The sequence below is a fragment of the Balearica regulorum genome, chromosome 3, assembly GCF_011004875.1.
Source record: "Balearica regulorum gibbericeps isolate bBalReg1 chromosome 3, bBalReg1.pri, whole genome shotgun sequence".
Taxonomy (NCBI): Eukaryota; Metazoa; Chordata; class Aves; order Gruiformes; family Gruidae; genus Balearica; species Balearica regulorum.
The window spans coordinates 19,230,315-19,302,403 of NC_046186.1; positions in this window are offsets into that span (position 1 = coordinate 19,230,315).

Sequence of the window (72,089 nt, forward strand, 5' to 3'; positions counted from 1 at the left end):
AAAGAAAAGAAAAGAAAAGAAAAGAAAAGAAAAGAGAAAAGAAAAGAAAAAAGATTTACAACCCTGTTTCAGGTCTTTATTCCTTCAGCGTGGTATAGTACAGACTCCCAAGTGGATGTTTCACCAGAGTTCTGAGTAGCCTACAATGTCTGTGTGTATTTAACGTTTTGTAGATGAAAACTGTTGGCTGATGTAACTGCTTCATCTTCCTTGAAGTATGACTGCACCAGTAGGTCTAGTCTGCTTTCCATTAGTTTGTATACGTGTGTGTGTCACCTAACATAGTACTTACAGGAAAACTCAGCTAACTCACAGTTTCTGTTCATCAGAGCAAGATGTAAACAGTAAGGGGGTAAGCAGGTCTGTCTGCTTATCCTGAACCCTATTGCACACCCAGGCTATGTCACTTAGACCCATCAGCATTCTTTTCCACGGATACTAACTTATATTATGCCTTCCTCCCAACAGGCACACTTAATCACTGCATGTGCATAATGATTAGAAATCATGGGACTTGATAATAATATAGGATGCAGTTGCCTCCACAAATTACTGCTTGGAGTAGTGCACACTTCTCTAGATCAAGCAGTGTATTTATGTGATACAGAAGAAGAAAAAAAAAAAAGCAAATGCATGATCTATGTCAGGGATTTAAAAATAGCATTCTTCTTCTATGAAGAAATCATAGAAATGAAATTTGTCAGAGCTTACACATCAGTGCTCTATGTTTGTTAGCTGAATTAGTCTATATGCCGGTTACTGAGAGAGAGGGAGAAGCTATATTATTTTCTTTCCCAAAGAACCCAAGATCTTCTGATATCAGGACAGTTTCAAGGCTGTGTTAGACTCCAGGAAGTCTCAAACAAGTAAAAAATCCATATTCATGTGAATATGGTGTTCCCCTCCCAAAGAAAATACCACAGATTCTGATACTACAATTGGTATTGTGTGAACAATGTATTAGACAGCTGTATGAAGTCTTAATGTTTTACTGACACTTCTTTTTGCTTTACTCCTTTGACATAGACATATTTACGAAGCTATAAATTCTTATGCAGTTAAAAAGAAAGCAAACAAAAACCAAACCTGGAACAAGAAAACTAGTGTGATGTGACTTATGCAGCTACAATCACACCTTTGTTACAGTTTTTACCGGTGTAACAGGTACAGAGAGAAGTCCTCTTTTATACCTAGTTGTACAGTTGAAGATGGTGCTGTGAATAGACACTTCCTGGTGGAAGAATCACATCAAGCAAAGTCAGACCATTGAGCTCCTACAGACCACTTAGCTCCTACTCTCCTCATCCCTGGAAAAGATGTACAGATCTTTGAAAAATGAGAATTGGCTATGGCTTTTATTTGTAAAAAATAAATAATATTAAAATAATAAATATCATCCTTCTGTCTTTCACAGCTGTGAAGGCAAAACTTTTGAGGTGTAGTCAAGTCTAATACAGGTATGTGAGCTATCGACAGTGGAAGGGAAAAGAAAAAAAAAAGGATAAGCAGACCTGATGAGGTGTTGAATGTTTTAAGTGATTACTTAAATTTTTTGTTTGGGAGTTTGTATTGGTGATGAGGTAAAATCTGTCAACATTATCTCAATATTAACAAGTTGTATGTGTGCAGAAGGAATATATCCGTTCATCACACATATCTTTCACTTTGTGTGCCCATGTAATGTATATGTAGATAAAGATGTACAAAGTACGGTATCTCGGTTGCTATATGTCGACTCACCTATGTTTGTAAGTATGTATATATAAGTATACATATACATATGCATATATATACATGCAGCAAGAAAGAGACGTATATATTTAAACTGCTAGAATCAGATTTGACAGTGTCAGTGATACAACACAGCTGTTTTAAAGTGGTTAGCTCACCACTTATCTATTACAGCCAGGAACAATATCATTAGGAACATTATTATTGTATTATACTAGCTCTAGAGTTTCCAAGTAGGAAAAAAAAAAAGGAAAAAGAAAGCAGATGCAAGTGGGTACTGTTTAGGAATGACAAATTGTATTATGGTTTTTAAACATGACAGACTGAACCTGAAATCTCAATGGAATGAGGAGACAAAGATATTGATTTTTCAGCATCCCGGTACAAACATTTGTAAAATACTTGTTTTCCAGAAACTATTTTTTGTCTTCACTGAATAGCCTGCTGTTGAAGTGTCTGCTCCTCTTGCATGGAGATACATGAACCATGAAAGCAGCCTGCTGGAATGTTGATTCTTTGGTGTTTAGAAGCTCTCACCTTGATAGACTCAAATTTCAAGGGTTTGGCACATATCTAAGTAAACAAACAAGCCTATATCTCATCCATTTAAGCAAAAACCATGGGATCTTAGGAAAGGCAAATGGACAATTCAAAAGTATTTAGAGCCTTTTTGAAGGACTTCAGTAGGTGTTTGTGTATCTTCTTACTAAAAGCATTTAGAAAGTCACTGCCAGAAAATCAGATAATCCAAAGCTGATGGAGCTAAAACTAATCTGCTGCTTAAAAATATTTACTGTTGACACAAGAGAGAACTGCTTCAAGCAGTCACCTGAGTTTGGGATCACTAAGCTTTACTACATGTCCCTGAATCTTGAGTTGGTGAACCATCTGCTTACAAGAACTTTAACCACAGCAAAATGTGAATCTAGAAGGAGCAATATGTCAAAGCACTTTTGAACCTTCATGTTCAGAAGCTTTTGAATAATTAGGTTGTCTGAAAGTCTCCTTACTGAGTCTGAAATAAGTATAATACTCCAATATACTGATAAAATCAAACATACATAATAGCATATGTTCTTACAATTACAAGTAATTCAGTTACCACAAGTTGGCAAATTATTGCTTATCAGACATCCACAGAACGTGAGTCTATGTGAGCTGCTTGCCTTGTGCCTGCCGCACTTGTGAAATAAAATCTATTAGCATAAACTTCCTCTTTGGTTTCACTATGTTTTTTCAACGACGAGAAGCATGCAGATGAGCCATTATTGTAGCTCAGATGACAAGTGGTAACTTGTTAAGTTCTGACAACTGGATCACTCACAATGGCTTGAACACATCCCAGATATGTCTCTAACAAATCCTTTTATACTGCAAAATTATACTTAAATCTTTTTTTTTTTTTAGTAGAGAATTAACTTCCTGAAATTGTAATCTTCTTCGAGTGAGAAAGAAAGAAGGATTTTTAACCTGTTGATGGAAGCATGCTAAGTATTGCTTTTGCTGTTTCACATGGAAGCAGAGCTTCTGAGAATGCTTAAGAAAGCAGATTTAGAAAATTTAGTGAAATTTCACAATCCCAATCAAAAGTTCCCTTTGTAACGTATGGTACAGCAAACTATTAAGTGAGATGCTCAGGACTATGGTATGGAGTTCCTTGCTCTGGCTGAAATCCAGTGACATGGCCACATGTTACACAAGCAAAAGTTAGACATAATGCGTTAAATTCTTCTTGCACTAGACAACTACAGGCACTGACCTAAAGAATCTTCTTCTCCACTGGGACATCTTCATAGAAAGAGTGGCAGAAGTGTTACAAGAATATCAGCTAGCTACTGAGTAAGACTTTGCCTTGATACTGAAATTGTCATTTCAGTATAACAGACCAGGCTGTTATAGCATAGCCTGGTCTGCAAGTATTTGCCAGAGCATTGAGCCCACCAGGAGGCCCTGTGTCCTCATCCCCTCTGGCATGGTCAGCTTTGATACCATGTAGCTGTGTAGCACTGGAAAAAAGCTAAGTGTGAGAAAGGGCTATGAGGAGCTTTGTCTAGAGCTACTCCACCTTGGCTTCAGAGCTGCACAGCCCTCACCTGGGTCCTTGCCTGAGGAATCTTAGAATGGTTTGGGTTGGAAGGGACCTCAAAGATCATCTAGTTCCAACCCCCCTGCTGCGGGCAGGGACAACCTCCACTAGACCAGGTTGCCCAAAAACCCATCCAACCTGGCCTTGAACACTTCCAGGGATGGGGCAGCCACAACCTCTCTGGGCAACCTGTTCCAGTGCCTCACCACCCTCACAGGGAAGAATTTCTTTCTAACATCTAATCTATATCGACCCTCCTTCAGCTTAAACCCATTACCCCTTGTCCTGTCACTACACTCCCTGATAAACAGTCCCTCACCATCTTTCCTGTAGGCCCCTTCAGGTACTGCAAGGCCACAATTAGATCTCCCCGGAGCCTTCTCTTCTCCAGGCTGAACAATCCCAACTCTCTCAGCCTGTCCTCATAGGAGAGGTGCTCCAGCCCTCTGATCAGCTTCGTGGCCCTCCTCTGGACTCTCTCCAACAGCTCGATGTCTTTCTTGTACTGGGGCCCCCAGAGCTGGATGCAGTACTCCAGGTGGGGTCTCACCAGAGTGGAGTAGGGGGGCAGAATCACCTCCCTCGACCTGCTGATCACACTTCTTTTGATGCAGCCCATGTGGAGTGGTGGAGGCATGTTGTGCCTAGCTGTGTACCTTGCTGATTTTGCCCTGACCTTGCTCACTTGGCTTCCTGGCTTATCTTGGACCAGTCCTGCCACTACAGATTTGCTTGGACATCACTGGGCTCTCTGCTGACCAGGGTTAATGTAACAGTACTGTTCTGCTCACCTTGTTTGAGGGCTATGAGATGGGGCTCAAGTCAGTGAATACCCTACCCAGTTGGCCTTGCTGTCCTTCCAGACTCCTGGTGCCTCTGCTCTTGCAGGGAGGCCCCACTCTTACTGCTCTTGGACAGTACTGACTTCCGGACTAAAAATAATTTTTATTCTGATCTGCATTGTGAGTAGAATAATTGTTCTGGAATAAAGTCACTGTGATGGCCAGTTTCTTCATGTAGACCAGACCTAAATGGATTTCCTACTTTTAGGATTGGAGATTTGATGGAGGTCACTGTCCATAACCTGGAAAATCCTTTGCAGTATGGAAATGACATGTAGAGAATTAGGAATAGAGTTGTGTGAAGCATTTGCAATGAAGCCAGACAGCACAAAATTGACCTCTTTGGAGATTTCATTATGAAGTCAAAAACTTAGGCCTGTGTTGCCAAGAGTTTTCTGAGTGTTTGCTGGCATTATGGGTCAACCTTGCCACCTTATGTTTTGCCTTGCAAGTCAAGCAGTGTTTGCAATTTCTTGTGGCTTTTATGCAATGTCAGATATAATGTGTTTTTACTACATTTTGCTTTGCATTGCTGAACAGATTTCAACCAAGCGCTTAGGAGAGAGAAAGTGAGTTTAAGTAGATTGAAATTGAAGGAAAAATTGGCAAGAGTCTCAGTGAAGAAATATCAGAATGTTTCTCATAAAAAGTACAAAAAGCAGTCAGTATTTTATCAAAGACAGTGAGCAGGATAGCACAGGTGACTACTAGTCTGATCTCTGATACCAGTGAGAGCAGAATAATGGACAGGGTTGTATGGAATTCAATTAATAAAGAATCGAAGGATCAGAATATATTTAATGCCAACCAATATGATCTAATGAAAAATAGGTCTTATCACAAAAACCTGAATTCATTCTTTGATGAGATTACAAGTTTGGTCGACAAAGAACCTATGTAGACATAATGTGCTTAGACTTATGCCAGGATTTTTTACTTCCTGGGGTAAAAGAAATATAGCATTGAATTATGTCAAGAAGGCACACAGTAAATGAATTCATAATTCGATGACATTTGAAAAAGTAACTATCTATGGCGAACCATCATCAAAGAGAGAGCTTACTGGTAGAGTTCTGCCAGGATTAGTGTCAAACTTGTTCTGTAGAACAACTTTGCCAGTGATTTTAAATATACAGTTACTAATGATAAAGTTTTCCACAAAGATTAGTGGAATAATAAATAACAATGAGAACAAGGCATTCAAACAGAGACATCTGTTCTGAAAGACCTATGGTTCTGATTAGCTTATTGAAAGGAAGACTCAAGGTGGATTGAGTTCATTGCAAATGAATCTTCATGGGAGAAAGATGATAAATCCTAAAAGACAGTTTAATCTGGGAAAGGAAGGTAAAACAAAAATCAATGATAAGTCCAGAAAATTCAAATTAGAAAAATTAGGCATAGACTTTCAGTAGTCAGGTTGATTAACATTGAAATAAATTGCCAAGAGAAGTATGCTTGTCAAATACTTCTTCCTTGATTAAGTGTAGAAGTAATCCATAGTACCTTGTAATGTATAGGAAATCAGAAAAGATGTTCTAATGTTTCCATAAACACAATAAATCTCAGAAGGTTGATCTAAAATTGTATCTGTCTAAAAAAATCAGATGTGGTCTGAAACTCCACTGTGTAGATGGCAGATCAAAAGGGTTCCTATTTTCCTCTCCCTGAGCAACCTTCTCCATGGACAGAAATGGCCATCCTTGGAGGTGAGAATGAACAGCTGGGATGGATGGACCAAAACCCTTTTAGTCAGATCCTCTGCCAAAAGAATGGAAACATAGCCTAAAACTCTTCACAGGCATTCTTTATTGTCCTAAATAGGACTTACATTATGTTTCTCTGTGCTTGTTCATGCAGGTGATTTTTACTGGCAAAAGTCTGTGAGCTCCTTTACCTGAGCCACAGCTCAGAGCAGTCAACAGGAGTTTATGATCTTTAGATCAGAATCTCAGCTAAGGAATCAAATCAGTATGTAACTAATCTGATATACATTGACTCCAAAATATCATGAATTTACAAATATTTATGCATGAGCTTAACTTCACATACTTTAAGCATTTCCAGGTCTTTCAACAATGACAGAATTGCGTAAATCTAAGTGTGATAACAAATTCCATCATTAAAATCTCAGACACTATCAAGATCCACTATGGGACCTAGTAAATATACCCAAATAAATAACAACATAGTAACAAGATATCCTGATGAGATGCGTGTAGACTTTTATGAAGCATTGGAATATAATACACATTTAAGACTAAGATGAACACTCCATTGTTCTAGACAACATCAAATTAGAAAGCTCATTCTTTACTGTGACATTAGAAACATAGTTAATGTGGTAGATGCCAAAATTATGATTTTTAGCAGGAAGACACCAAGTTCTGGTAAGCAGCTACCCTGCAAGGTTTTTCGAAGATTTACTATGTTGCACGTCTACTTTTAAATCGTATTTTCCCTTTTGTTTCTGATTTTCGTAAGATCTGTGGCAATTAAGGAATACAGATCTATTGTCTGATGTTTATTTTCTGTTACAACTTTTGTCACTTAAAGAAGCCACATAAAAAGACTGAAGAATGCAATCTTAATCTTTGGTCTTTCCATGCCTTCTAAGAAAGCGTGATAGTCATTGAGGCCCTAGTAGTTTATAGTTGAAACCTCTGTGGTACATATACTGCAAAAAACTATCTTCAAGGGTTCCCTCCTAAATTCCTGTGCCAACACATGCTGATAGTAGGGTGCAGAAGAGCTTAAGAGATTTTAAACAGCCAGGGAAACAGCTGGCTCTGCTCTGCTAGAGAACAGATGCAAATTTGGAGAACTGGAAAGGTGGCATGATTCCTAATGGATAGTCTTAAATTGTATCATCTGAGTTAAAAGAAAGGTAAAACAGAGTCAAGCATTGCCAAAGCCTACCAGAAGCTAAACCCACAAAAATATTAGGACGGTTCTATTGGTCCAGACCAAGGGCTCACTTAGTCCCATGTCCAAGTCTCAGAAGACAACAGGGCCATCCTGGCCATTGACTGCAGGCACCTCCACATGTGAGACACTCGGTCTCTTTGTAGGGGGCTGCTCTAGTTGCTGCACCCCTCTGTGCAGCATCTGAGCTCCTGTGGTTATGTTGTCGAGGGAGCCACGGCGAGCTTCATGAGTGTCTCCAGGGCCTGCCCACTACGATATACAAGGTAAGCAAGTCCAGGATGTAGCACTTCAACCTTGTCTGTACTTGAAGAGACTGTTAAATGCAGGAGCAGAGAAACATTGGTCAAGAGCACCCTGCAGAACACACAGTAAGTGTTAAAGGCTTAGTGTTGTGTGGCCAAAAGGGTTATCCCTAGGAAGGCAGTGCTGGAAGCAGTACCCAGTTATCCCCAGGGATCATCTTGCATGTGAAGCCTCTGGGGTGCCAGGTTGGTACCATGTGTTCAAAGCATTCAGAGCATGGCTGCTTGGAAAGCAGAATAGACTCTAGTCTTTCCACTGAGTTGATATGAAACTCCTTGTTTCAGAACAGTGGTGGGCTACATAGGAACTTGTCATGACATAGAGAGGACATAACCAACCATCTCATGTTCAGATAAATAAGGCTGTGAAGTTGCCCATTGCCTGGATTTTACAGGACTAGGTATTCTTACTTATACCAATACTTTGCTTAGCATCAACTGCACTGGAGGGATTGGGTGTCTCATTTTCAGAGAATACAGAGCTTAATCCAAAGGTCAAAAATATATGGTCCTTTTTTATGGATACGCATGTATTGTACTTCTAGGCTTGTAGACAACATAACAAAAGTGATCAGTTACAGCTTGTAAAGTAGAATAATTATAGCATAGTATTAATGACTACAAAAATGCCTGAGGAAGAGTAAGAACAAGAACAAAAGAAAGACTGAGCCTACATAAATCTGCCCGCTAATATTATCCTAGCTTTTGACTACTCTTAAATTTAGAGAGTGTCTCGAGCCCACTATAGTTTGCCTGTTTAGTTACCCTCAATGAATCTTTCTGCCAGGTACTTGTTCAGTTTCCTCTTCAAATCCTATAAGCTACTTGCATCCACAGCACTCTTCAGCAAGGAGTGTCATGGGTCTGCTGCCTGTGGATCAAAGAGCTGACACCCAAGGCTTCCTTAACTAAAGGAAAAAAGAAACCACTCAAAACTGACAGTATTTGAAACTACTCATGCATGACTCATTTGAAATTTGATGACTTAGGTAGTCCTGTTCCTTGTTTATATGTGTATGTATAAGTCCAACATGAATGATTCCTAGCGTGTAATGTGGCATTCATGGCTGCACCATGACTTCATTTGGTAGATTGTCTTAATTATAAATCTTCAGGAAGTGAATTATGCTGGAAGCTTTTCCAGCACCTTACAGCCATATTCACATTCAGCATGGCCAATGGACTTTAAGGTTTTTTTAATCTCAGAGTGCTGTTTACAACCAGTTATGCCACCCATTCACCTGCTCTTTCTTGTCTCAGCCTGCTACATGGATATACAGTATCCTTAAGAAATATTGATAGAAACCTTGCATTTTGATAGAAAATGTTTCTGAAGTGTTATTGAGCACTCTTTTTTCCTACATTAATGTAATTGTTTTCCCTCTGCCTATCAGTGGTGAAAATATGTTAAAAGAAAATTTTAAAAGATTGGCTTTGAAATTCTTGAAAGCTGTATAAAGACTTTGACACAGCACCTGTTAAGTTAATTTTTCTTTATTAATTTTTAAGCAAGAGATTATTTCATTCTGGGATACATGAGGACACTTTCTTCAAGACCTTGAAAAAAAATTGAATGTTGGGTCTCATTAGTGCTGTCAGGAAGCAAGATAATGATTTGAGAAGTGGCTCATGAATGGGAACCTTTTTAAAGTAATTCCTTTGTTTCATATTTTAAAGATTATTCTGAACAAAGAAAATGTGCAAACTCTGTCTTTCACAAAATGTATCAATTTTAGAATAGGAGACTGCTTTGCAATTTAAACTAGAATAATTGGTCTGTCAGCCCAAGAGGCCATAGTAGAGACCTGGTCTCAGCTGAACTTTTATTGAATCCTGGTTTCTTAGCTGGAGAGGAGACCTCAAATCCAATATTGATTGCAGTCCAATAACCTTTGGACCCCCAAAGTCTCTTCAGGTCAGCAATACAGTATATTACTGTAGTAGAATTAAAGAGTCAGCACAGAGAGGAAGTGTTCCCTCTCCTGTCACTGCTGCTCTGCTCAGTTGTGTCTTGAGGCAGTGGGGAAATGAGCCCCTCCATTTTAAGCATAGCTAGTTCAGATACGTCATGATAAAAGCATGGACAAAATGATTGTTTGCTTTTCTGAAACATTATGCAAATTTTTCATTTTATATTTTTTCTCTAGCAACTATAAGGAAAAACCCACCAATACCTGAACTGAAAAAAAAAGCCAAGCTATGTGATGAGACCCTACATGTTAAAAAGCAACTAGTAATTTTGCTAGACTCCCATAATATCCCTTAAAGAAACCTAATTGTTGAATACATGTTGCTAAGTTTGGTCTGAAACTCAGGAACCTCTATAGTGTGTTCTCTGTAGACTCAAAAATGCAGAATTGCTAGCAATCCTGAAAATGTAGGTCAAGATGTTTATGTCATATGAAGTTGAAGATTCATTCTTAGTTCTTGATAATAATAATTATTATTAATCAGGATAATGAAATCATTGAGATGTCTGATCTCATACCATTTGTTGAATAAGGCAGTTTAGGAATACTGCCATCTGTTATTATGTACTACAGTGATTAGAGACAGGCAAAACTGAAGTCCTCCTTTTCAGCAGTCTGGAGATCATGAATATAAGTCATCAAAACATACTGAGCCAAAAGAACTGCATTAATGGGAAGAAAGCTGCTATGTTCAAGTAAATAATTGTATAGCATCTCAACACTTTAGCTAAGACTAAACAGCTCCAGAATATAAACCAGAATCTAATATACAACCCCCTCACTTATGACAGTGCCATACAGAGTTATGCCAGAGTTATGGGGAGGTATAAAAGCAATGTATTGTTTAAAAAAAAAAAAAAAAAGTTTAAAAAATTTTCATTTCCTGCTACTACTCAGAAAGTTTTCCCCTCACATATTTATCTACATTTAGTTCTCTGTTAATTAAACTGTGATATATCCAGATGGGAGAATGGGTGCATTTCTATTTTAAATTTCAGCCAAGGGAAGGTATAGCCTGCAGTCAGGTTTCTCCCCTGAGATATTTTTCAAATATGCCATGGTGGAGGTCCCTGGATAAGGCTCAGCCCAGCCCTCGGGTAGTCTTTGGGAAAGGCTTAGGGCTAGGAGGGAGATCAAGCCTAGAGCCCCAGTGGAAGTGGGGCTGCAAAGGGGTCACTTGCGATCTGTTTTCTGGGAATACAGACCTCCTTTTTCTTCCACATCACAGCTCATCCCACAGACTCAAGCTCAGCAAGCCATTCCCAGGTCTGCAGAATAAAGCTTCACCCCACAGCAGTGCCGCGTCCTCTGTGCACAGGGGTGTTAAAGGGTCTCAGCGCTATCTCTTTCACTGCTGAGTCCCAGCAGAGACGGAGCAGCATGGCAGAAGATCATTAGCCACAATTTTTGTTTAGATGAAGGATTGCACAGTATTGTTATATTGGTGAACTACTAATTTTGCACTCCAGGCCTGTTTCTCCCATCATTTACACCGACTGCCAGGGGAACTCGAGTGCAGTTACTATATCAGCATGGTCCCATTAAGCACAGAAGACTAAACCTGAACCAAATACATTGCCTGGTTGAATGAAAGAAGCAAACCGTAGCAGATTTAGAGAATATTTCTATGTATTTATTGTCAGTGACTCGAATTTTCAATGTAAGATAATTTCTCATGAAAATACCATGGGTTTGGAATCATCTTTTAATTGCAAAATGTCATCTCTCCTGAAATGCAGCCTTTTCCCATTTAAAAGTAAACTTACTAGAAACTCTCCACATGACAATATTTTAGTATCTTCTGGGAGATTTTGGTTCTGGGATAAGGCTAGACTGTACCTACACACCCGGTTTTGGGGCAAACACAAAAAATTATATCCGGCTTATTGTGCCACTTTTTATGCAGTCCTCAAAAAACAGACTCACTGTAACTGTAAGTGCTCAGTTTGAATGGAGTGTCTACCTGTTTGGCAAGACCCTATTATGTTCCAAATACATTGTTGGCCTGGTCATAGTCTCTTCATAATGAACTGCATAAAACAAGGATTAATTCATTGTTAACTGCTTTATCTCAAACTATGCAGACATTGCAAATTCATTTGCATTTCAAAACAGGGATTTGCTCAAAATATTCAGATTGGCTTGAGAACACCTGCTTTTCAGATGCAGCAAATAATATATACACACTGTTTCTGAAAGGCAAGCTTCAATCTTATCATGAAATTCAGTATATCAGAAACCGAAGGATGGAAAAAGGCAATAGTAAATAAAATCAGTTTTGAAATGCATAAGCAGCATTCTAGAGCTTTTTTTTTCCCCCTCTATACTAATGCACAGGCATATATTGGAGGCTGAGGCTTTTGCCAGGCATTTCTGTTCCTTGAGTCACCTCAGCAGCGGGACAGAAGCATCAGCAAGAGGGGAGAAGCGTGAGGTTTACAGTGCTCTCGCACATGACTGGCATCTCATTGTGGAGCTGCACAAAGAGCAGCTGCAGAGGGAAGTAAGCGTGCTGCCTCCCAGCTCCTCATTCTAGCTCATATATGAAGACAGCACATTAAAAGAATACTAAAGGAAAAAAAAACAAACCAAAAAGCAAGCACAGTATTTCAAGCAGTGCCAGCTGAAATGTAAAAAACAGATGAAAACCTTAAATCCTTCTACACAGTATGCATAGGAAGCACAGAGGGGAGGTGTGCCAGGGGGATTGGTAGTGATCTGGCTGAATTTTTAAAAGCATGTTGGTAACCATCGGGAAATGTTTGACTGTAAAATGTAGAATGACACAGTGGGTATTGCATGTTTCAAGGATCCAGAAAACTTACATTCTGTCTTTTCTGAGGGGTTTATCTGACCGAACATTGCTATCTATAATGGAGGCATCCGAGTTTGTTATCTTAGCAATGGAAAAATATAGGGGTCTTTTTATTGTGATTAATTTGATTTAATTCAGATATGTGTATTGGGAGGCGATGACTGACCATGAAGAGGTGACCGTAGCTCTGATATTTGGTCAGAAGAATCCTACCTCTGTCTTACTGAGACACTGCTAACCTTTTGCAGTTAACCCTAACATGCTTCATTTATCCGTTGCTCAAGTACGGATATTTGTCTCAAGGAGAAAAACAAAGCTTAAACATTTATTTTTAAGGAATACTTGAATAGAAGGTATTACATGTATCTACAGTTCTGCAAGTATAGAGTTGACATCATTTTTAATAATCAAGGGAATGTTACAACAGTCACTGCCAACCAAAAGAAGCTACCCACAGTGCAGCTGAAAAATCATATGAATGTTCATACACTGAATGACATAATCCTTTGCAATAACTTTACTGAATTGAAGATAGATTTCTCTGATAGCTTTCTTGCATTGCACACATGAAAAACATTAATTATTTGGCCTTACCAACTTAAATACTATGCATGTAGAATCACAACGCTTTTGGGGAAATTTTTGCCTTTAAACTGATAGTTCAAATCTAAGATGGTTCGAGAGATATTTCGGCTGATGCTTGGTTAGAAATTGGAAGGAAATTTTAAAAAATATTTTTAAAATTAAAATCTTAAATTTGAAATTTTAAACCTGAATTTTCCTGGCCATTAAGAAAATTTCCCTCATGGGAAATTCTCACAGGTGTCGTTCATCTCGTTCCAAGCTTCCACTTGGGACACAAGCTGGCAAGATGCTTGCAGCTCCAGGAGAAAGGCTATGGGCATAGATTAGATTCATCCCATCAAAACTGAGGCCAAAGGCTAAGGCACCTGTGTTACAATGACAGTCGACCATGGCTCTCTGGAAGCCACAGGTCAGCTGCGGTTCTGTATAGCCTTCTGGAAGAGCCTATTTCTTCAGGTATGAGACAGAGACACCAAGCTGACCATTTCCCATTATTTCCCATAATCCACCTCATTGAAGGGCCCAAATTTTAATGTAACAATTCCAAATCTATATTTCCACAGATAATCCCACAACCACTCTGACCTTCTGAATTTGGAGGCATGTTAGCAGACAAACATGAAAAGAAATATTTCTTCAGTCATGAAATACATTTGTATTCTAAAGGAACAAGGGGCTTGTTTGTTACTTTTTTTTCCTTTAATCGCAGCAGTGGGTTGTAGATGGCCTCCTGAGGTCCCTACCAAAATAAATTATTCTGTGATTCTGTGTTTCTATTAATAATCCCTAGAACTAGATTTCTCAGAAAATTATTTTCTCTCTTGTGAGGGAAAAAATAAATTCAAAAAACTTAGTCACAAAAGTTCTAACAAAAAGGACAAACAGTCAAAAGTATTTTGTGGGGATTTTTTGTTTTTTCTTTTTCTTTTTTTTTTCTAAATGATACGTAGGAAATAATTTAGGATTGCTTAATAAAATCCAATGAGATTTAAAAAGTTTTTCAAGGTAAAACTGTAGTGTTCAGCATTGTTTTTTAAAAAATCAATTACCATTGCATTTTTTTCAACATAAATTTCTTTTTTTATTTGTCTTAAACTTGTTTTCCACTGTCTGAAACTGGAAGAGTTTTTAGCTGGGATGAGGTAGACTGCTCATCACATGGAGATTTCACATCCAGATTGGAGACTTTTCTGAAAGACAGCCTGCAGTTCAAGATGGCATGGGTGCTAAAGAAGGAGTTACTGGGTGAAATTGTATCGACTGAGTCAAGCAGGAGGTCAAACTATATAATGATAATGACACCTCTGGCCTTAAAAATCTATCTCTACCTGCATAAATAAAGCATCAAGCATTATACAAGATACACAGTAATGATATGATTAATTATCTCTGATTTTCATTACATGCGCAGCTGCTAGTCTATACTTATCAAAGTTACTTCTTCATATAGGTATGATCTTTGAGAAATTGAGGACATCAAGAAGAGTTGATGTGTTGCACAGGATTCACATTCATGAGCTAGTTGATAATTTTCTGACTGTTTTCTCTTTTTCAGTTGTTTTTATCCTTTTTTTTTTTTTTTTTTTTTTTTTGCCTGGCTACTGCTAAGTAGAGACTAGAATCAACTAATAAAAATTTGTTCATGTAGAAATTCTTGTTTCTTTTCCTCTATCCCAGTCTTTCTCCAAGTTCTTAAAGGAACTCAGCATTTATCCACCAATGTAACTACCCATGTCCTCAAAAGAGTTCAGAGCTCATTTAAGCATGAAACACAAGAGTTAGACTTTCAAAAATGTTCTCTTTGCGTAACTCATGTTTTGAAATTCTTATCTTTATAGACACGTCTGTGCTTTGACTCCAGTGAGGGTAAGGATTAGAAAGACAGGAATTCAAAACATAGATGAAATGCTACTAACAAGAAATAATGATTGTTTGAAAGTAGCGGAGGAGGAAAGCTCTGCAGGGAGACCACCCCACCAGCAGACTGAAGTGCAGCAACTGGGAGGTAGGAAAAGCACAAGCGAGGCTGCTGTGAGCACGCGGACTTGTTTGGGGGCTCGGTTTTCTGGAAAGAGAGTGAGCGGCCCTTCAGAGGCATTCTCCAGACTTTTCTGATATGTCAAAGCCACATTTAGCGTTGCTATTGCAGGTGAAAAACTAAGTTACAGAGAAAGGCTGGTCAACTCACACAGTCCAAAGTGGAAATCGATGGTTTCCATTAAAGCCATTGGCAAAGCTTGGGTAGATTTCAGTAGGAAGGATGTCAGAGCTCACAATATTTCGATACATACTTCAACAGAAATAACCCCTTCCAAAGATATTTTATTAGAAAATATCTGAAGCCAAATAGAAATACCTGCACAAAGAACCTCCTGGAAAATGCAGGGAAAAAAGAGTCCAATAAGATAATTTTAATTTTTTTTAAACATCAGTCCACATTACAAAAACATCTGTTTCTTCTGGAAAAGTATAGAATGGCATCTCTCAGGAAACAAACAAACAAACAAAGGAAAGCAAAGCAAAGCAAAGCAAAGCAAAGCAAAAGAAAACAAAGACCCAACAAAAAATAAAAGGAAAGCAGAAACAGACCATGCTGCCAGGAAATTTTAGGAGTTATATCTGGAATTTTTAAAACAGTCAAGAGGGTGCTTGACGTATCAGAAGGGTGTAACATGGCATCTGGTATGTGGCCTTCCATGAAAATGAGGTTGTAATCCTGCTCCAGAGATGTCACTAAAAGGTTTGATTCTGATTTCAGTGGGAGTCTGGCAAAAAAAACAAGGTCCAGGCCTCCTCTGTTCCACCCACATAATTTAAGCACCTATCTCCAGTTAATGGCACAGAGAGACAGATGCTTCTCCCTGATAATTCCTAACCCTGGAGATGGCTGAAACTTATTGGTACCTTCCTGCTCAGCCTGAAAATCCCCCAAGTGTCTCAGCTTGTCTTCCTGCGCGTTGTTGGGGGCACCTGCCTGGGGACTGGGCACTGACTCCCGCTTCAGGCCCAAGGTGACGAAAAGTTCAGGTGGAGAAGTGCCTGGGGCTGCAGCTTTGTATAGTTTGTTGTTTAATTTGGTGGTGCAGCTTGCTGATGAGATTCCTCCCCCATCTGTCATTCCCACCTCCACATCACAATTTGCTTTCTCCTCAGTTGCATTCTTGCAACTGTCTGTGGGGCTTTGCTGGAGATGGGCCTTTTAAAATGACCCATCTCTGGAAAAAAACTGTAGAAAATAACTGTGTTTTGATGCAGCTCACTCTTGTGGTCCGACTTGGAGTTTTGCTCCATGCGCAATTGCATCAGAAAAAACTGAGCAGGCAAAAATCTGTGATGCTAAAGCAGGAACAAGGTGGCAGGAGGGATGCAACCACAGTGAAGAGGCTTTGCCATGGGAGGGAACCGCAGCCCCGGTTCCCTGAGGGACGCAGCCCACCGGCTGTGCTCTGAGCATGCCCAATTCCTGCTGACAGCACTGTGGTCATTTCGACCCAGGCACACTTTTTGTGTATTCATTGTGAGGATTGATTTTGCAGAAAAGATGTATCCATGTATGGATTTTAGGCCTTGCCTAACGTGACGGGACTTAAGACATATATTTTGAAGAATACCAGAATAACTAGGTACAAAGGCATGTCCAATTTGTTGAAGCAAAGCTTTACTGAACTGTACATTTGAATGCTTCTGGTTTTTAACAATGGCAGTGCAGTGTAAAAGAGGAGTAACAATAAAACATTGGTCATATCATCAAACCCTGCTGGAACTGTAAAGGTTTGAATATTGGGGTTGAGATAATTTACTGGGTGGATTTTTTTTTAAAAAACCCTAAGATTCACCTCTGTGAATCATCATAAAACAACCTCTGCTTTCTGAGCTATTTTCTCCTTGTAGAACTGCTTCTATGGTAAAATTTAAGCCAGCACTATAAGCAGAATTGCTGGGTTTTTTTTTTAGGTCTGGAATATGAAACTCATGATATTTTAAAAATTAGGCTCATTAATGTAGTTCTGCTCTTTCCAATGATCTCAACAGCAGTAAAATATCACAGCACATGTGAGGGCTTCCTTACTGAAAACTCAAAACTTGCTTATCTTATTGGGGCACAGAAGCAGTGGAAAGCAGGAAAGAGGACTTGCAGAGGCAGTGCCTGAAGTCAAGTTCTCTGGTGAGTTGCCCTACGCTGAACACAGTCTATAAATCCCTTGCAGCAGACCGATTTGAATGTTTTCATGCACTACTGACTTCCAGGTGAATACTTTCTGGCACAAAAGTAGGTTAGAAAGAAAACAGATTTGAGGAGCACGGCCTGTGTGTTGAGCTGCACGGCTGAACATGCCAAAGCGCGTTTTCAGGCGAGCGTTTCCAGCTCCCTGTTTGGTTCACTTCAAATGGAGATGCGCTTGCAATTGGCACAGCAGATGCTGGCACAAGGTGATAAGTGGTAGCCAGGAATGAAGTCAGGAATTTGCGAGCAGAGCCAGCAGCACATCACGGAAGAAAAGCGTTCACCTTAAGGACCAGCGAATTAATGCGACTCACCAGACCTTGCAGTGCTGTGTATCTCTGACAGTTATCTTCTGTGCCTCGCGATCGCGCACCACGCAAACATCTCTGAATGTCATCCTGCTTGGGTTTTTTTCTGCGGTGTTTGCCTAAGATGTATAACGTGGGATGAGAGGAGAGAAAGAGAGAAATGACCCCACTTTTGAAATCATTGAAAAATCCTCAAAGCTCTTCAGGATATTGGGTGATGTTATCCGCTGTGTTTGTCTGGGGGGTGGTTGTTTTTCTCGGAGGAAGCAGGGAAGTTAATTAGACTCTACTGAAGTAACAATGAAGATTTAAATCTCCTTCCTTTGCTATTCATGAGCAAATAGACTAAAGATGCTTGGACCTGATCTCACTGGGGCATCTCACACATGCATGGTAGCTTTTAGTGCAGCAGTTTCTTACTTAAGGTTTTCAGAATTCTTTCAGAGCCTGCTACTCATCTGGATGATCTAAATGTTTATTTACATGTGAATATATGTACTTAGGAAATAATTGATTGACTGATGGAATGACTCTATGTATTTGTATTCTGTGGACATATTACAGTATTTTGGTTTTAGTTATTTCAGATTGGCATTACATATTAAAAAACAGCCAACCAAAATAGAAAGTACTATACAGTATTTTATTCTTTTCTTTCACATCTTTCTTACAGTGCAGAATCTGATTCTAGCCTGGGAAGGAGCTTGTGGGTGACCTGCGCAGCATTTCCCACAGGACATGAGCCTGAGTCATGACATGAAGGTGGCAGAAAAGGCCCCCACATCGCAGAGGCACATTAAAACAAGTCACCCTGCCTTAATTTCAAGCTAGGGTGCTTTGCTAACCACTGAAGTCCTGCTTCATATATTCAGTGTCTGGAGAACAAACTGTCATGCAATGTACAAATTACCCCTTTCTCTAGCCAATACACACAAAGATAATCACTGCTGGCTTGGAGAGGCTGGTTACTGATGCTCATGCTAGTAACTGGCCAGTCAGAAATTTTTCAGGGAAATATTTTTGTGTCAGAAAAATGATGATGCACCGAGGTGGAACCTCGTACAGGGAAATGCTGAGCTAGACAGAAGTTTTGGTGAGAAGGGATGCTCAGGTGCACTCCCTAGGGTCTTGTCAAAGCCAAACCTAGAGAGAGAGGGAGAGGTTTTGTCCCTTCAGCCTCCTTTGCCCTCAGGTCACAGGTTGGCTCCTGTGAGTCCTTGCACCTGCCCTGGTCACTGGGAACAGGGATGGAGCAGGGCCCACGGATGGAGCAGGGTTCTACCTCCTCCATCGATCTGCAGGGTCCAGCCGAGGGCCTTCCTCCTTGCAGGGCAGCTGGATGTGGTCCCAGGGCTGCGGCAGCCTCCTGCACCCCCAGGCACTGACCTCGTGGGGGACTCCGGCAGGTCCGTGCAAAAATGCTGTGGATGTGGCATACGGACGAAACCCTGAACTTTTCCAAAATATTTATAAAACAGGGAACTGGATTCTTGTTCAGCTGTTACCCATAATTTATGGGACAGATTAGCCACTGCAGTTAGTATCAGACAATCGCTCCCAAGACATCCAGCCATGCAGTATCACTTGGCACTGCCTTACATTTAATGAACGTTTTGCACAGGGCTTCTTAGGCAAGCTAGACTTTTAAAATTAGACTTTCAGTCCGCACAGCAGATGATTGAATAATTCATTTTGCTGCTACATAAATGGCTGTTTACTAATTTCAGCTCCTGAACTTGACTGTCGTAAGGAACCTTCTGGACCATTTCTCAGCAGTCCCTCCCCACAGAGCTCTGTGGAGGCAGGAAACTTCCCTTCCCTGGCTGCAACCATCACAGCCATTTCTTATATACATGTGCCTGTGTATTAATATAGACTTACAGCGCACAGGCAAGCACACATCACTACACAGGAACAGCTTGGCATACTCTATGCGGGTGGGGAGTTAAAGTAGCAAAGGGATGGTATGAATATACAATTTGGGTCCTTTTAGGAATATTCCAGAGTAACAGTTTTAAATGCAGAGCCTGGCTGTGATTTTTGTTTAATTATTTTTTTTTCATTGTTACCATACTTCTAGAACCACACAAAGAATCGCAAATAAAAAAAAAAAAAAATCAGAAAGGTGTGTTTTGTTAGAAAATGGCAACCTGATACTCCTCATTCATTCAACACGACTTTTCTGAAGCTGTAGAGCCTGTAGAGCGAGGGCTTTTTCACATTTCCTTCCCACAAAGGACCCCTTTGCTCTAAGATCTGCAGCGTTGTGACATGGACTTGCAACTGGGTCACTGGCAAATCCTCTCTACACCCAGGCCCTCAAGGCAGCATGCGATGCAAACTCGATAATTTATGAGCCCCAGATCTGACTTGACTGTAGCTCCTGGATCTTTAGCAAGAAGGTTAGACCCCCAGGAACCCCTGGGCTGAATTAGGGCTCTTGGGAGTTTATAGTCTCACATACATGGTCGGGAGCTTGTGACCTCTGTTTTTTTCATGATTTTCAGTCTCCTTCCTACGTTTGGAAATCTTGTGTCAGTCTTCCAAAGTTTACAATGCCACAGAAAATCTGGCAGGAAGATTTTCCCTCAGTGGGGACTATAGTGCTTTCAGACTCTCCGACCAGCTGATCCTTGCCTTTAGTAGCAGCAAAAGTAGAAATGCAGTTTGCAGCAAGGTTTCAGTAGCATGCATTCCTTCAGAACAAACAGGTACTTGGAAATTTAGGTGGAAATTATCAGATTGCTGGAAATAAGCACATTCTAATTGCCTAATTGCAGATTCAGCTGATGGAGCTGCATCCCCAGTAACAAACTGCTTTGGAGCAGTGAGGTTTTGAAAGTGAAGGCCTGGATCAGGTCCACACAGTGCACACTGGTTCTGTTTCCAGGTGTGCTGGTTTTGTCTGGGATAGGGTTGCTTTTCTTCATGGTGCCTAGTGCAGGTCTGTGTTTTGGATTTGTGCTGAGAAGAGTGTTGATAACACAGGGATGTTTTTGTTACTGCTGAGCAGTGCTCACACAGAGCCAAGGCCTTTTCTGCTTCTCACACCACCCACGAGCGAGTAGGCTGGGGGTGCACAAGGAGTTGGGAAGGGACACAGCCGGGACAACTGACCCCGACTGACCAATGGGATATTCCATACCATATTACTTCATGCTCAGCATATAAAACTGGGGAAAGAAGAAGGAAGGGGGGGACATTTGGAGTGATGACATTTGTCTTCCCAAGTCACCCTTACGTGTGATGGCTGAACACCTGCCTGCTGATGGGAAGTGGTGAATGAATTCCTTGTTTTGCTTTCCTTGTGTGTGTGGCTTTCGCTTTACCTATTAAACTGTCTTTATCTCAACTTTTGCTCTTCCGATTCTCTCCCCCATCCCACAGTGGGGAGAGAGTGAGCGGCTGTGTGGTGCTTAGCTGCCGGCTGGGGCAAAACCACAATGCCAGGGCAAGCCCATGAGATTCTTTAGGAGGAAAGGACACAAGAAGCTCTGCTTGAGGTATGCACCAAGCCTGCTCCAACCTCTGATGGGTCATGAAGGTCCAAAGCAGTGACTGGGCCTTTGGACAGCTTCAAACCATATGTATAGTGGTGATATTCAGTCTAGACTAAATTTAGTCCAAAGTAAAGCCCCTGGACCACATGTGGTGCAGATGTAGGGGCCTCAGCAGCAAGGGCTTTGATCCACTGATCTACTTTTATTGTGCTGAAATGCATACAAATATAGATAAAACCTTAGAGTATTAAAACTTAGCCTGCACTGAAAATCTCAAGGTTTGGGAAATCTGATCAGTCGTAATCCATCAGTCTTTCAAAGCTCATTCATGAAGTGTAGCAGAGAGGTCACATATTGGAAAAAAATATTAATGTGATTTTTATAACCCATACTGTCATTTATTTTTTTCTGTATGTCAGATGAATAAAAAGGGTCATTCTCCTAGTGACAGTGTTATCCACTCAGATAAATCAGATCCAGATTCTCTCTAACTTCAGATATAGAAAATTTTGGCCTTGTTTTTTTGTTTCCATTTAAATCAAACTGCTCACCTATCATCTTGGATAAAAGTACACATTTCTTAGTAGAACATGTTAAGTGTGAAAATCCCTTCATGAAATGGCTGATTTTCTATATTTATAATGAACTATATTGACAAAGTGAGTTTTGTTTGTTAGCTTTTGGGAAACCATGTTGTTCATGCAATGTACTTGTTACTCTTTACTTACAATCCCTCTATTTTAAGCGCTTCATCATCTGTTTAAGAAACATAAACAAATGCACATGAATCAAACTGGAGACTGTACACCTTTGAAAGATTAAATTAAAGAAATAAAGAAGAAAGAAATGCAAGTACCAAGTCCCACAACACTTCACTGCCCACTCAAATTCCGGGGAGTGGCAGTGGCTGATGATAGATTTTTTTTAAGCACATGCCTTGAGTTACTGACTTTCCTCCATCCTTCCTTCTCATGCAGGATGCTTTGTGTAGCCCAGATACTTGGTTATCCCACTCTCCAGAGAGATGGTCGAGACAGGGATTGCAATGGCTGAGGCCAAGCGCTTAGTGCGACTGCAGGAGGCAAGAGCCGCTGCTGGAGGCAAGTCTGGTGTGTAAAAGTGCAGCATGGCTGTAGCCCCATTCTCCTCCGTGGGGGCTGGTGTGTGTCTGATGTTCTGTGTGACCACGTCTTCCAGCTGCTTTCAAGGCCACTGAAGGGTTCTTTGTCCTCTGGCAGAGGCAGTGGGAATAGGGATGTGGGACTGCCCCAGGAGGTTGTTCCCTCACACCCATCCTCCAAGGTTTGCACTGAGCATGCCAGGTCATTCTCAGATTGGTGGTGGGATATGAAGAAAAATGTTTAAGTGCTACCTGAGTTGTGAATGAGTAAAAAAATATAAAAATCTGAAGATAATTAATAATTTGCAAATTGGTCGAAGTCATTGCTACATATTTCTGAATAGCAAACATTTTTGAAAAGATTTAGAACTCTGAGAAGTAAGTTATTCACACAACCCAGAAATTGTCCATATTATTAAAGAGTATAACTGCAACAGCTACTCTAGTCAGCTGAGTTTATCACTAAAGCAGTCTGTAGGCATAGTTTTGCAGTGTGGGAACAAGTACAAACAAATATAACATGGACAGGGTCAGCTAACATGTTAGTAATGTGATTTGGTCTCTGAACTCCTGGCAACTTGGAGAACTTTCCAGCAGAAGACCATGCAAAACATAATAAATCTTTCTTATCTGAATTAAAACATGGGGAAACAAATATTTCAACTATAATATTCCAGGGAAAGATGAGGACAATTAGCCAGGCAACTTTTTAACATCATGATGTTGTGAACAAAACTAGTGTTATACTGGAGTCTATAAACAGAAGCATGCACAGTCTGTAAGACAGATGAAATCCTCTGGTACTTTCTGTAGAATTACTAAAAGTTCAGCTGAACAGCTGTTCAGATTTGGCTGCAGGACCACAAGAAAGACAGGTACCCATCACAGAGAGCTCAGGTGGGAGCAGCAGAAATGATGAGAATTATGACTATGTTGCATGATATACAACTGTTTCCTGAAATAAATGGGGTTTCTTAACCTGAAAAAGACCTGCTAACAATTTTCAAACGTGTAATAGGTTGCTGTGAAAAGAAAGAGAAAAATCAATTTATTTGTGTCCTTGGCAGAGTAAAAGGGATATAAGGTTAACCGTTTGGAAAAAAACTTTCTAGGAACAGCGCATTAATGCATTAAAAGCGATAGGCTGGAAAGATTGCAGAATATGCATCCAGCAAAGGTTTTTAAGAAGGTATTAGGCAAGTGTAGGCTAGGAGTGACACGAGAATGACATCCTGCTTTGGGACGGGTGAATTGGCTAGATGGTTTCTCAAGACCATCTGCAGAATCGCTGTCTACGATTGTATCTTTCCTTGATTCTTTTCCTTAAGCCCACTGTAATCGATGTCTGCTATTTCCTCTATCAAGTGCTACTAACTTTTGCACTAGCTGCAGTCCAAAGAATAATCACTAGAAAGGTGACAGCATTAGAGCAGCAGCATTTATGACATAAGCCACAAGTCCTGTAGAATGAAAATCCTCAGGCACACGTGTAACATTTTGCAGGATGTTTTTATCATGAGAACTGAAAAGTGTGTGGTTTTATTTTATAAGTCCTGATCTTTCAACTTCTCTATCTTGTAAACAAACAGGGCTAAAACAACATTCCCTGCTTCCCTTTCCTCTTTGGGAAAGGAGACGAAAGCTTAACGTGATGCTGCCGCTTTCAGGTGAGTCTTTGGCTTTCTGCAACTTTTGGCTTGAAAGCTTTGGGAAGAACACCTGACTTCAAAACAGGTTTATTGTCATTCAGCTACGAGGTGAAAAGTTCAGTGCAGCAGTGTGTACTACACAGCACTGAAATCTTTGATCTTTTGTATTTCAGTTCACATTTCCAGTTGTGGAAGTTATACACATAATTTCTTTCAAATGCTTCTGAAACGGTTTCCTTCATCCTTCAGGGATGTTTTATTTTCCTAATGCAAATGTATTCATTTGTTGCCGTGTTTTTAGATTTGGAATTGTTTTCCACAGACTGTTTCTGAAAAATAATGAGCATGCAGATTTTATTATTGAAATAAGCCATACCCATTACAATTAGCAATGGAGGTTAGTGTCAGGGTTTTCTGACCGACAGTAATGTGTGAATTCATAACAAGATGTAGTACAGCCAGATTTTAGCATCCTGTCAAACATGTAAGTAGAATTTAATGTATTCAAATCCATGTTTTACAGTGCTGAAGTTTACAAGCTTATTAGCATTAATGGTATGGTTATATAAAACTTTCCCGCTATTTGTACTGTAAAATATGAGAAAAAATTATTGGATAATTAATTACATATTCTTTCAAAAAGCTCTCCATCTATTTTCATTTCTCTCTCTCCTCCTCCTTCTGGATAAGATTAATTTCTTTTTTCATGTGCATTATTATTATTCTGTTCCTACTATATTGCTACTACCTCCACCAGTTACACTGAACAGCTGAACCCGAATATGAAGTGACATATTTTTTCTAAATAGGTAAGAGTGCAACTCCAGTTAAGTTTCTTTGAAGGAAAAATACAGTCTGTCCACCTCCTTTACCAGCTTTGTGGATATTCAGGTAGTAAATGTTGACAAGTTTGTTTCTTTTAATTATGTGTTACTTTATGAAAACTGGAGCTTTTCCTGTAAGATGTGGAGCTTGTGACATGTTTTTATTGCCTCAAATATGGATTACTCTAATATGCTGCCCTGGTGCTTAGTGTAAGAACATTTGAAAATGGCATTTCTTGTTGGATAAGGCTCCTTTCTTATAACATGATGTCGTACAGGGCCAACGTTTTTTATCTCTGCTCCATGACATGTACTGCCATCAAGATGATTTTTAGGTAGAGCTTAAGATGACAGTTTAGTTTTGTTGTATCCAGTCCTACCTATCTGAAAGATTAATTTATTTCCATGCAGTATTTCCATTGCTAATAGAGGAGTCATCAATGTACCTGCAGTTACATCCCTTAGTTTAAATGAGAAAAATTCTCCCGTCAGGGTCCTGAAGGCTGGGAGGTTTTTTTGCTGCAATCCAATAGAACGCTTTTTGGGTGATCAGAAGCTTTTACATATTTTTATGGGGAAACATAAGAAGAATGTTGAATAGTCTTTGTGACAAAAGGGAGAAGGGGAGCTTACATGTTGTGGGATCACAGATATTTGGACCTGCTTTTCGAGAACTTGATTTTCCAGAAATCAGAGTTTGACCTGAACAACCTCTGTTGCAGTTAATATGCAATTTAGCACGTTTCAAGCCCAAGTAGACCTCTCTACAAGATGCCTTAGAGAAGAAAGATACTCTGCCATCAAGCTTGTAAAATCATCCTGTATTTTGAGACATTTCTTAAACCTGGTGAGCGATTAGTTCCAAGGCACAGAAGGAACATATCCCTAGCAAAGAGTGAGCAAGACTCAAGTTTTCCAGAGTGACATTCGTTACAGTGGAAGGACTGGGAATAGCGTTGTCCCTGCTACAGGCTGTTCAGCTCTGACAAGGCTGTGGTAATGTCCCTTTATATGATTAATGCTCTGTGCTTGCGGTACCAGGTTGACTGTTTTGATAAATACAGAAAAATCAATCAATCTCTCAATCTCTCTTCCTTACAGTTTAGATTTATTACACCTAAATAGGAACTAGAAAAAAACACTTTTCTGTATTAATGAATGACTTAAACAGGCCTACTAGAAAATCTTAAAATTGGCATATTTAAGACAGAAACTAATTTACCGAGAAACTACTGGCATCTTTTCCATTTCCATGTCTTCTAACAAGTTAAGATATTTAATTTTCTCTACAGAAACAGACATTTCTTTGCATTCATGTTTTCAATAAGTGTGAACACGCAGAACGCAGGAACTGCAGATAATTTTGAATAATTTATTATTTTAGAGGAAACTTCTTTCCCATTTCAGGATGCAACTTCATTTTGATCACCAGAACAAGCTCACAGTCACATTTCTTCAAATACTTCGCAGAAGAGTTGACTAGCAGATCTCATGATAAATGAGCAGCTTTTTTAGTGCGTGTACCCACTGGCTACATCTCTACCCTTGTTGTTTCTCCTCATTTGTCATTGCGAGTGATGTGCTTCAGTACCACCCTGACCAGCAGGTCGCTGGGGTAGAATGAATTCGCTGACAAATAGTTAGGGCTGGTAGCTCTAAGGAAAGCAATGCGTTGGTCGCATCCTTCCCAGGCTTACAGCTGTCATAGTTGCAGAAGCTGTTGCATAAAGTCGTCATGGAGCAAAACACTTTTTGTCAGGCTGAAGTAAGTAAGTTGAACGGTAACAGTTAAATGTATCATATGATAAACAATGAGTTTAAGGGACTCTTAGCACTTAAAACACAGTGGTTTAGTATGTTCCTCCCTGTAATGATTATTTAATGTCACAACTGGAAAATTCTACACATAAAATATAAATTAATTTTAAAAAATACAGTGAGTCACTGTATATATGAATAGCAGAAGTTCAGCTCCATTGATCAATGCGAGGAGGTTCTAGCTAGAAAAAAGGGAGCAATGCAAATGTCATTAAAGACCTTTTTGTCCTCAATTGATTATATCAGTGATGCAAGTTTGCAAAATAGAAAACTTATTTTTGTCCGCAATAATTTTGGAGACCAGGGCCCCAGAACTATAAAACAGTTCACAACAGTGAAGACTCCTCCTAGAATAAACTGATGTTTTGTGTTTCTCAGCGCTGCTCTCGTTCTCAGCTTCTTCAACTGAATGACATTTTTCTGCTTCACAGAACTGGAGAAATTAGATGTGGAAAAGACCTTGTAGATCCCTTCATCCACCTCCATGACAATGCAGAATTGTCCCCTCAGAATATTTATTAGTGCATTGTCCAGTCTAGTTTTAAATGTCACAACTGATGGAGCTGTTCCATTTCCCTTGGGATATTATTACATAGCTTAATAGCTTCTGCTTTCAGGAAGTTTTACTTAGTATTCAGTCTTAATTTTCCCTTACTCAGCTTGATCCCAGCTGTAAGACCTTGTAACAAACAAAACAATCCTTCCACCTCTTTCTAAAAGTGAGAAATAGGGCAATAAAAATGGTGGTGCTTGATATAAAAATATTTTCTTACTGTTGATCTGGAAGAAAAAAAAAAGTGTGTATGTATATAGCTTTTTATAATTATAATCCCAACTGCTCTGAAATCCGAGGGTTTTTTGGTCATTGCCTTAAACTGGGCCAAGGTTTAATGACATATGTGTTCAGAGCTCCACATAAAAAAGGTAAAAAGTTCACTGGTGTCGATGATGAAGGCCACATCCCTACAGATGCTTAGAATTTGGAAAAATAATGAGCAATGCAGAGAAGATCCCCTTTACTGCAAGACTCATCTGGAAGTCTGTTATCCTTGCAGTCCATGGCAATTTCAGGCAGCACCATCAGGGACAAAATGTGAGCAACAGTGGTGGCGACGAGAGATCTCCCAGCCTTTGTCTTTCTCCGCTGGATGAGCAAGTGGATGAGGCTGGATGAGGCTGCACCTCAACATTTTTTTTTTCCGTCCATGTCCAAGAAGGCCCATGAAGGACCATGACCCTCTGAGGAACAGCCCATCTCCTGCCCCATCCTGATTCTGAACTGCTCAGCTCAGACCCATCCATCGTGTGCACCAGGGGTCATTGAGACAGCTTAAATAAGGACTTCCCCATTACTTCTCTTATTCTTCTTTATTTTACTCACCTCTCCTATTTTACATCTCGAGTGAAGACAGAAAAGGCAGGCACAATCTTTTCCTGTCTTTTTTTTTTTTTTTAAATTTATTTTCTCCATCCATTTTATCTCCTTTTTCCCCTGCCTCAGGTTATTTTCTGGTTTGGTTTCAGCTTTCCTATTTCCTGCTGAACCAGGAGAGAACTGCACTGTCTTGGCCAAGAGTCTGAAACAGAAGTTGGTGGAAATAGGAAGAACTGGCTTGCTTTTATATATGTATTTTTTACTGAACCAGCCTAAACATTGGCTATATGTTTATTCCCAAACAGAATGATGTCAGAGAAAAGGGAGAAATTTTGTATTTTTTAAAATTTTTTTTGTTATTCCAAGCATTTCCTTTTTTTTTTTTTCCCCTTTAAAGTGAGATTGAAAGATTTTGTTTGAAGGAATGCCTTTTTGATATGCAAATTTTCCTGGATATATGTGAGAAAAAACAATACATTCTATGGAAAACAGGAAGGAAGATACCTATTTACAAAATGTATTTTCTGTCAAAACCAGGTTTTGATGGGATGATTTCGTTGTTTCATATTAACACCCAAAAAACCATTTTATTGCTGCTGGTGTACTTAAATGCTGCTGAGTTATATCTGCTAATGTTGACTGTGAAAAGAAAGAAAAGCTTGGGAGAATGGCTGGTAGGAGACATTTTTCATACATTTACATTTATTACTTCATTTTATTGGTAATTTAATTAATGTTTTTTAGCTTTCTAAAACTTTCTGAAGAACATCAGCTGAGCCTTACAAAAGACTCAGGCTCTCAGTTTACTGCCCCAAAATTCTGGACTGATGATTGCCATTACTTTACTTTCCCTGCAAATCACATTAAGACAACAAATCCCTTTATAGGAATATTTATGGTCAAGATTCGTACTGGTAAGGCGTCTGCAATGTGGTTCCAACAGCAGAAGTTTACCTTCGTAGCTAGATTAACTGATATGAAGTGGATGTAAAATTTCAGAAGTGCCAGCAATGAAATTTTGTTTGAATTTTGACTGGAGCACTCTGCTCTCCCCTTTGAGGAATTTGTTAATGTGGAGCTCACAAAGGGACTTAAGTACAGAAGGACTTGTTTGAAACGAAGCAAGGTAAATCATTTTAGGGAGAGGATGGAAATGGCTTGCTGGGTTTTTTGAATCCATATAAAGATACTATACTTCTGGAATATGAAACCCATGAAAGGTTATCTGAATCATAAAAGTTTGTGCCTCTCATGTTCAAAGGAATGAAACAGTCTTAATAAAAAATTGGCACCGCACAGACATCACAACCAGCTATCTGCAGGGGCTGCAGCGAGCTTCACCTAAAGCGGAACAGCTCAATCTTTCTTACAGTGCCCATCTAAATATGTTGTTTGGCCAGGGTTGGGGTTTTACATTGAACACACTTTGAAACCCCCACGACATGTGATAGCACTTTGCTCAGAGGCAAATTCTCACAGGAACCTTACGTTACATATTTTACATCCCTAATGTAATTATCAGGCCAAAAAATATACATGAGAGCAATGAAGCTTGACCACTCAAACATTGCATTTCCAGTGCACGGTGTTATTCCTGACAGAGCCAAGGAGGGAGAGGAAATCCAGGGAGTGCTGAGCGGAATTTCAGGAGCAGATTCAGATTAATGCTGGATCATGGTTGGTTAAAAGTACTTAGCTAGTAGTGGTCTGTCTGAGGCTACAGCATGAGGACTGCTTGCAGGGCTGCCGGGCATTTTCTGTTGCTAATTTATGGTTGCCAGGGATCTTTTGTTATGGCCACATGTTATTTATTTATCTATCCTTATTTTATTTTATTTTATTTTATTTTATTTTATTTTATTTTATATTTTATTTTATTTTATTTTATTTTATTTTATTTGTAAAATTCAAGAGGAAAGCGCAAGCTAGTGTGTACTTTGCAAAATCACTGCAAGCAGGCTGAACTGGAGAGAGGATGTACCTAATAATCACCAGCCCTGACTGAAAGGGGAAAAAGGAAGAATATCATTGTGGCTTTTAAATATGACTATCAGTAGTGAAACTCTCCAGCTAGACTAGATAAAACCAGAAACAAAAGGGAACTGGAGTTATACTAGCAGCAGGTTAATAGCTGCAATTATCAGCTGGGCTACCAGTTGGAGTTCCCACCCATCAGAGCCCGAGGTAAAAGATGTCAGAGGGACAGAGTGAAAGGCCTGCCTGAAAATGCAAAACCACGGAGCATTCACTTGCTAAAAGACTTGGATGAGCTACTCGTTCTGGTCTTTGTGCTCTTTTAAATACAGCCATCTAGTTGTCTTGGAGACAGGCATGGGGGGGGGGGGGGGGGGGGGAGCCACTCAATATTCCTATCCCTGACTATAATCCCCTGTTATGGATCAGCTAAGTAATAGTCTAAATACAAAATGTATAAAATATTAACCTGACAAACTGCTCTGCTTAAGTCAATGACATATGGATAGAAGATGTGGGTAACAAGAGGTTTATTAAAATGCTCCGGTCCAGCTGCAGCAGGAATGACAGAATAAAAGCATGACTTGTAAACCAGAAAGGGTGGGGAGATATTAACACTGAAGTGCAGTTGAGCAGATTCTCCTGGAAATATCAGAGAAGCAAACAGTAAATGAGGTTGATTAAAATTACTATAATTGTGGTGACAAGTTGTATGCCACTTGAACACCCTACTGTACATAGTTCCAGATGCAAATTTGGGCTCTAATTTGCCCATCCTTGAAGACAGTGATAAAACTCCCGTTGACTTGAAAGAAGAGCAGGAACAGACTCTTCAACTCATAGGAAAGAAATAAATGTCTGACTTTAACACGTAAGATCAGCAGCCCTAAACTACATCTTGAAAGCATCACTGGATTTTATTGATGATAAACTGATATTAATTGCTTTTAAGATCTTGAAATAAATTGGAAAACTTGAGTTACTTCTTGTTTGAATATGGTAAGTTTGAATACGTGTAACTAAATAACAGCAAACATTCGTATAATGCTTTTCAGGAAGAACCAGTAGTAAGATCAGCATTTTCACAGGTAGTGGCTATGGAAAACTCAGCTCAAGCACAGTGATCGCCTTCAGATATGTTAAAACTCTCACACTGAGCTCTCACCTTTAGAAAATCAGTCCTTTTAAAAGGATTTAAAGCAAAGTACTTAGAAGCCATCCAGAACCATTAATCACTTCAAAAAATCTTGGCAAAAGCATTTGTTTTACCAATTTACGCTAATGATGACATGCTGTGTCTATGTTAATATACTTCTATTTAATTCTGAGACAGTCACTGTATGCTTCCCATCCGTAAGTGGATGTATCTTAACCTCCCTGAAGAGGACAAATATGTTTTAACATCTGGGTAACTGAGGTAGAATTAACAGAGCTGCTTTGCCCATAGCTCGTACTATTAGAATTGAGTCCAGATTTGTTACGATCAACTACCAGGATATTTTTCTCCTTTATATCCTCCTCCCACGGAAGCTGTGTGCATCACCCCAGCCTTTTAAATAGTGTTGTGAAACCAACTGTCTGTAGTCTGCAACCTGTCAAAGTTCTCTTAAAAAAAATATTCAGCAAAGAGTTTGCTAGGATATTTTGCTATCACCTAACACCAGAAATGATTGCATTAGTTGCAAAAGTTTGTACTGTCAAAGTTGTGCTGAAATGGAAGAAAAGAAATTGCAGTTAGGTTACTGCTTCTGGATGGCGTTTGTGCCTGATCTATTCACTACTCGCAGTGCTTTGAAATTAGTGCACTTCTCTCAGATGTTGTGGCATAACAGGGTATGTTTAACACCAGTTTGTCTACTGAAATTAATGTAGATGCAGTTTTGATTTTTTTTTGTGATTCTTGAATGACATAAGCAATCTTAATCATGTAGAAAGAGTAATAAAATCCTGCCTTCAGCAAGGCCTATAAGATTTGAATGTTATGAAAATATGCTTACAATGACTGTGATTTCAAAAAAAACCCCAAACCTGATTGCTAATGAAAAATAGGCCTGAACACAGTTGAAGAGGTATTCAAGCTTGTGGTTAGGTTGATGCCAGATGTTGATGCAGAGGAAAGGGAAGTTGAGGAAATTTAAGAAAAATAGGTACATGAACCCTTAGGATATTGGGTTACCAGCCAGCTGGGAGACACCTGGAAAGCAGCTATTTAAATCTGTTTGAAGTAAGGGTCTCTTGTAGAGGGATTGGCCAGAGGGTCTGGAGAGCAGAGAAGGCGGATCTGAAGCCCTTTCTGCTCCTCCTAATGCCTCCTGCCCCCCTCAGCCTGCAAGGGGCAACTTCCAGAGCCCCCCGGGCCGGGAGCGGGGAGAGCTGGCGGCACCGCCTGCCTGCCAAGGGCACGGCACAAGGGCGGGCGACGGAGTATGTGCAGAGGTGGGGGGACAGAAGGAGGGGGGGATTTTATCAGCTGGAAACAAGTTTGGGGTTTGGGGGGCTTTTTTTGGTACATTAGCTTTAATATTTTTCCTTTTTTACATTATCTTTACATTGACACAAACTTATTTTTGTGATGAGTTGCTGATTAATTGGCATTTATTTATGTAATTACCTCAAATGTCATTCCATTCACCTATATCCAAAAGACTGCTGCCAGCTTTTACAGAGTTCTTTTTTACAAGGTCAGAATCTATACGTACATAAATACACAAAAAAATAATTCATTTCTACTTATACTATTTATATACAGATGTACAATTAAATTACATTAATCTCCAGTTGCCTGAATTGCAATCTTGCATAGGAATATAATCTTTCGTTCAATATGTGTCATATAACTTATATGCATTATATATGTATATCTCCTGGTTTTCGGAATTGCATAGAAAACATTGAAAATGGAAAGCAAATGCATTTTAAGGCCTATGAAAGTGAGAGGGCGAATAAGAATCCATTATTTTTATTCACAGAATTTGCCTAAATTTGCCCAAATTCTGTGACGTTAAACCAATTCAATACTCAAGTAGGATTTATTTTGTCTCTACCAGTGACAGCCATGAAGCATAAGAAAGCCAGTCAGTGATTAGGGCTCTTTTTGGAGACTTTGCCTCTCCAGGGCACTCATTCATGTTTTGATCACAAGCTTCTCTTGCCTCAGTTCTCCACCTGTGAAATGGGCATAACCACCTTTTTTCTGCCTGGTGTGAGGTGCTCTGAGGAAATGTGCATTCGAGGATATTTGGATATCAGTGCAAGAAATTTGTATAAAGCATTTCAGAGGGGGGCAAACAGAATAATACGAAGTTAAAGTGAATTAAACGATTACTTTCTGCTTTGCTTTGTAGTTTTACATTTTTGTATCTACTGCTTGCTTCTGTCTGTAATTTTGCTGAAGGGGTATGTTTCTAATTAATAAGAAGCTGAGTTTTCTGGCTGTGGCTCAGCATTTTAAGCCAGGCTGTTGCTCTTACTATTGTTCAGAAGCACACTACACCCCCTTGGGGAAAGTCTTTAACTGACTTTAAATCGTCAGTTCAGATAGAGTTCATTTGAGCTTAACTCATTTTGGTCACTTCTTCACGAGAAGGGCTTGGCGTGTACCCAGGGAAGCACCCCAGAGCCCAGGTAACACAGCCTGCGTGGAGCACTCGCCTTAGGGAGGAGGGTGTTCAGACAACAACAGTCGCTCCTTGCTGCTTTTTATACTTCTCTCCCTCCAGGGCATTATGTATTCAAAGGTAGCAGGAGATACCGGGTGACTCAGTTTTGGGATACTCTAGTAAAAGGACTTCTGTTTTTGGAAGTCTCCGCACCCTCTCCCAGTGAACGTTCCCATTTCCTTAAATGCCTTTGTTAATCTGGACAGTAAGCACATGACTGAGCACTGCACAAAGCGATGTTCGAACCCTCCTTCCTGCTTCAAGACCCACTGGCCCCTTCACGCACTTCCTTGCCTTACACTCCAAACACATCCTCTGTCACAAACCTGTGCCTCTGCCCCCAAAAAGGGCCTCCACGCGCAGAGTCTCCAAGCTTGGCAACAAGGCATTTATGGCATTTTTGAGATAGCGTCACATTTTGATACTAAATGCAATGAATTACAACCTACTTGTAATCTTTCTTTTTCTTATGGTAGATTTTGTGTAGGTAACAGAAACTGTGATGTGTTTCATTCTCTACAGGAAGTATTTTTTAAAAAACTGCTATAGCTGATTATATCTGCTTTCTGTAAGCCTTCCTGATGAACACTAAAGGAAGATGTGGCTCTGCTGTAAAGCGATCCAGTTTTGAAAAAGAGCACTCTGATATTAGTGCATTTTTACACTGCTTAATGGATTTATGATTGTATTCAGCATTTTAACTGGAAAGCAGGAATAGGAAGTAGGTGGGAAAATATGTTCGTGGAACACTCCCTCTTATTGATCATTATGCACCAAAACCCCGAAGATGAGCAGAGGGGTGGGGGATCTGGTGTCTGAGGACAGGTAGGAGACACCAGCACATTACCGATCATTCAAAACTTGCATTTTGAAACCAAAGCAGCTGTGAATCTGCTGAAAAGACTGAATATTTTAACACACATATTCTGCTCATAAAAACACTCTGGCTTGCCAGTGCTGTCATTTTATGTACATTAACAAAAAATATTATGAATACAAGTCAAACTGGCTATTGCAATAAATGAAAATTGCAATTCCATTTCTTTAATTGCTAGGTACCCAATACCTTTTCATTCTTACAAGGAAACAGCTGAGATCTTGTGAAAAGTAACAACTATTGTGTAATAGCTGCTACATGATATCATAGCTTTCATAGGAAGAAGATAGATTCACTTGGCAGAGAAGAGATGGCTAATATATGCATCATTAAAACATAAAATAAAAATCAACAATGTCTTTTGTCCTTCCTACTCCTTGGGGAATAAGTTTCTGGGTAACAGAGTCATTATTTCAAGTAGGCACTCCAAGATCCATTCTGTTGCTGTTAGTCCTGATGAATAATATCTGTTCCATAAATAGCCTTACTGGTGGAGTCTGGGGTCTTTAGTCTTTTCACTTTCCATACTGGCTCATTATTCATTACAAAAAAATGCCTTATTGATCAATGAAATTATTTGTTGAGTAAAATTCAAAGTTCAAAAATCAAAACCTCAAATTAGCAAGCAGTGTATTAGAATTTGTTTGCGTTGGTTAATCTTTTTGTGTGCTTAGGTCCCCAAGCTTCATGACCCCGCTTCTGGTTTTAATGGGATAACTAGAACTATTTTTAGCAAGGTTGCAAGGAAGGATGAATACCAAATGCTACATAATTAAAGGTACTGGTGTGCAGATAAATGCAATGTATTTTCATTTTCTTCTTGATATCCCAGCCCCCCTTAAATCCTTCAAGGAGGAAGGATTAGCAGGTTGCAGAGGAGGCATGAAGCACAGACTAAAAAAAGTCCTGGAAGATTTTTCTCCAAAGTCTTGTGGCATTTTGGACAGCTGCTGAAATATCTGCCATGGCCTTTGTCCAGCCTCACCACATCTTTCTTGATTTGGAAGCTCTTTGGAGCATTTGGGGGTCTCTGCTCTAATAGGGCTCTGGCCAAGGTATTTGTGTACCCCCCATAAGTAGCATCATCAACAGCAATAGGTAACATCATAATGCTTTCTAAATACCCAGCCAGAGTCAATGCTGCAAGCACTGCCTGCCAATACATTTCTGTTGATGTCAGACTGTTCTCTGGCAATGGTTATTATTCACGTTAGGATATTTTTGGCCCACCTGTAGACCCCCAGGCACATGTGTGTTAACAACAATAATATAATGAGAAGTGACATTTTAAATAAATTCATAACTTTTAAGACCAGAGAGATTGTAAGATTACATGGTCTGATTCTCTATGCATTAGAAGCCGTAACACTTTTCCTACACTGTTCCCTTTGCTGAGCTCAGTCACTTGTGTGTGGACAAAGCATATTTTGCGTAATTTATTTTTTCATGCCTTTAATAGCCACATCTGCAAAGCCAGGTTGATTTTTTTTTTTTTAATATCTAATTTTGACATCTACAGTTGAACACCAGAACACCTAAAATGTTGATTTCTTCCATCATTACCAAGCGTTGCAGCCAAGCAGGATAGTATTTGCAGAGCAAAACAGATGGTGCAGAGGACCCTGCATCTGTCCCGTACACATTTTGGATGGTTACTTTGGACTAGCTCTAATCAGGTTGAATGAATGCTCCTTGGTTCCCGCAGCACCTGAGGTGTGCTTGTTGACCACATCTTCCAGATTTGTTTTATTTTATGTAAAAGAGGGTCCAGTTTTGTGCTCAGAGACTTTCCTGCTAAGTACAGTAAGTGCAGGTGATTTGCTTCAAAAACGCGCTCCCGAAGTGAAGGAGAGGGAAAGTGATTGAAGTGACAAGCTTTAAGACCAGTATTCAGCAGCATGTGTCTCTGAAAGAGACTTTGAGAATAAAGGAAAAAGAAACAGGTTGCCAAGTTACCTAGTGCCTGAGCCTCCTGTTCAGGTTTGCATTAGTATAATTGGGTTGGAGCACAGAGTTTGATGACTGACAATCATTTAGGTATGATCCCAAACATCATGTGGAATGAAATCACAAGAAAAAAGTGAATTTTCCTACTGCTGGTGTGATCATTTTATTTTTTAGTGTTAGATTGTCTGCCTGTTTTCAACTATATAAAAGACTCCAACAACAAAACTGGACACAGGCTATAGGAATCCATAATCAATATTCAGCAAGTGTTTTTAAATCCTGTACCTCTGTATGAGAGCATCCAGCTCAAATTTTTAAAAAAGGAGGACTGGTTCATGGAAATGCCGCAGAACATGGACAAGCAATTAGGTTAACATTTGCCAAAGTCAACAGAATGAATGGAACATCTTCCAAAACCAGATAACCACACAAATAGCAGCAAAGCCAGAGAGTTGCTTCAGTGGGAAAAATGTATATTTAACTGCAAATAACTCTATAGCAGAGGGTACTGGGCCCCCTGACAATTTGTATATTCCCAACTGAGGTGAACTAAATAATCTGTCAGATCTACTCTGCTGACAGAAATTGTATTAAACTATCTGAGTGCTACAAGTAAAATGTTACACTCCTCCCTCCTTCAGGGTTTGGACACAAAATTGAGTTAAGGAGGTAAAACAAGTTGTCAGCCAGTGGATGATAACCATAACTGCTCATAAATGTCTGTACAGGTTTTAGTCAGTTTTATTTGTGATGTAACGGGCCTTAATCTAAACTTCAGAGAAAGAGGCTAAATTACATTAATGCTCATTTGGCCAGGCTAAGAGCACAGACACAGAAATTCGCTGCAGTGTGTTTCGTGGGCAGTAAAGCCTCTTTAATGCTGTCTTCTGCATGCTCCCCTGCTGTGGAGGAAAAAATCCTCATATAAAAATAGTTGTGCTGTAGAGCTACTGAAATAGCTTATTCCCACAAGATGGCAAAAGGCTAAACTTTGATGTTAATAAAACAAAGTTAAGAAACCTGGTGACAGCGTACAAAATCAATGAGAAGCAGAAATATCTGTGCGAAGAAGGCAGGTGATCCACGAGCTGGGGGAAAGGCGTTTGGGTTGCGCACGCCCAGCCGCGCAGGCTTGACGAGGGTGGGATTGCAGCACAGCATCTGTTTGCTCATGAGAGATGCCAATAACGTTTTGGGAAAGTCTCTCCTCTTGCACAAGAAACTGCAGGAAAGCAGCCAGAAGAGACTCAACATTTGGAAGGGACAGGCACAGCTGATGTGACGTTTGTGGGGGAAGTATCCTAAGCCCCAGAGGAGAACAGTGAAGCCCTGTGGAGGCTGTGGCGTGTGCCAGGAACCGCTGCAGCCCCAGCCGGGCAGCCGGTGGAGAAAACAGACGGCCAAAGCGGGGACGGGGCAACCCGCAGCCGGGAAGTCTGAGGAAAAGCACTGCCATTGGACTCTTGCAGGTCAGAGACTGCCCTTCTTCCCCAAAACCAAAGAAAAGCTGCAGGTTTGCAGATACGTAACACCACAGCCCCTGACATCACCCCGCGAAGGGCGTGCAACAGGCGCGGGGTGAGCGCGGCAGGAACAGATGCTAACGCAGCAGCACGTCGCCACGCAGGAGGAGGAGGCAGGTTCCTGCCTCAGCACACACGAGCTCCGTTTCTCTGTACTAGTTCCTCTTACCTGTCACTCTGTCCCCCAGAATTTGCACTCCACATGTTTATATTTTTTTCCTAAAATAACGGTACAACAGTGCATCAACATCAGTAATATGAACAGATGCTTTTTTTTTTTTTTTCTTTTTGTATTCGTAGCTTGATATTTTACGCTTGCAAGTATTTGGTTTCTCTGATATCGTTGCCTACTTTAAAATTTTGCCTGAGAATTTTGTTCATTCTTTCAACATTTACTGATAGCTAGGAGACAAATTAGTTTTCATCTCAAAAGCTAAAGTAAAACAAGGAAACAAAACTTGTCAGCTTATTAATTCTTGTATTATTTTCTCATTCAAAGGGAAAAAAGGAAAAAAATCATTCCCGACCCCCCCAGTAAAAGACATCAGGCAGCTTAAAAAAAGTGAAACATTTTAGTTAAATATATGTCAAAATGAAGTTTCAACTTTTCAAAAGTTATTCTCAATTTCTTTTACTTAAAATTATGCAAGAAAATAATTCTACTCCAATTTTGTTAAACTCTTCATTTACTGAGTCTTGATAGAGTTTTTCTAATTATAATATTTTAGACATGTTTCTGACAACATTAAATTTATAAGGTAGGCAAATTAAGAGACATTTTTCTCTGAGAACTTCATGTTGTGGAATAAAATTGAACGTAGTGCAAGTTAAATAGCTACCTTTATTTGATCTGGTTTAATTATTGGACTGACTTAGAAAAGACCTGGATTAAGTAAATGCCTGCTGTGCCCAAACAACTCCTTGCAGCAGCTGGGAAGTGGAAAGTGAGCTCCACATGTAGATTACAAAAAATACTAGAAAAAAAAAAAAGCTGAGAAAGAGAAGACACTGCAACATAAAAACTTAGAAGGTGAAGTTCAAATGAGATGGGAGAGTGGCCCATAGACAGTGATCAGGCTGATTTTCAGTGATATTTTCATTGTAAAACAGTTGCCTAAGTCTTCTGTAGACTGCAAGATCAATTGCTAGATCAGAGCGGTGCATAAAAAACAATTAATTAGAGCTGGTGTTGCAGCTTGGGGAACAGTGCCGGAAGGGCAGACGGGTTTGAAAATAGCCCTGGAGCTCCCCATGGCACGGCTCAGAGACAGGAAGGTCCATCCTGCCTCTTGTCCTTCACTCCCGGTGGCCTTCGCCTGTGCCAGGACAAGTCAGTGCTGCCAGGATGCCGTGCTGCTGTTGCTGTTACAGTTGACGCAGCCCTGACGGTAAGGAGTGATGCCGCTTCCTTCCCTCCCTGTGGGTCACATCCCCCCACCACGTCATACGATGATGCCCCATTTCCCATGAAGGTCCCAATTTTTTAAGCTGCAAAGAGAAGGCCACACAGACGTATGCTCACCCGGGCCTCTGCACAGGTCTGCTCCTTCTCTCTGCCTGACTGCCTCTTAGCTAGCGCTACCTGTTTCTGGGCTTAACATAGGCAGAAGCATTTCAAGGCATGATGGTACAGAGGCACCTCAACTCAACATCCTTAAGCAAAAGTGAATGTTTTTTGGTGTCTTTTGGTTCAGCTAACTATCTACACATAACCATTCAGAAAAAAAACCCAAACAAACAAAAAAAAAACCCCAACCCAACAAAAACCCCAAACCAAAAAAACCTCCCTTCCTCCTTCCAGCTTTTGAAAACCCCAATCCTGGGCTGTTTGAAAGGAAAGGACATGTTGACAGAAGCATAGCCAAGAAACAGCCGTGCCAAGAAGGGGAACGTCACAATATGATGATTTCTTTGCAGCAGAATTAAAGGCATATAGGTGGAAATGCTTCAGGATGGCTGAGGAACCCCCCCCGCCCCCCCCCCCCCCCCCCCCGAGGAGATATCTGGGCTGGAGGGCAGGCTGTCTAGAAGATGCAAACACCCTGCAGAGAGGGCAAATCATCTGGGCTGAGATGCTCACAGGCAAGTCTGACCTTGATGAGATGAGAGGTGCTATAGAAAAAGCAAATAGGTCAAAAGCAGAGGAAATGTTATCTGTATCTCATATTTTCATTCTATTATGAATGTTGTTACCATGGCAGCAGCAAGTAGTTTTGGGGTTTGAGTTTCTCTACAGATGTACAGGCATCTTTTGAACTTCCCTCTTTTTCCACGGTCATATCTGTCCCCAGGACAGGCTGAAAACTCACTCATGTTTGTTTCCATGAGCAATGTAGTACTAATAAGAACAGCAACAAAAGTAGTATAAAACCTCCCCAAAAGCATAATGATAGTATTTTTATCTTTTCTTCTGGAACATCCAACCCTCCCACTTCAGCCCTCCGATGTTGTCAGCAACAGAATGGTGTCTGCAAGGTTTCTGCTACATCCCCTCATGCTGTTCTTATCCTCACTTCTTTTTAGAGAAAGAAGAGAAACCCGTCAACATCCATCCATATGTCTCTCAATTCACAGCATTTAACCATTTTTCTCACCCAGCAGCCCTCTTCTTCAGACTTCTCTTTGGACATAGCATAACTCAGGACCTTCCAACTCTTATGTGTTGGGCTGAACTGTAGGAAAATGCTGGACTGGAAGAAGAGAAATTCCTATATCGAGCTATGACTATTCGAGCCCAGCTGTGGGAAGGAGAGAGCAAGCTTTCATATTGAGCCACCCAATCATTCTGGACACCAGCAGGTTACGGCTGTGAGATGTGGGGTATGAATCCCAAACTTAATATTTAACAACAAGAATCACTTTAGTTGCCCCTAAAGAATACTTCTTCTAGAGTAAAATCAAAGAATTGTAGTCTCAGCTGCTTTTATCTGAGAGTAAGTTGAGTGAGTAGCAAAGGAGAAGTAAAATGTGACAGAGTCTGCTTTCTTTTGTGCTACATCTGAACTGACTACAAGATAATACAATAAACAAGATAATAAGATGAAAGAGAGCTTGAAAGGGCTTCTTCTCCATTCCCTGGTCCCAAAGGAGAATCAATTATTTCTAAACCATTCTTGAAAGATGTTGGACTAATCTGATCTTTACTGTGGATGCCTGGCTATTCTCCTTACTGCCCCTATGGTTTCTAGGTAATTGTAGGGGGTTCTAGGCAATTAAAAGCAAAGAGCAAAGTAAGAAACTCAGAGCATATTGAGGACAGTTCAAAGTAGCTAAGTATTTTATTTACTTAGGAATAGACCTAATTTTCAAAATATTTTCAATTGATTTATTTATTAACTAGTATGGCATATTAAGGCCATGGTGTTACCCTTGCCTTATGCTGAACCGTAACTTTCCAGGGCTTACACCGTTGTTCCCAGGAAAAACTGTTTTTCAGCAAAGCCCACTCAAAAAAGCACTACTCTCTTCTTTTTGAAGATTCATTTTTGAGTGGAATTACTTTATTTATTTGGTTTACAGATGGAAAACATTTTATAACGCATACATCAGCAGAAGAGGGTGGGGATTGTGGTAAAACGCAGCGAATATATGGCTGGAGCTGGAGCTACGGGAAGCCACTGTGTCCCAAAAGAGCAGCTTCACCAAGTGTGTGGGTTTACAGCGTCCGAGAAACTGGGTACCACCTCCTAGGTGAGTATGTACTATGTAGCAGAGGAAAGATGACTAACTCTGCCTTTAAAGCCATGCAAGCTGGTTTTGCAGTGAGCACCCTGCCTTCCTCCTCCTCCTGCACAGGAGGAATGTTTCTCCAGCACTTTATCCCTCTCTACACTGCCGAGTGTTAATTTCTCGTGATACACACACCCATAGAATCCAGCCACTATTAAATAACTGTAAATTGGTAACCTTAATTGCTGAGGACTCAAGCATTGTAGTTCTCAGTGTGTTAAAAGGAAAAGAAAAAGGAAAAGAAGTAAATCAGCTCTCCTGGGGTCTCCCCTCCCCAGTCAACAATGTCAAGTTTTCAGGAAAAGGAAGCGTGGCATTTGCAGACTCAATTAAATCAGCACAGTTGGAATTCCTTGTCAAGGTGGTAGGTACTTCTGAGGCTGCAACTCATTTTGAGAAACCGCTTTGGACTCAGAGGAATGCTCACAGTGCTATTTTACAGTATACTGAAGGTAAGGACCTAAATGTAGCTCAAGGGTAACTGTAGCTGGAAGGCTGGTAGTGCTTTATATCGTGTGGGCTCTGTGTGTCACACCAAATGATTTACAGCTGTTGCATGAGCCATACATGTTCACCGCATTATCCTTCCATGATCAAAATATTCTTACCTCACAGCTTTGCAGCCCACAAAATATTTCTACGCGTTTGAAAAAAAGGAGGTCAGATATCCTGTGGCATTCTGCTCCTCTACTCTTCTAACTGGAATTCTGGGTTGGTGGTCACCTGAAGACATTTGCATCATATTGGTTGTACATGTATCATTGCAATAGCTATGATGTATAACTGTGGTGCCATTTTTGCTTCTTTCTGACAACTGTCTAAATCGCATCCTTCCTCATCTTTATATTTCCCTCTTTCTCTCTAGATATGTTCTTTGAAGATAAAAACTTCTGAGCTCTTTTTTCCTCCCACGGAGATGAGTTAGTTCCTTTAATGAAAGCACCCAGCCCATGGTACTGCAAGGTCTCAGCTTCCACAAGGAAAAGAAATGTGACAAGCAGTATTTCAACAGCATTGGCATCAGGCCAACAATAATATGTCCATAGTTCCCAGTGACCTCTCGGTGAGCTCCTAAGATGATTTTATATTATTCCCCTCTCTATGTATCCTTGATGAACAATGCAATGGAAAGGCAGGGATTTAACTTTGGGAAAGATCTTGTAAATGAAAGGTGAAATAGAGGCTAGTTATCTAACATTTGCTTCACAGGCTTATGGTAGAACTGACTTTTAGAAGATGGGGTAAAGTGAGGGGCAGAAGTTGTAGGCTGCTTATTTGAACATTGCATCTAACTTTGGAACTTTATACAGCTTTTAATCTGTTTCTGGAGTGCTGGGAAGTGTTCTATGGATGTTGTGAGTGAACTGTGCTTTTTGTATTAAACATTTATTGCATGGCTTTCTGTGTCTGCAAGCAGCTGGATCAATGATTTAAGCTATCCCCTCCAGATCTATGTTTCTATTGACTGATTTTTTTTTTTTTTCTTCAGAGAAGATATCTGAGCTATGGTTTCAAATGGGGATGAATTCTGTTGAAAAATGCATTAGAAAATCTGAAATACTAATGTGCAAGTACATTCCACTTCTGACAGATGCAAGGAAACATGCACAACACTAAACATGTAAGAAAAACCTGCATTGTTCTGTAAATTCTGCATCTTTTTGAAAACAAAATATAGTATTTTTAATAGATGTAGATTAGCGTGAAGTTTCATCGTCTACCTTGGCCTTGTCTTCCTCTGTGCCTGTTGGGATAAAGAGGTCACATCACTCAGTGTCACTGTTGTCCTGGATGTGACTGCACCATGGTATTCATTGAGCGCAGTAGTGGGATCTCAGAATTACGCAGTCGGTCTGACAAACATCCCCGTATCGCTCAGCCACTGCTCTTTTCCGCTAGAGCGGGGCTCCCCTCTGTCCGTTTTTCCCTCCGCTCCTTCACTGAGCTGACAGACGTGCGTCCGCATCCCGCTGGTGGCAAGCGTGGCTCTTCCCAGCAGGCTGGAATGTCAGGGACCTCAGCGTGAGATCATGCTGATGCGTGACGCACGAGCGATCAGTCAACAGCCAGGAGTACGATGGGATGCATGAACTTCGTGTGCGCCGGACTCACAGAGGACAGCGCGTGGCGGCGTGCCAGCATCTGCATGAGGCTCTTGTGTCCACTCAGGATGACCCCGAAGCGGGAGCAAACAGACAACCCGGTTATCGGGCAAAAGAGTGCGACGTGCCAGCAGAAGAGCTTGACAGATGCACTCTGGTTCCTATGGGGTAGGGATGCATATCTGTATGTATCAGTTATGCCGTGGGTAAACACGTTCGGCACCTCAGAAACCTCGTTCCAAAGAGGATTTGAGTGCCACGTGAGTCACAGCAGACACTGGCTGGGGAAGCAAGGCATGCTAATGTGAAGCATCTCCAGTTAACCTTTCAACAAGTACCAAATGCAAGCGAATCTTTAAATATAGTGCATAGTCACCTTCTCCAGAATGAACACAAAGCCGAGAATATCGTGAATGTAGATGACAAGAATATATTGAACTTTCCAGAAGAAGGAAAATAGACATTAAAATCAGTGCATCCTACAAGAAGTTCAAGGTTGCCGTTATCCTAAATGGGGGCATGCCTTTCATGAAAATGTTTTCAGTCTTCGACTATCTCTAATAATCGTTATGTGTCTATTTTTATGTAAGAAAAAAGGAAACTAGGTTTAATAACAAGAAAACTAACTACAGACCTGGTTAACTGTCTTCGATGCCATTGATAACACCTATATTGGCAAAAGTGTAAGTGTCCCTCCCCTATTCTTGAACTTCAGTGATCTTCTGATAATGTATAAATCCGGTTAGCACTTTCCCCAGGACTCACGAAGACATTCCTGCCCATATCCTCCCTGTATCGGCAAGCTCAGACAGCCGGCAGCTGCGTTAACGAAAAGGAAATGAAATTTTCCTGTTAGCAGCCTCCTCTAATTCAGGGGAACAGGGACAGGCACCGAGCCTGCCTGCCGTACTCTCAGGGCTTCTCGCATGTTAAAAGTACTTTCTTGGAGAGAGCGGTTCAATGTGGCTCTTAAGTACCTGGGTGAAACCATCATTCGGGCTGTGCGGCTGGACCTGTAATATGTTCTTTTTTGGGTGCTTTAGCAGTTTTTTGATATTCAGGTCTCTATTGCTAGTTGTAAAGAGACAGGAAAAGGATTCATTAGCTGAAGTTCAGCCACTACAGATACAATGTATAAGACCAAGTCATCAAAAGCAGCATGATTTTGGAGTATACTTGTACATTTCAGAAACAAATAGTCAATCTCTCAGTACTAGGATGATATCGTTGATATAAAACTTTGAATAATTCAATTAAACTACAACTCAATGATAGTTTGAAATCATTTGTAACAGAAAGTTTGTCATTTAAATTAAGAAGCATGTAATAGAAAAATGAAATGTAAACCAAATAAAGAGGAATGTTTTTTATTTTATTTAGGACTTTGATAATTAATAATAAAATTAGAAATATTTATGCAACTAGGTCTTGTTTGGATCTCACTGAGAAAAATATTAACAGCTTCCAAACAAATGATTTCCTTCCTATCTTATGTATTTAATCTGTCCTGGGTTAAACCAGTCCAGTTTAAAGTTGAGTCATGACCCTGAATACATCTGTGAAAATACAATGCTGGAATATTTCATTTAAACTCCTTGACGTTACTATGAATTTACTCTAGATCAAATGAGACCAAGATCCCTAACGATAATTAAAGTCCATTGATAACATAACGCTGTGATTACACTACTCATGACAGTCTAACCCTTGATGTAAATAAAAATTGAGTTATAAACAAAACAAAACATGGCTCAGATGTGGATTTAAATGTAGATGTTGCTCTACTGTGTCTGCCCACTGGAAATGGATTCTGGGGCTGGGACTTATTAAAAGATGCTCCTTGTCCACAACCATTTAGTCTAATGGCAAATCAGCTCCAAAAATGGCAGTCACCTATAGGGAAGAAGGAGAACATATGATCGTTTGGTTTTAGGATGCTTCCTTCTCTACAGTTATTTAATAATCTTTCAAACAGCTCTCCATGTTTTCAGATTGCACATAAGATATGACCAACTTATCCTGTAACATTTTTCAGGGTAGCATTTTAAGAAGCTAAAATCTTTTCCCTGTTATAATCTTTCTCAACCCAATTTTCCACCCCCCCATAATTATCTTCAAAACTCCTCATTCTGAAGGATTGCCCCCTTACACATGTTTCAGCCAGTAACCATACCTTCTTCTCACTGTGGCTTCAGGCTGTGCTAAGGGCCTGCATAATCTTCTTTTCCAAGGCTTCTGCCTTCTCTGTGAATGACAGGAGGAAAGGGAAAGCCAGGGAAGATCCAGAATTTCTTCGAAGATTAAAGCTCTAGAAAGCGTGCGGTAATCTAACATCTGTTACTTTGGTCCTGGAGCTGTGAAGCTGCGCTGCTGTTGTGCCATCTGCCAGACAGTCCAGGAGCAGGGGAGGCTGCTCCTTCGCCAGTCGGTGTGATTTAAGGTTGCCTATGCGTCTGTGTTTGTATGCAGTGGGGGAAAAAATTGATTGCACACTTTGTGCTTGGGCAATGCCACGTGTGGTGTGTCAGAGAGGAGAATGCGGGTCACTTTACCTGCTCACATCTGGGCAAAGCACAGGGAATAAATAAGAAAAGGCCACACAGTTATTAACATACAAATAGCGTCTATGCTTCATGTGCAATTCCCACAGAAGTCACACTCTGTTCTGATTTTATACTGGCAGGTGACGAAAGCACGATTAATTCACAGCTGAGCTTTAAGGGACTTTTGGTTTGCTCAGCAGGTGTGATGCAGACCGCTGCACCCCCAGGACATGTCCAGTCTCAGAGGAAGGCATGCGGTCTTCACGCAGGTTACTAAGCTTCAGCCTAGGAAGATTAGTGCTGATTTCTGTACCTCTCGATGACTTTTCTCTGTATTAATACACAGAATAAACATTTTTTCTGTATATGCTATTAAGGCTTATCCTGTTTCAGCCTCCATGCTAAAGTCTGTCAGCACACACTGCCTGCGTGCGCAGTGACTGTGCAAAATGTCCTCGTGTCGGTGCAAACTTTTGGGTTGACTCTGGGAGTAACTGTGTACCCCGAGTCACACAATGTGGTATTGGAAAGAATTTAGGACATCTTACATGAAGGTGCACTTGTACAGGGGACGTGGGAGTCGATCTTCAAAACTGGGAAGAGAGAGTTCCTGCTCGAAAGAAGTGCTATCTAGACAAGAAGTATTAACATGCCCAAGTTATGAGCACTTTCACAAAGAAGGATCTGATAACAGACTTGATTTCCAAAGTGTCTTTGGCACAAACCTTTATTTATCAGCAGGAAAAATCCATGGCTTACATCAGGAACCCGTCCAAGACGTACGGAATTGGGTTAATTTCTCTCTTTTGCTTGAAGATAGGGATTTTAAACTTGCAGATATTATTGGCTCATATGTATGAATTGTTCCACACCAGAATTACATGGTTCTAGATTTTCCTCAAAACAGATGTTTAAATCTTTAGGGAACTTCCTCTCTGGAAGTTTTGGCAATACCAGTAACTGGCACCTGAGTCAGGGATCCGAGCTTCTGCACCTGGAGAGCCTGACGTGACGGCTGGAAGGGACACCGGGCTGTTAGCAGTGCAGCCCAGACATGCGATTGCTGCTCATGGAAACATTCGCAAGCTGGTTTTAAGCTAGCTAGATCCAGTACCAGTACCAGGGTGGTGATGGCAGAAAAAGTTTCGTGCTCCTCTAGGACACCGTTGGCACGTTTAGTAGGCTAGAGAGAAGGCTACTCTGTGACTAGCTCTCAAAGTTGCCGGTTTAAGACTGTTGTACCGTGTCGATAAAGCCACGACTATGGGTGGATTCTGCAGTTCGTACAGCCAGCAGCGCCTGCGCACAGCAGACAGTGAACTGATTTCAGCAGGGCTACTGACAGTAACAGTCCGGCTCGCGGCAAGCGAGGGTGAGAAGTGCCCTCCACACCTGTAGGTTGACGTGGGCGGGCGGCGTCTCTGTGTTTTGTTATCGCCAGAGCAAAAGAGAAAATAAGGCAAGGCCTAATTTGCAATTTTTATGTTCTCTTTCTATTCTTGTGAATTGAATTGCCAGTACTCCCTTCACGCACCGGCTCACCGTTTTTGTGTGCGCAGCCATACTCTCTGGTGTTGATGAGTCGAGGTTTGAGAGCCCAGCTCCTCCTGCCGACGGATCCTCTTCTTACGGCATATCAGGTGAGCAGGCTGGATCCTACCTCCTCTTGCCATTTGCTGGCTGGCATCACCCAGGGAGGGGCAAAGAGCAGAATAAAACAAGAGGACTTTCTCCCTTCTGTGGCTGACAGCCCTGACAATCTGGCCCTACACTTAAAGAAACACGAGGCATTCAATTGTATGTCATTTTGATGTTTCTGAATAGCATCTCTCTGGAGATGAAATAGTAATCATCACCAGAGCTACAGATTAGCAACTCATAGGAAAAAATAGGCATATCATTAAGCTTACACGCTCCCTTGTTATCTCACCACTTCTTATTCAATCCTTGTCTGCAAACACAAGAAGGGAATCCCTGCACGGCTACACTGCTGGGTTTGCTTATAATCAGGTGTCAAAGCCTGCCTTACTTAGACCTTTTGTTCGGTTGTAGTCCCTACTGAATTTTTTTCCTAAGATTTGTGCTTTCACCTCTGGATAATAATATAACAAATAGCTCTTTGTCTCTTTAGGTTTGTTCATATAACTTGTATTAATATATTGACAATGTAATAAAAGAGACATACAAAGAATCCTCTTGTCTTCCCCAGCTACAGCAAAGGCTGTGGCAATTACTGCCTGATTTGAAGCACAATCTAAGACTCCAGCGGATAAATGTGAAAAAATGCAATTTTGAAACTCAGCTGTAGGAACAAAACAAACATCAGTTTAGACCTATGAGGATTTGCTTCCAATTTAGTAAACCCTTTTTTATTAGGGCATTTATCAGGTGGTCTGGTAGTTAAAATGAATATTTTTAAAGGCATTTTGAATACAGCAGTGATGACATCTTGAAAAACTAAACAAAACCTAATTGACTTCCAGTAAGTTTTTTACTGGATCTTAATTGTAAAAATAGTATACTTGAATGCTTCAAACACTCTTATTAAAAAGGTTGCTTATGAATGTCATTTTTTTCATTTATTTTTGTGTGTGGGAACTTCATTCTGGATACGAGGACAGCCATATGCTTTAAATCTTCCAGAGTCATATTGTGCTGCTAGCCAAAATCCAGCGTCCTTTATGCTGCTGCAAGTAAGAAGAAAAATGTTGATAGTCCTAGTATTTTCTGCTCACAAGGAGTGCAGGATCCTGTCTCCCTGGGACGACATAAGCCTTTGGTGCAGCACAGGATGTTCCTTCTGCAACTCTCTCTTTTCTTTCGTTCTCTGTTTCTTTCAGTTATCTTCCAGCCTTTTCCAGGTTTTGCCTCAATCTTCCTTTGTCAAATCTTTACTGTGCTTCTCACTCTAACACATAACTACACCCACTTGATCATACTCAGTGAAGCTGTCTTTCCAAATGGGTCAAATTTCTAAGTATATTCACATATGCCTTCAAATTCTGATGGTGAGGTACACCTGTATTTTTGCCTCAAAATTACTGTAGATTCTCAGGAGGAACCTAAATCAGAGTTGACTGTTAATCTCATCAGTTCCAACCTACCATGACGTGGTACCTGGTAGGGAAAAGTTCTGTAAAACTGGCTAGAAAAGTAACCGTGTAGAAAAAAAGAAAAAGAGTCAGCAGCTCAGCCTTAATAAATCAAAAGCAATAGTGTTGACATGTAATAGTTCATATTCCCTTTTAATGAGGGAATCTGGAATTCAGTTGTTTGGAGCTCTGTTTCTGTTTCTGCTGTGAACTCATGACACACAACAGTTTTTACAAGCTCTAAAAGACCTAAATAGTATTTACCTGCATCTCAAAATTACTGTGAAACATAGTTACCGCTTTGAAATGCTTTCAGATTCTTGTCTGAACAAGAATAGATGTGTAAGGAGTAAATTTCAGTAAAATTCTGATTTTACTGAAATCAGCTGGAAGTTTGCCGCTGAGTTTGTGGGGCTAAAACTTTACCTCCTTTGTCGCTTTGATGTTTGAGCAAGAGAACAGAATTTGCCCAATAATTGTCACTCTTTGTGCGAGGCATGTGAAGAGCTTAAGGCAGTATAGCAGCCTCCAGGGTTAATGCTGTGAATGGTCACTTCTGAAATGCCAGGATTTGTGTTTTCCCTCCCAGACACATCTTGTTATGAGGCAAGATTATTATTGGAGGCAACTTCCATGGAAGTTAGCTCGTACAACTGGTGTTTGTGCATCGAACACCTTTAAAAAACCGATTGGGGTTGAGGTGAAGAATGCTGTGCGTATTACCTTGATGCTTCATGTCATTTTAAATAGCCAGTATTACTGGTCTTGATAGTTCTTAATTTCTTTCATACTATTTAGCTTATTATTTATTTTTTGGTCTGTTAAGTGACATGTTACTTTTAATTTTTAAAGTATTCATTTCAGGAAGAAATATGTTTACCTTAATAAATACATATAAAGACCCCTAAGAATTGTACAAGCTAATCTCACTTCCCTTCTCTTTATATTGGCATCATTCAAGGACAATAAACTCAACAACTTCCCAGTTTAACATTCACACGCCAATCCTCAAATTACAGCCCTAGTATATCTTCACTGATTATTATGAAATTCCTTGCATCACTTGCATCATCTGTAAATTCTGACAAAACCAAAACAAAACTGAAAAAAAAGAACCCCACAACAAACCTCTCAATAAGTTTTGAGATAATATTAGTGTTATGTGGAGATCAAACATTATTGCTAATGCAGACAATTTTTAAGTGAATTCAATTTTTCAATATTCTGAATAAATAAATTTTCAATATTCTGAATAAATAAATTTTTCAATATTCTGAATAAATTCTGTTCTCTCTCTTTTGCTTTCAAGTTTTTGAGAGTTTCGACAAAGTATGTGGGGAAAAAAGTAAAGATTAAAATAATCTTAATGAGTTTTGCTTATCACTAAAAACTTTAATTAGAGCCAGGCATTTCTTGGTCCTTTTTTTGAGTGGGGTTTGTTTGGGGTTTTTTTTAGCAAACAGCAAATACTTCGAAACTTCAGCTGGAAATGGCTTCCCTCAATTGTCATTTGACATGAGTTCATTTAAATATCTTCAGCTGGAAAAAAAGTAGCAGGACATGATCCACAAACCTAGTGAATCCCTGTGTTTTTATCTACTTGACAAGAAGCTTGGGGACCCACAGAGTTCATGGTGGCATTGGAGGAGAGGCACAGCCTCCTGCCTTGCGGGGTGGCTGGAAGTGAGGCGTTTGCAGCTGATGCTGTGCCATGCTATAGAGGTAGGTATCTGCTGGCTCAAGGTCCCGTTGACTTGCCATGTTCCTGTCTGGGCCTGTTGCAACTTCCAAGGTATGGGGAGGGCTTCTTCACTCTTCTGCTGGCATTGTCTATCTTCCCAGGAAACACACAGATTTCCCGAGAAAGACTGGACTCCTCTGGGACTGAAGGTTGCACAGTCACTCTCCCAGACCGTGGAGGTCCCAGAAACGAGGCTCATTTTGAGAGAAAGCACCTGCTATGTGTGATTAGTATGTCAGATCTCAGAGGTACGCTTTATTTAATTAATTTTGGCACCTAACAGATATGGCTAAATTAAAAAGACGGAAAATCAACACATCGTTTCTGCAAATCTATTGACTGATTAGCATGGGTAAATGAGTTGCAAAGTAAATTTCAGCTTCAGGGAGGACATGTTAGCTGCCTCTTGCACTTCATAATTCAAGCTGAAACTCTAGTTGTGGTGTATGCATTTCTTTCTGAAGCAGTGATAAGCATTTCATCTTATTATTTGTTTAGAGTCTTTCTGAACACTAGAAAAGGTTTTCCAGAGATTTTGTGGTGTCTCTGCCACCATCCCTAGCTGATTCTGCTGACAAGTCTGAGGTCCTTTCTGATGTCAACTATTCTGTGATCCAGTAATTCCAAGTACTGCTTCAGAAGAGAAAAAATGAAATTACAGTGGTTTAAAGTAACTAAACTGAAGATCCTGACTGCATTTTTGATATGACAATTACTGGGGCAAGAAAGTAGTTGGTGGACCAGATTTTATAATATTTAATATTCCAAATACAGAACAGACAGCTACTACCTGAGTCAGTGCTATCCTGTGCTCTGCCAATATATGTAGAACGTGTCAGTGATGATTTCCCTACATCTTACTGCAAAATAAACCTCTTTATCAAACAGTTTCTTCAGACATGGTTTCTTGTTGTTATTAATGGCATGTGGCTATTAAGAGCCTGACCACATGAAGAATTTAATGTTCTCATTGAACCCAGGGCACACTCAGGTCATGAGCTAGTTTCAGCAGTTTTATAATATTTTATCATATTGTTAATTCCCTGCTCTTAATGATAACCTTGCACTCTAAGTCCCAATATGATCTTGGATGGTTTGTTCAGCATTTGTAAAAACATAATAAATGCGAGTGAATGCTTGGCAGGGAGAGTTCTGTCAACAATGCAGCATTGACTTGTAACATTCAAATAACATTTTCATTTCCTTAGAGAGATTTTGGAGCTTGTTACTAACAAGCTTTATTTTTTTTTCCTTTTTGTGTTTGGTTTGCATGGCAAGGTTTTGGTAGCGGAAGGGGCTACAGGGGTGGCTCCTGTGAGAAGCTGCTAGAAGCTTCCCCTGTGTCTGATAGAGCCAATGCCAGCCAGCTCCAAGACGGACCTGCCGCTGGCCAAGGCCAAGCCAATCAGTGCCTCTGTGATAACATATTTAAGAAGGAAAAAACCAGTTAGAGAGCGCTTTTGCAGCCAGAGAGAGGAGTGAGAAGATGTAAGAAACTCTGCAGACACCAAGGTCAGTGCAGAAGGAGGGGGAGGAGGTGCTCCAGGTGCCGGAGCAAGATCCCCCTGCAGCCCGTGGTGAAGACCATGGTGAAGCAGGCTGTCCCTCTGCAGCCCATGGAGGGAGGATGAGGGGGTGTAGAGATTCCACCTGCAGCCTGTGGAGGACCCTGTGCCGGAGCAGGTGGAGGCGCCTGAAGGAGGCTGTGACCCTGTGGGAAGCCCACGCTGGAGCAAGGTCCTGGCAGGACCTGTGGACCTGTGGAGAGAGGAGCCCACGCCAGAGCAGGTTTGCTGACAGGACTTGTGACCCCGTGGGGGACCCACGCTGGAGCAGTTTGCTCCTGAAGGTCTGCACCCCATGGGAGAGACCCACGCTGGAGAAGGCCGTGAAGGACTGTAGCCCGTGAGAGGGACCCCACGCTGGAGCGGGGGAACGATGAGTCCTCCCCCTGAGGATGAAGAAGCGGCAGAAACACCGCGTGATGAACTGACCGTAACCCCCACTCCCCGTCCCCCTGTGCCGCTGAGGGGGGCGGAGGTTGAAGCCAGGAGTGAAGTTGAGCCCGGGAAGATGGGAGGGGTGGGGGGAGGTGTTTTAAGGTTTGATTTTATTTCTCATTCCTCTACTCTGTTTTGCTTAGTAATAAATAAGATGAATTCCCTCTCTAAGTTTGGTCTGTTTTGCTCATGACGATAATTAGTGAATGATCTCTCCCTGTCCTTATCTCGACCCACAAGCTTTTCGTTGTACTTTTTCTCCCCTGTCTAGTGAAGGAGGGGAGTGATAGAGCGGCTCTGGTGGGCACCTGGCCCCCAGCCAGGGTCAACCCACCACACTCTTTTTTTCCCCTTTTTTTTTTTTCTCTCCAGTTTTGTCAGTGAAAAAAGTTATCACAAAAGAATATGGGTTGTCATTTTTGATACTAGGTTTTATGTCTCAGTATCATGTCTCTGTTACATCTCAATTCAAATGTCTGATTTGTTCCTTTCAAATTTTGGGTGAAAAAGTAAAAACTTATCACCAGGAAAATATAATTCAGCAAGGGGTGCATGTTTCTGCAAAAGAGGTAATTCTAATAGGTGAGGTTCATCCTTCTCAGCTCAAGTATCAGAAAGTTGTATGTAGTTCTCATAGTGCCACTGCAGAGAAACAGGTGCTCATTTCAACTCATGTTAGGCATCTGAGACAGGTGACAAAAGTAATGATGGAAATTCTTCTTCCATAAGAAGAAGACTAAAAGAATGATTGGCTTAGGCATGGAAACTATTCTGAACTGAAGTTGAATGAGGTAAAACCCTCTTCTGGAGGCTAAAACAGTGATTTTCAGCCTTCTCAGAATTTCATACCAAAGCAAGATCCACCTCTTCATGGTTTTTAGCTCAATTATAGAATCACAGGAAAATGTAAACTGGAAAGGGCCTCTGGATGTCGTCTGGTGCAACCCCCTTCTCACAGCAAGGACAACACCAAAGTTAAATCAAGAGGTGGTGTCATGGTTTAACCCCAGCTGGCAGCTAAGCACCACCCAGCCCCACCCAGTGGGATAGGGGAGACAATTGGAAGGGTGAGAGTGAGAAAACTCATGGGTTGAGATAAAGATAGTTTAGTAAGTAAAGCAAAAGCTGCCTGGGGAAACAAAGCAAAGCAAGGAATTCGTTCACCACTTCCCATGGGCAGGCAGGTGTTCAGCCATCTCCAGGAAAGCAGGGCTCTGTTACGCGTAACGGTGGCTTGAGAAGACAAACACCATCACTCTGAACATCTCCCCCTTCCTTCTTCTTCCCCCAGCTTCATATGCTGAGCATGATGTCATATAGTATGGAATATCCCATTGGTCAGTCGGGGCCAGTTGTCCCGGCTGTGTCCCCTCCCAACTCCTTGTGCACCCCCAGCCTACTCGCTGGTGGGGTGGTGTGAGAAGCAGAAAAGGCCTTGGCTCTGTGTGAGCACTGCTCAGCAGTAACAAAAACATCCCTGTGTTATCAACACTCTTCTCAGCACAAATCCAAAACACAGCCCCATACTAGCTGCTATGAAGAAAATTAACTCTATCCCAGCCAAAACCAGCACAGGTGTTTTATTAAGATAAATGAGGTGACAAAGGTACTAATAGGGATTACCTTCTCTTCCCTGGTTAATTCTGTTCAGACCATCATAGTAGAAGCCTGTTTTCAAAGAGGGAAGTTACAGAGAAGACAATGGTCTTTAAATCTAGAAAATAAAGAGTAGGAAAGGGACAGCTAGGAGGAAGGCACAAATCTGCCTGTCTATCGGAGAAGTGGCTGAGTGCAAGTGTGACCAGCACTATTGGTAGGATATAAACGAAATATGGCCAGGAGTAGAGATGATGAAGAGAAGCAACTCATCATTTCAAGAGCGGAGGAAAGGGAGAGGATGCAATCACAGTGCACAAAGAGCACATACACATTCAGTCAGAACCCTGTGCACAGTACAGCAAAACATTTGGACTTCTTGTATGAAAAATTTGCTTTGAGCAACATAAAACTACAATGGTGTTGGTTTTGCTACTGTTGATGTTACTGTTATTATTACAGATCCGAGAAGCCTCAGATTTGAATCAGTGCCTTGTTGTCCTAGTTGCCGTACAGATACAAAGTTAATGAAGGTTCCTCTCCTGGTAAGCTCACAAGGTAAAAGTGTAATACAAGAGACAATACAGCTGCATGGAGGAAATAAAATTTAAAAACCCAATATCATATTAGGCAGTAGTTTCAACATACCAGGAAGCTGTCAGTTGCCTAAGTTTGTTTGATTTTTGATTAGGACATTAGAACAAAGTAAACCAAGAAATGAAGTTTAAGAATACTAATCTCAACAGAGAGAAACATCAGAAAAAGCACAAAGGTTATTTTTCAAAATATAGCAAGGGGTGAGATTGGTGCCACAGGCCAAGTGGAATGAAGCTTAAATGGGAATAAGCTTCAAGATTAGTTAGGGATGCAGCAGAAAATGCACAAGGATTTCAGCCTCCTTGATGCAATAAACAAGAAGTTGCTGGAGAAATTCAGAAATCTGAGTGCCATGATGAAAAAGGCAGGCTAAATAATGCACAATTTTGGATCATACTTTCAGCTATGTGAATGGACAGAAAAGATTTGCACTTGAGAAATATTTGGGAGCTGTAGAGAGAGAAAGAATAAAATTTGCAATTGAAAATACCCAGTATACTGTTTTTAATCTGGTAAGTACCTGGTATACTGTCCTTTAGTCAAAAATATGTGATTATCCACTTTTAGGTTTGTTGGGACACATCTTCATTGCTTTTATGGTTTCAAAAATTCCTTGTGCATTTTTTATGGCTAAAAGTAGATATAAATTAGGTTTCATGCTTTGTACTGTACATAGTCTGTTGAACAGGATGCTTTTAAAACTGAGGTAGACAACTGATGATGTGAAGGGAAAAGGATAAATTGAGGAAAGTCACACCTCAAGCTCTCAACCCTGGATTATTCCAGTTGCTGTGAATGTGAACACTGCTTTAGTAAAAGGGACATCAGACATCCACCAAACTAACCCACATATGTTCGTTACATATCAGACCAGTATTTCCCTTGGAAATCTTCTCTTCAAACCTGAATAAAGCTTAATGTTCTTTGCTAGGGAAATTAAAACACGTCCTAGCCCCAAGTAGCATAGCGGCAGCCAGAAAAGAAGACAGCAGCAGTCATGAAGTTTTTGGGATCGCAAATGCCAGAGCTGGAAAAAAAAGTTTGCAAACCCAAAGGCAAAGTGCTTTAAACTTACTCACAGGAGCACAAAACCATCAACAATGTCATAAATATGTTCTTACTTTTTAATAACACTTCAAGGTTCTGTAGTGGATAACAGTTCCACGTTGTGTAACTGCAATGCAAAAGTTTTGGTTCCTGCCCCAAAGATCTTACATGTGACAGAGCAGCGACACGTCATGCAAATGCCAAGTGTTTCTGAAGGCAAAGCATGATTACATTTAAATTCTGAGGAGGCTGAGGAGTTGTATTCTGTGCTCGAGAACCTTGGAGCTGCAGCACTGGAGGGGAAGACAGCCAGAGCTGAACTGGAACAATACAGGGATGCAGACAAAGTGGAGGCAGTGAAGCCCAAAACCTGGGGAAGGGCAGCTGGGAGCGGAGAGGGACTGTGGTGCCCATGGACTGTGACAAGACAACCCAGTATCTGCACAACAGAGCGGGAACCTGCACCCCAAAGTGTTCTGGTGCGCCAGCAGAGCAGGGAGGCTCGATCCCAGCTAGGGACCTTTCTCTTTGGAGGGGTATGAGTGAAACCAATACTGCACAGTCTGTAATTCCAAAAGGAGAGGTGACATCTCTGAAATCAATGAATTTGAGACCCAAGGAATGCATAAAACCAGAAGATTTCCTGACAAATGGCTTCTTCAAGGATATTATTTTATCTGGTTTTAGGAGAATCAAATGAAAACAAAGGAAAGATTCCATCCACACAGAAATTCACATTTGTATGGAGACTGGAGAGAATATTCTGCCTTAAATTATCAGTTGAAAAATCAGTTGAAGGGTATGGAGAGAAATACAGTTAGCCATTTAGCTTCTTTTTGGCATAGTGAAATTGTGATTTCCTATGGATAATGTCAGCTAGAAAGGTAATTATCTGAGTTAAATATCATCTAATGAATGCTCTTGGTAGGGTAGGAATACTGATGTTGGTATGCAAAACTGGCTTCCTTTTCCCTATATGATTTCTTATGTTGTGTTCATTAATGTTTCAGTCTTGCAGAGACTTCCCCCCAACCCACCCCCGCACCTCCCGACCCCCCCATCCCACCCCCGCACCTCACAGCTTCAAGGAGACTTGACTACCACATCTAGATCTTGAAGTGTCTTAATGATAAAAATAAGATGAATGCTGGTAACCAATCTGCATTTTATTCGAGTTTCCAATGTTTACATTATTAAAACAACCTCACTGAAAATAACGCTGATGTTTCTGTGCAGCTGGAGATGAAATTCAGCTTTGGCCAGGCTTTGCGTGTCTGGGTATTCAGCGCCAGGAAGCTCTATAGAAACTGTCACTTTTGTGGAACTGCCACAAAGAGAGGGAGACTGCGCTAAACTATTTTTCATTCTTAAACCATTCCCGCTAAAGTAAGCAACAATCAAATACTTATAATGATATTGACCTACTTGTGAAGTGCTTTGGGATATGTATTGTTATTCAAATGCTGTGGTGTTATTATTTTTATTTCATTTTAATTGCATTCTGTCATGTGCAAAACTTTTAAAGCGTCTATCTCCTCAGCATAACATCTCCCTGCTTGTTCTCTGCAGAACAGCACTTGATTTTTGTAAAGGCAGAGCAAAATATTTTCAATCACTTCTGAGTCAGAAGATAATAGAATGTACTCACAGTAAACCAAAGTATCTTTTTTTCCTCACTGTTAAAGCTAACTGTGATCATATGGATTGAAAGGAGACAGAGCAAAAACTTGTGAAAATTGATTTGGGAATAATTCCCATTATGATGAAACACCTTTGCTTGAGCTCGGCAAGGGGAAAACAAGGTTATAGGTGCTCAATCGCATCAGCTAAAATCCAGGTAGAATCCCTTCAACACACTTGCTGTGCCCTACGTGATAATCAGGGTTAGCTGGTTTTCATTAATTAGGGGTTTGGGCAAGGACTGGGGTTTGTTCTTGGGACAATTTGTGCAAAAGACACAGTAAATGACTCATATTCGTAATTCTCCAAGGCCTGAAGCCCTGTCTAAACATAGTTTGTATTGCTTTAAATATGCAGGTGCATTTAAAGTAGTAAAACTGCAAGTCACATCCCATCTTCCCCTTTTCAAACCCAGCTATAATGACATAAAGTGATTATATCAGGAAAGGGAAATGAACAAGCTATACTGGTATTATCATATATATAATGGTATGATTCTACCTACACCAAAGGTTCAAATGGTCTGTGCATAATGTTTAAAAATAAATCACATTCTTAACTGAAGCAGTTGAACTGATAGGAAAGCAATTTTGATAGGAAATCTATTGCAGGCTCGGCTTTCTTTGCCTGAACACCACCACCAGCAGCAGCAAAGGACCATGGAGGGGATCAAATATGGGACAATTGCAATACCATTGGTACTTCTGGTGAACATACCCCCAAATTTAAACTCAGAAAACACTTTGAAAAGGTTTAAACAAAATAAGAAAATACTTCCCTCCCTTCCTGACCCTCCAAACAGTAAAGATAGGCTACTAGTGCTGCCTTTAAGAGATGAAACAATTATTCTGATTTTTTTCAGAGCTTCTGTGGACATAGTATTTAACTTACTGACCCATTTCAGTCACCTCAAGACAAGTTCAATATTACAAGGAGTTGTGACCATTTCTCAGCACACAAGATACCGCTGTAAATTTTTGGAAATCACATTGCCACTGATCCTTGAAACACCTAAGGAACGTGTATTACATTTACTGATTTAATAAATTATGACCAGCCAACATGACCTTCTGTAGACCATAGGTCAAAGAATTTCATCCTTGTCATGCCTTTTTCTCATTCAGCAGTTTCTTCTTCATTAGAGAGCACTGTGAAACAATGAAATAGTTCCAGAAAAGTGATACACTAACAGGCAAGTCTAAGGCGAGCCGGCAGCAGAAGCATCATAAGATCTGCAGGTCTGTTTTCTTATATTCAGTCCAAGAGGCCATGTAGTTTGTAAAGGTACCACAACATCTTCGTCTTGTTATTTTTGCAAATTCTGACTGCAAGTGATTCAATAAAAAACTGTTGTCTTCAGGGTTGTGATTTTCAATTAAAGGAAATTCTGGTGTACTAGTTTATACGTTTCCATATTTATTTCCCTAATATTTTACTTTATCTCTTTTTTTAGCCTCTGAAATGTGGTGGAAGACTAATTTGTGTGTGTTTATTATTAAAACTTGGTACTGGAAGAAAGAACTACTCATATTTTAATGGAAAACTTGTCCTTTGTCTTGATTTTTTAAACATCTTTTTTCCACAAGTGTTGCTTTTCTGAGGATGTTTCTGTGCCTGTTTTTCTATGGAGATACGTTATTAATATTTTTTCTGTCTAATGAAATCAAGTTAACGTGGCTGATAGAACCAGACAGACAAATTCTGATCTTTTCTGTAATGACTCTATAGACTCTAATGAAATTTCCTTGTATTTGCACTATGAGAACTGGGAGCAGCTTGTTTCCTGGTTCTTGCTGCTCAAGTGTATGCCCTCTCAATATGGGGCAGACAAAGCTTTAACATTTAATCAACTATTAGACTTGGTGTTTCTGTCGGTCCCCCTTCCCCCTTAATCTATTTAATTTGCTTTTGTTTTCTTTATTCTGTTCATCTAATTTAATGACTGATCTTTTCTTTAAAGCTTCTTCCCCAGCTGCTATGCAATAAATGCATGGAGGTATTGCAGGTGAACGGCTTCGTCTTTTTCAAACCTGAAGAAATAGATTGATGGGGTGAAAACCTCTGATTAAAAAATTGCTCTAGCTTTGCTTTTCCTAAACAGATTCACTCACCTGCATCTGCTAATAATAGTCCTGGTTTTCCCATCATGCCTTCTTACTATTCCCACCTCTTCTTGTCTTGTATACATGTAGGGTTTTCATCCTGAGAGATGGGACTGACACCAATCTGTGCAAAATAATTTTTTCATAAACCCCCCCAGATTTCATGCAGAACTCTTTAAGGAAGCGGGAGAAAGGCAAATCTAAGTGTTGGATGATACTCCCTAAATACAGGGACATTTCTTATTGTCTGTAATAGTCTTATTAAGAGCCTCGAGTCACTCATGTAACCAAGATTATATGACCAGGCCCTGAATAAGCTAAAACATCAGGACACACAATAGTTTTTCATTTCAAATATACCACTGGGTACTTGCAAAATATACATTTTACAAATACCAAATCCAACAGATAAAATGTACAAGATGATAGCTATTCGAATAACAGCTTTTCTACTGTTTGACCTAAAAAAATGTCATGGTAAAAGACATCTACAAAACACACATTTTCACTTTACATTTTTAATGTATCCTGCTGGCTGCGTGTTGCACATCCTGTGATAGCACTTGCATTCAAATCAACACAATGAAATGTGACGTGTCAGATCAATGAAATGAACAGCACTTCTCCATGTGTAAATTGAAAAGGCACGCAGAAAGTTTATGCAGAAAGAATTGACAAAACAGATAAATTATATTGTTTGGGGTATCTTTTTCTGTCACTGATAACAAAAGAGTTGGATGGGTCATCAAACTGCAATATGTCTTTTTATTTCTTGGTCATTTTTACATCTTGCAATAGCCATTACCAGGAAAAATAATAGAAAAGATAAATAATTTCTTGGCAGAGTAAACAATTGTGTATTTATTTTTTTCTACTTTTTTTTTTTTTCCCCCATAGCCATTTTGCATGTTATTCTTGTTTGCTGCATTATGGTTTTATTCTCTGGCTAAATAACATGGGAAAATATATTCCACACATAAACACTAGCTGTGTTTTGATGTACTAAAATGAAATGGAAATTCCATTTAATCTATTAACCACATTTGCTTGCAATTATAAGATATATATTGCATACTTTCTTGCCTTAAAACCACTTCACAATCTGTTACCTTCTGTTTTCAGAAATGGAAATGCTACAGTTATTCTTGCTCTCTGCTTACACAGGATTCCTCAAGATATCACCAGTGACATCACACTTTCAAGGAAAAGGTAATGATTTAATAGGCATTTTCAGCTGGATATTGTTGTTATTTTGAAATCTGATATTAAATGTACTTCTTCCTTGGAACACTAAAATAACATCAAGTAAAATGAAGCCTAGGAGCACATTGCTGCTTAAGGCCTTGAAAGCTCTTCTATACATTCTGCATACTTGAGAAACATCAAGTAATTAAATGGCTCGCTCCTTCAAACTAAGCTAGTCTTTAAAAAAAAATAAATCACAAAACAACAGCCCACTCTCTCACAGTAGAGTCTTTTATGCCTGTGCACAAATACAGAACTAAACATTTTTAAAAATACTCCTTCCTGGAGAAGGCACATTGGGATTTAATATTTGCCCCCAACAACGGGTTCACTTGGCTAAGCATCACTGAGCATCAATGTATAAATCCTGCGCTCTCATTCAGAGCCACTGCATTTCCACAATAGAAGTGCATGAGACCACATGCTGGTATTCTCCACAAAAGTCACTTGTTATTTAAATCAGAACTACAAACCTGCTCCCTCACCTCCCCCTCTCCAGCCCCTAGAGGGGCATATTCTCATTAACATTCTTAATGTTAATTGGAATTACATGTGCACATCAAGAGGAGAATACACCTCCAGATGCGATATTTGCAAGCTTCATATTAAGCCAGGCTGTGTTGAAATAAAACACATCACTGAACATACAGTCCTATCTTGATTTTGAACAGTAATATATGTTTTATATGTACAAAACCAGGTCTTACACACAGACAAAAATGAATTCAGTGTGATACAACCATAGCCTCCATTACTGTAGGATCTGAGCTTGCCGTTTCTCACTCATGTGAAAAATCCTCCTGCCTACAAGGTACACATAGGCTTATGACCCAGCACATTTTTTTTTGTAATAGAAATTAGTTTCAGATCTGAATCATTTAAAAATGGTGACAAGACAGCATGACTTAGACTCACTTGTTCAGAAAAGAAGCTGTAAGGTTCAGCGCAAAAATTAATTTTTAGAAATTACAGGCTAGTGCCCGTATTTTCTAACTTCATAAAAATAATGCAATTCTGTTAATAAAAATCATCAGTTCTCAAAATATAATCCTCTCAGAAATAAACCTGCAAAAGTATAAAAAATAGCCAACACCAAACGCACTTTCAAATATTCTTTTTAAATTCACTATAATTTTACAGTTTCAATAATATTCACACTAAGTTCCCTACAATTTCTTTTTGCAAAATGTAAATGCAGAGTAGAAGACAGTGCAATCTGAAATCTGGAAAGCTCAAACAGATCAGTTTAATTCATTCTGGACTAACATTATCTTTAATGAGCCTTTACACTTCCATGTAATGGGAATTTTTCTATTGTTATTTTTAGCAATTCACCCAACAAATCATGAGCATCTCCAACAGAATTAGATAAAAGCTCAGTCCCAGAAGCAAGGGGCAGATTTGACTCAAAAGGCATAAATTGAGGTTTCATTCCTTTGAAGAAACTCTCCTAATATTGTTACAGAAACGTGCATTGAAATAATGTCAAATTCTACTAGAAATCATAATAAATAAAACTGTATGCTGAAGTATCTCAGTTAGAATTCAGCAAGGCTATAAAACAGATACATGCAAGTCAGACAATATCAAGGAAAATGGGTTTAGAGCTGAGGAAAATATTCATTTAGTAATGATCTTTCTTCATTTAATGACATGCTAGGCTTAAGCCCATGACATCTTGGAAGCGCTCATGTAAAATCTCATTTGCCTATTCTTCCTTGCTATCAAAGATGGTCATCAAAACAAGACTTGCTTGGGAATAAGTAATGCAAACATCACATCTACCTTGCTAATATTAGAGGAACACGGAAGACATTTTTATATGTCTGCTGATATGACATATCGGAATATTTTTATAAAGGAAAAAACAGTCCCCTCCCCACACCGAAACAATATCCTGAATGCCTGGTTTCAGGTATGTTGCAGTCACAAATGCATAGAAATGAGAGAGAGAAAAAAAAAAAAAAAAAAAAGAGAAGCCTTTCTAGGTCATCTATTCCATCCATCTGCTGGAGCAAGATCACTCCCTACAATATACATGCTAGAGCTTTTCTCAGTCTGATTTTAAATGTCTTGTTTCCATCTGTTCAATTTGACCTTACCTATTTCATCTTGGGTAGTTAAAATGGCTGCTGTATAGTGCAATAATTCAGGGCAAGATCTAAAAAAATTAAAAAAAAATCAGCATGCAAAAGTCCTCTTATCCTTAGTGCAGCTAATTTTGAAGATAATGTTTAATCACAAAAGATCAAACTGGACAAATGATGCCTATAAGAATGTGCCGTCTGTGCGAAGCGTCATCTTTTACTGTATCATATGGATTAGATCCTGAGCTAATCAGTCAGATTCAGAGCTGAACTGCTTTGGGTCCATCTTACAATGCAAATATTGGGGGGTGGGGAATGTTCAACTCAAGTCTTCTGCATTTAATGAGTTGCCTTTTCCATTCTTATTAACTAAAATACTTTTACCACTTCGGTTTTTTAAACTTAAACAATTATATTAGATGTAATCGTTATTTTATTAACATTTTTCTCCAAGGATTTTTCTTTCTGATTATGAGTACTTTGCAATTTCAGACAGTATGATGGATGCTACTCTTCTATGACAAGAATTTTAACAGCCCTTCTTCAGCACTCAATGCACACCCAATTATGCGTCTGAGCTAGTAACCTTGAATTTATGTTGCCATGGCGACAAACTGGTCATGCATTATGGATTATCATTGAAATTCTACACCCCTACCTAGCATAATGAGAGTTGGGGACTTAATCAAATCAGCCATTCTGTGTGACACAAAGTGAAGAACTAGCTCTTATTGTTCAGCCTGGAGAAAGGAAGCAGGCCTGATGGAGTGGCAGCTGCAGTGCCGCAGCCTGATAGATTGCCCTTATATACATTTGTGAATGTATAGACAGATGGTTTTCAATGCCTGGAATTTCTGGCTTAGGAAGCAGCTGTTCGGGTAACCTCTGCCGTCTCACCTTGTTGTCATGGAGCATTGCACCGAGACTGAGAATGCGGACGGGTACACTGGCAATCTGACCGAATTTACGTGGCGTGGCACCCCTCTTTCATCCGGGGCGGCAGGGCGGGGAGGGAGGCAGGGCTGAGGGGGGAGCGCACCCGCGGGCTGAAGCTGGGTGCTCGGGCATCCTCCAGCCCCTCTCCCACCCCGTCTGCACAAAAAAAGATAGGCAAAATTGTTGTGGTTATCGTTCCTGGGGATTTAATCTAGTTTACCTCTTGAAATCATGGTGCGACGTGCTATTTGTACGCATTTCAGGCATCAGTAAAGGCACACAGGTTTCAGGTTGCCATACCGTATTTTGCTTGTTTCTGAGAACACCAGCTTCGCTAAGGTCAGAGCTGAAGAAGGTTCAATGCCAGAACAAAAATCAAGCCAAATGGATACGAAAAATCAACAACCATTATGTACTTCTTACCTGCCAGACTCCTTTTCTGCCTTATCACTGAAATTTCTGTCTCTAGTCTGAGATATTGTAGGAAGCTACAGGAACTGCTGGGAACTCATTAACTTCCTTTTTAATAAAATAATAGTAAAGCTGTAGCAATTTCTAGAAGAATTGAGCCATAATAAACATTTATAAATCTTAAATCTGTTTAGTGTAAGTACCTGAGTATTTTGTTCTACAACAAAAGGAAGCCGATCTACATAGTATTACTCATTTGTTCTTACGGTTATTTTTAATTATTATAGCCATAACAGCATTATTTTTCTCCACTTAGTTCTCCATCCCTAAAATCTGTAAAAGCTTTGAAGCTTCAAAGGTTCTGATTCTTTATAAACATACATCTATTAAAAAATCCTTACTTTCCAAAATCTTGATTAGCCAATTATTCCGTTTCACCCTTATATTTTGGAAGTCTGGCTGTTGTTACTGTAATATAGTTTATTTACTCATTCATATGTATAAGGTGACCATCACCATGGTTTCTGCATAGGGAGCGCTATGTGTCTGTCAGCCTTGCCATTACAGATTCACTAGACCTGTGATTTCAAAGCATGCAACGTTCTCCCAGAGTAAAACCTGATATGACAATATCTTTTCAAAGAAATACTTTATTTTAGATCTAACTGCTTTATTAACACCACTTTTCTTTCCACCAGACTGTCCGTGTTTGTGTTTTGGTGTATAAAATGTATAGCATGCATATGCTATAACGAGATTTAATTTTCAATGCATGTGCAGGAAGTGAATATTTCAGCAGGTTTTTAAAACAAATCAATATACAGGTTATTCAGGAGCCTTGAGTAATCACCCTTTATCTATCTATCTATCTATCTATCTATCTATCTATCTATTCATAAGTATAAGTAAAAACAGTGCCTCACCTTCTGTGCAGCTTTTTACTTCAAAAAGAGCCATCGCTCTCCTGTATTGCCCCAGGAGATTGCAGGAGCTCCCCAGAAGGCTTTGCAGTCTATCCACTAATGATTTGTGAACTGAAACATTCCGGGAAAGCCCGGGGAAGGGGAAACTGCACCCACTCAGGGGCCTGATTCTGCAAGCCCTCTTCCAGCTGGAGCCAAGGAAGTTGCTCATGCCCCCCTTGGGGGTTCATTCTCCCAGGTAAAGATCCCCTCATGTCAATAAATCTGTCTCCTAAACACACTCCGATCTTGACAGCGTAGCAGATTTCCATTACTGTTTGGTTACTAAAGGACATCAGGGGCCTTTCAGAATTTCTCGAATTTAAATACCTTAAAAAAAACCCCAACAAACTTCCCCAAAATGATTCATTCATACAGAACTGTCTTTGACAACACTGACTGTGTAACAGACTAAGGAAGAAAATTCAGAGCTAGGGATTGATGGGCTAAATAAACAGACTGATATAATTGTAATCTTTCTCAATGAAAGAACGAATGAACCTTTTTCAACTTTAACTTACAGTGCCCGGAATTTCCTTGTGTTTATAAATTTAAGCCAAACCCTTAAATCTGATGTTAATGTCAACTTTACATTACTTAAATTAAATTTTTTATGGTTGAGTAGCTTTTATTGTGTGGGCATTTTGGAAAAGGATGTTATAGTTGGGTCTAGCAGAATGAGCCAACAAAAATAATAGTACATGCTTTAAATTAAAACCTATGGAGAAAAAACAAGAAATAAAAGAGTAGTAGCATGGACACAGGGAATTAAGGGACAACTTCTCTTTAAAAATGTTCCACAAGAAAGAAGGGAATATTTTCGGAACTTTTTTTCATTAAGTGTTTTAAAGAAACAATTTTTAATGGGGTAGGCTAACTTCAAAAACAGTGTAAGAGGATGGCAAGGAAACTTGCATTAGGCTAATATTAAATACTTGGCCCAGTACTTGATTTATGATCAAATTGTATACCTGAAGGAATAAAGAAGTGTGTGCAATACACACTTAGTGTGTTCCTAATATTAACAGCAAAAAAAAGAACTAAATTTAGAGCCTATTTTTGCAACCTTTATTTAGGTTAAGTAGAAGTTTTTCAAGGAAATACTTCAGTTGATCTCAGTAAAATTATTATCAGGAATAAATTTTTCCTTAGCATAACTTATGGTCCCAGAGAAGAATCTGAATATCAAAAAGTATTTAAAGTTTCTGAAACATAACATTTTCATTAGCGGAAAAGCTGAAGAAAAAGCTTCTGAGTTATTGTCTCTTTGTTTTTATGCTAACTTGTGGCGGGCGTTACTGACAAACTGTAGCTGGAAATAAGATATAAGTTTGGAAACTTTAACTCTGTCATATTTAAAAGACTGTCTCTTGGCCTCTTTAATCAAAAAATCATCCAGCCTTGCTCCCTCCTCTCCCAAGAAATCAAAGATTAACTATTTCCTTAAAATGACCAGTTGCAGACTGGGTAATTTTTCTCTTGCAATTTACAAAAAGGAGACAGAACTGTAAATTTTAGTTTACTATTTTTTTGTTGTGGTTGCTTGTTTTTCCCATGTTATTCATGCACTTTCTTGCAGGTGTAAGAAAGTCTATATAACTGTATATTGGGAAGGATTTTGCAATGATTTTACACTACCAGCCGCCGCACGCCGGAGGCTGGGAAATCTCGCTGGCGTGTGAGCGTGGTGGTCGCAGTTCACCTCTGCGCTGTCTGGTCTCCTTGGCTGCGGGTCCTCACTTGGTGTAAGGAGGCAGAAGAAAGGATGCACTGCTCGACTAACTCCTGTTCATTATAGTGCGGTGACAGCCGAATTGTTAGTATTTTAGGGACTTAAAATCTGACTTACTAAACTCTTAAAAACTTACAGGCTTTTTGAAGAAATACAGGGGGAAAGCTGCATTTTAGCCGTTTTGGAACAAGGACATCAGAGCTGCAGAGCTGTGTAGGGTAATACAGGATACAGGTAGTCTCAGAAATTCAGGTTTTGAGCAAAATACCATTTCCATTTCTGAGAGGTTATGCCAGTTAGTGTACTAGTAATTGCAGGTTTGCTTAAAGACACTCAGTCTCAGTATGTAAACCCTCCCATTTTGCTTAAATTCACCCATTTTGTCACAACCAGTGGTGCCAGATGATATGTTTCCCTTCACTGTGAAATGCATTTAATCACAAAAATCGAATGCCTGGGTAGTGAGAACATTTCTATAATCCACTGTACCAGCTTGCTCACTTCCAGGATCTGACTGGTGTGCTCATGAAATCTTTTCGCTGTCACACTGAGATGTATCATTTCTAACTGGAGCTTAGCTGATGAGAAACATCAGAGTTTATGATTACCCTGACAGCAGGACTCCGACAAAAATATAATTAAAATTGTCTTCCTTTGTGGATGCATGTGTGCAAGACATTTAGGATGGTCACCTGAAAAACTCACTCTCTCCATGTCTTTTCAAGGGTAATTAAAAAACTAAGTATTTACCGGTATCATTCAAACTGCTGCTAAGAGTCCCTGCTACTGCATTTTGCTTGGATAATTGCTCAAAGTCACATAGACCCAGTCCTGAAGGCACCCAGAGGCCTGACTGGTCCTGCCCAGCCTCCCCCCACCCTGCCCGTGGCCCCAGCACCCCTCCCCAGCTAACCTCGGGGCTCTCAGTCCTTGCCCCAGCAGCATTTGGTCCAGGGCTCTGCCGCTCCCTGAAAGCCCACCATCCCGCTCTGCCACAGCTCGGCATTCACAGCAATACAGAAAAGTAAAACTTTTTTTTTTTTTTTTTTTTTAGCTTAACAGAATCATTTCATATCTATATGAAGTCCTATGTTGCATATTTACTCACTTCTAGTTTATATGGAGGTGTGGCAAATTGAGACACGTGAAATTGTGCATAGACATAATTTACTATTTTGGGCATCCTGTGCATGTATGCGTGTGTACGCACATCTCACTGGTACACACGAGTGCTCTTTTGGACACTTTTTCTTCCTCTGTGAATACTCAGACTTGTGTTTTATATAAATATTTGGGAGTTTTATTCTTCTTTTAAGGCAGTTGTGTGCTAAAGTACAAATATATCTATGTAGTTACATACACAGTAAGATGCTCCAATAAAAACAAGCAGACAGGGAAAAAAACTTAAAGGAGATGCCGTTCCATGGCGTACCCCTGCCTGAGTGCTGGGCTCCTCGTGTGGTGGGTGAACGGCTCTGCCTCCCCGAGGGGGCCTGGCTAACACCGCTGGCTCAGCACCGGCCACCTCCACCGATTTACACCCGCTCAGCTTTTGATCCAGAAGGCCGAAAGCTGATTTTCAGAGAAAGGATATCAGACAGGAGGTAGAGTGTTTGCAGCTTAGCAGGCAACCTCCAGAGGCAAGAGGCTGCTCTTTGTAAAAAGCAAAAAGAAAAAAGTCATTCTTTCGGGAGCTGATTTGTGGCACATGAGTTTTCTGATACTGGAGTACATGGGACAACCTGGATATCAGAACGTGCACTGAACAGACGGTATACCCAGACAGGCTCTGCACATTTAGTGACGCTAATTGGGGTAGTTGAAAGTTTGCAATGATGCTGCAGAAAAGGGGCAGCTTGGGATGGTCACTTAAACTGGAAATAGCTTTAAAAACAGAAAGACATGTGTCCCTGAGGGCAGCATCTGCCAGCTGAACTGCAGCCCTCTCTGAGGCAGGGTTATTCTTTTATTTTAAAACTTGTAAGAAAGAGGAAGGCAGGCAGGACAAGCTCAGGGATGGTCTGAGGCAAATGCTTTACAATGAAAGATACAGCGAAGGCAGGAGAACAGTGTAAGCTACTCTACCTTTTACTTTAGGTTCCTCATTTAACATTAGGAAAATTAGACACACAATTATTTGACTGTGGTTCTTTATTTAGCAACTCTCCTTATATTACAGAGTAATTTGATAGGAAACACCTATTTCAATAGTTGTCAAAACTTTTATTCTTAGGTAAACTTTCTTCCTATGAAAAAAGGAGAAACTTTCAAAATCACTTCTAACAAGGCACAGATACAGAGTCTAGCCAGTTTTAGCACCAGTACATACCACTGTGTGATTCTCTGGCATACAAGTGCACTCAGATAAATACATTGACACTGCTAAAATTCAGCGTGTGCAAAAGAGACCCCTTGGCACACTAATAATGAATAAAGCAGAGTGGCATTAAACATGTCACTTCTACCAGAGGTCGGCGTGTGACAACCGTACACATTTCTTTTCACACTGTATTATTATCCCTTCTTCCCCGGGAAAGCTTCTCCCAAACAGATGTTAAGTCAAACGGTAAGATACTTTCATATCTCTGCAAAGTGTAAAGCAAGCATTAAGAAAATGAAAATAACATAGACTGTAGAATAAGAATTACATGGTAGACTAGATTTTAAACATCAGATTTATACAAAAGCGTTATTGTTTCATCTGAATAGGCAACTAAATACGGTGATGCAATGAATGAACAAATGTAGATACTGGACTTCTTTTATACACTCTCACTCCTACCTCACCATATATGTAATGTGATACAATAAAAGCTTTCATTTCGTATACAATGACAGAGCTTAAATAAGCAGGCCAGTTTTTTCTTATAGACAACTATCACCAAGATAAAGTTTGGAAACAGATACACAGAGCTTTTCGTGGGGAAATAAAACAAAGAAGGTTTGGGGAATGATCTGTGAGAAATGATTTTTCATTCTCTGAGTAAAATAAATGAAAATTTCTCTCAGATATAAACATATTAAGGGTCTTTTCTTTCCATAGATACAGATTTCCTCCAGGAAAAACAGGCAAAAAAGAATAACCCAAACATTGGCTGAGTTACACACTTAAATGTTTCGGAGAATGAGTAGAGATGAGCCTTTGCAGTGAGAAGGAGGAACTCCTGGTGTTGCAGGGCTCAGAAACTGGCTGAGCTCTTTACGGGGACAGAACTCACCCTGAGGAGCCGGACAATGGGCAATCCTCTGTTTGCCGGCAGTGGGAGAATAAGAGAATGAGTCGTCAATCGTTCTCCTATTCCAGCTACTTAGCTACAAAACACAGCTCTAGATAATCTGGGAAAGGGCTCCTGAGTGCTAAAAGAGGGTGTAGCCAAAATCTCTTACCCAATCGCTGAGCAGCACTATGAAGTATGTGGAATACTCAGTGAAGAGGAGACGCAAGATCCAAGCACTCACAAAACACAAGAGAGAAAGGAGACCGCAGACTTCACCCTTGACGTACAAGTTCGTGCAAGGGCTAGGCCAGCAAAATGATGGTGTTGCATATATAGAATTCATGGCAGTGAAACCAGCAAGTTAAGAATCTGGGGTTCAGATTTTACTCTCCTCTGTATGAGTAATGTGCAGAAAGTCTGTGCGGAGCAGCCCCGCATGTTAGAAATATTTGAACTAGTTGGAATCTACATCAACGTCCTGCTTAAACCCATCAGGCACGCTGTTTTTGAAGGCATGGTAATCCATTGGAATATATAGTCCCCTCAACAGGACTATGAAATGCAACTTGGCATTGTATAAACCTACAGAGCTGAAAATGCCTCAGACTTGCTGCAGGACCACACTGCATGTGTACTGTGAGCACACGGGCTACCGGGTGCAAAGTGGGTAGTAAAGAGCATGTGCACAGCCATCGCATTGAAAATCCACAGGAATTTTAGGACTTTTCAACAAGAATAAGACTACTACACATCAGGAAATCCTGGCTGTAACTCCTCAAGATTTACCCAGCATCCATCTCAGGGGGGAAAACAGGTGCTTGTCCAGAAAAATAAAAAAAGCAGTCAAGCAATAATCTTACTTCTCTAGTCAGTAAGTCAGTCAGGGTTTATGGGGTTTTTCTTAAGTGAAGAAGCATCAAGTGTTTGAACATTTTATGTTTTTATATAATAAATGTGATAAAATAAAGAATCCATAAAAGGAAAGGGTAAAGTTTGAGAAATATAATGCTAAACTTTCTTGCAAACAAGTTGCCTGTGACTTGGCTCACCAGTGGTGCCTCTGCCTGGGTGGTGTGTACATCTCCTTCACCAACTGCAAGAGCTCCTGTGCAGCGATGCTGGAGCACAGCATGTGCAAGCCTGGTCTAGAGGGACCCACGGGGAGCGAGAGCTGACCCAGACCTCTCTATCTTGAGTTTTAAGCTGCTTTT